We start from the raw sequence: 72,089 nt of genomic DNA on the forward strand, positions 1-72,089 counted from the left end.
TGGAGCTCATTCCCTTCTCATTAATTAGGCTCTTGAAGAGTTTATTGACTGAGGGCAAGATTGGCCCTTCAAACAGCTCCTTGAGAGCTGCTGAGTGTTTCTGTCCCAATGTTGTGACAAAGGGAACCCTGTTACCCAGCTCTGCCAAGGAACACCTTCCCTTGATGAGACTCACCTGGGACCCGAAAGGAGCATAGTTTTAGCCAAAACAAGCCCATCATTCATGATTGCATGGGGAAAACTCTGTCTCATACCCCAGGTCTGAAAAGGTGCCCTAGTTCATCTGCTTTTAGAAGCAAAATGATGATTACTAACTTTTTGATATGTTTCCCTAATAATGGTCAGGCTTTTTTTTTTTTTATTTTTTTTTTTTTTTTCCCTGGGGATTATGGGGTGCATGAAGAAACTGAATTTACAAATTGAAGTGACCATGCCAATGCCTAACTACAAATAAAGAAGGGCTGTATATCAACATTGACCTTAGTGATAAATTAATCAATGTGGAGGCTTCATTGCCAAGTGGATCCAAATGTACCCAAAAGGCAACAATAGAGCCCTCAAGCAAATTGCAAAACTGCATTACCTTCAAAGGATCATCTGGCCCTCAAAGTGAAAATGCTTCATAAGAATGTCATCACAAGAGTTACACCTATATTTGAGTAACAGGGAATGGATTAGTCATCACTTGGTGAGCAAACAGAAAATGAACTTCTGAGTTATAGTCCCAGAGAATTATCTGTTTTCCTGTAAATTCACTAAAAGAGGGGAAAACCACAGACAGAATTACCCCAAGCTGAGATTTTAGTATTTCATGCTGAAATGGGGTCTGTACAGGACATTGCTGAATAGACAGATAAAACAGTCAAATTTTAAGGTGTAGAAGCCAATATGACTGCTTGAATCATCTCCCAATCTCCTGTTCAGCTTCTCATTCACTGTATTTACACAGACATATGTGATTTTGTTGCCAGCTGGTGATTTGGCAATAAAATGTAATCTGAGCCTAATGTGCCTAGAAGATTTGTTTGGAAAAAAATAAACCCAAGATAAAAAAAAAAAAAAAACCAAACTAAGTAGTACTTGTTTATAGAAACATTACGGTACCTTTGATCCTTTCTTCTGTTCTGCTTCAATATGCTTGAGTAAAAAGAAAATACGCTGTAAATTTCAGAGAGCAGCATGGGGGCTCCTATGTTTGTGTTGCAAAGACAGACCGAAGCCTTTAATCAAGACAAACTCCTGTAGGGCAAATTTCCCAATGTGGCATTAGTGTGGTGGTGTTGCTAGGTGGATCCCCATGCAAGCACTCTGCAGCCCTTGGAGCTGCGCTGACCCACTTCTGTGGCAGGGCAGCCCTGCAGAACCATTGGGGATGAGAGAAGGCAGGGAGGTGACACACAGGGAATAAAGACACAAGCTAATAAACACATAAATACATGGAGTAATGATGCAGGACGCTTGAGGCTGAAGACACTGAACTAGAAGTAGTAAAACAAAAAAAAAAAAAAGAAAAAAAATCGTATTTTATATAAATATACTATCCATCAGAAGAATGTTTCCCATATCCTGAGTAAAAAAACTAAGTCCCTTGACCTTTTGCATACATCCATGTGTCAGACCATTACGTACACACTGCTCTTAAAACGTGATCTTTATTGTGTCTCACATCAAAGCCTAACTGCACGTGGACAGATTCTCATGGAATATGAGCACTCAGTAAGTGCAGGGAGAGGAATATGTCTTATAGAAATCTGAGGTTATAACACCTAAAAATACTGAGTAGTTTTGTATATGAAATTTTTGTAATAATTACTCTTAAAAATTAGATACACAAATGTACCTTCATGGTCTATTAGGACACCAGCTTCCTAATCTAGACATATTCATTGTTTTACTGTTTTCAAAACAAAACCAAGGCCCTTTCAAATGCCTGTCTGAAGTGCATAAGGTCTATAGTACTGTACTGTGCTTCAAACTGAAGTACACTGAGAATTACAATATAGCATTAAAAAAAAAAATTAAGAGCACAAGAGCATTTCCTTTAAAACTCCTGCTTTCAAGAAGTGGAATAAATTTCTTTCTGACCAAAATCTTATCTCTTTTCTCAGAACAGCTGTGAATATACCCAGCGGACTCAAATTCTCCACTATCAGATAAATAGCTACAGTTCGAATCTCCTAGCAAAGACAAATCAGAAAGAACTTTAAAATGGCCAAGGGAAAGCATCATTTGCCTCTGCAAGGATCCTGTGCATCAGTAACAAAAGCAAATAAATTTTTAAATAGAAGTTAAAAATCATTACCCAAGCCCTGAATGACGGAAAGCGAGCCGCTGTGCTGTAACCCAGCACCCCTGTGCCCAGGAGCCACGGAGGGACACGTGGGGGAATGTGCGCTCCTGAGGCTGCTGCAGTAGGAAAGGGATTAATTTAGCTGCCTCCTCACATCAGTGTGTTGGTGATGGTGTCAGGAAATCCCACAGAGGCACCTGAGGTAACTGTGTGGGTAATTCTGAAGTCACCTTCACCATTCCATGTTTCTGCTAAGTCAAGCCTTTGAGTGCAGATGCTCCAGGGACATGTGGACTGATTTATGTCCTCTCATCTAAGGGGCCACAGTGCAGGAGAGGCTGATTGCCATCAGTTTAGAGGCAACAGGAGCCTCGGCCTTCTCCAGCTTTGTAAAGACAAGTGAGGGCCATATGCAGCTCCCTACAGCCATCCAAAGAGAGCAGGAGCAGAGAGGTAACTCCCCCATCCACCCATCCACGTGGAGTTCAATGCCTGCTGAGATCTTCCCTCAGCCAAATGTCCAGGCTCGCTGTGCTGCAGTGATTTGTGCAGCCTTCTCTATCTTTGAAACACAAGCAAGTTATTGTTGGCATACAAAGCAGCTGGCAAAGTGTCATCCCATGATTCAGCATATCAAGAAGAAAGATAGAATAATGAATCATTGTGCAAAAAGGTTGTGCAACAGGGACTGGAACAGTCCATATGAAAGCACTGTTGCATTGGAATGGAAATGGCTTTTTCATGGAAGATACCCATCTGCCAAAAAAAACGTATAAGTAATGGTTTATGAGCAAAAGATCCAGAGGCAGATAAAGGCACCAGGGCCTACTGTGACACAGACTCATGAGGAGATACTTTGCTTTGCCAGGATAATTTGCTTACAGTTGTAACATCTGGTACAGAAGGTTTTGAAAGAGATTCATGAATTGGAAAGAGGAGAAAAGATGTCCTGCCTCTGATTTAAACTGCACTGGGAATTGGAGATAATCCGTTGGAGTCAATGGAGATAACCTGGCACAAAACCATCCTCAATGCAAGCAGAACCAGAGCCAGAGAATGTCAATGTGCAGAGTTTTACTGCCTTTCGTTATCCAGCCCATGGGAAAGCTGGCAATACATCAGGTTGCCTCTGCTGTTTCCATGTACAAATGTCATTTCACCCCTATGGCACGGTCCAGCAGCCCCCATTCCCATAAATTCCTCCCTGAGTGTTCTGATAGGGTCAGACACTGGCATATAGGGGGTGCCAACACTGCATCCCATGGCTTTTGTCAGTTGCTGCTTCTCCTTCTCTGTTTGGGAATGGTTCTTCAGCCTGTTAACTGCTTCTCTTGAGTTGGCCTCCAGCAGAACAACCACCTCACACCTTTCTTCCCAGCCTTTCCTCTCTCTTGGCAAAAATCATGTGTCATTCCTAGATGAAAAGCTCCAGAAGACTCTTTTCTTTTAAGGTTTAAAAAGCACCCAGCCTTTAAAAACCCAACTCAGTGGGGTCTTTTTGTTGAAGGAGCTGATATCCTTAGAAAAGAAACTTCTTATCTCAGGATTTTTTCAGCTTACCTTAGATTCATAGACTACTACTAAGAAATCTGACAAACATGTCTAAGAAAAGCAAGTTCGCACATCCCATGTGGTTGCTGCTTTGAGTGGCATTTCTAAAGGGGGGCAGTGCTGCCTATGGGTAAAATTTAGAAGGGCTTTCTTTGTAACTTCTGCTTGTGAACTGGTGCTGTCCAGCCACCAGCAGAATGCTCTGTCCTCATCTTGGGGATGAGCCCTTCCCTCACTGGCAGCTGTGCCAGATCCAGACTGGGACCGGCAAACCTTTTTGCTGAGAAGCCACTGGGCTGTCTCAGACTGACCCTGGCCAGACTACCCATGACAAGCCAAAGAGGAAAAGCTCTTCAAATCATTAACAGCATCCCTCTGCATCCTTCGGGCTTCCAGGCCCCATCCTCTCCTTCTTCCAATTTAGCCAATTGGTTTCAGTGCCCTGTTTAACTGCTACTTTCCCTGCCTGTGCTCCCTCTTTGCTGTTGCTTCCTCTGTTTCCTTTCCCAAAGATCTGTTTTGTCACCACTTTCCACAATCTACTTTCCTTTTATATCTGTCGACTCCCTCAGATGTTATTAATTCTGTTAATAAAGATGGGAGACACAGGCAGCGAGGGAGATAATAATAGAAATAATATAAATAGATCAAACTTTCACCCTGCACACTTCAGATTATGGGAACCTAAAAGGAGGAGAGTAGTTAAGGGCCTCAGCCACTTGTATTGGCAAACCCGTCTTTCATAAGCATGCAATTTAGATTTAATAATATGCTTAATGAATGGTAATTAAAAACAAATTGCAATTAAAACACTATTTAATGAGGTTTAACAGTGATGTGATAGATATGTATCTATCACCAAGTTCAACTTCAATAAATATTTTCTTAATAACAAACTGGCATTTAATTAGTATGGGAAAAAATGTTGCTGCTAAATCTAAATTAAATTAAAATATACTTAGGGCACTTACCCACTTAATAGTATGTGTTAATGAAAAATATTTAAAGGGCTTTTTCTTTCTTTTTTTTTTAAGGGTAATAGTTACAAGAATTAAATCAAAGGAATTTAACTGATTGCAGCATGTGAAGGCATGATCCAGCCCTACACACAAGCACTTCATTGATTTAAGAGTTTCCTAATGCACAATAACTGTACTAGGACACATAAATGAACAAACACCCTGGCTACAATTTGAGTAAGATTTAACAAATGTGACATTTTACAAAGTCACACTCAAAATTCCCACCGCACCTTCCCACTAACCTTTCCACGTCATTTTATGATCCCATTATCATAAATATCTGAGCACCTGCCAAAAAATTTTTAAATAGAAATAAAGTGTTTTCTTTCTTCCTGCAGATATAAAGTTTAAATATTTCATAGATCATTATTTGTTTAGTAGGAGAGGGCAGGAGAAGAAGTTTAGTACTTTGAGCTTAGCATATGTCAACTATTTTGTTTGAAACTGAGGTTTGTGAAATCTTTATTTCTCATAAAAGGTATTTAAGTAGCTTAAACCCTGATCCTATCTGTCTCCTGTGCTCCCAAAACTCCTTATAGTGGCTGATACTTTAATTGCTCCAGCACTCATTATGACTTGGACTAAATTCAAATAGAACATTTTATAGAGAAAAAGAGCTTTTAGGAGAACACAACATTTTTTTGACGCATACATGTACCCTTAATACATTCAGTATTTTTGATCAACTGATTGGAACCAGGAACGACTGTGGAAACACAAAATATAATCTTCAGTAGTATTTTTTAACTCTTTTTTTTTTAACTATTCTTTACTGAGTATTTCAGGACAGAAACTGGGGAAAACCTCAAACCAAAATGTTTTGCCCACAGATACGACCAGGACTACTTCTGTGTCTTCACAGAGCTACCACAAGGGGTCTGGCTCACGAGAAGGACAGAACAGTACAGCAGAGTTAAAAGATAAATGCAAACGGTTCCCCAAGGGAAAAAAAGAAAAAAAAAAGAAAAAAAAAAAAAAAAAAAAAAAAAAAAAAAAACAAAAAAAAAAAACAAAAACAAAAAAAAAAAAAAACAAAAAAACACCACTTTTCAATCTTCCACTTTGCAGATATTTTGTATGTAATGACACTGCTTTATAACAACAGATGGGGCATGTAGAGGTGTGTTTCCTATTACCACTGGCACTGTGATGTACCTCTTTGCAGACAGAAACAGGCACACTATTAAATGTGATTTAAATAAAAGAAGGAAAATTCATTGGGACAGTATTTGCCATGAGTTCACTGTAACTTCCTTTTCTTCTTTTCAAGTGGAAAGGACTTACAGGAACTAGATATTAGAGATAGAGTTTTAGCCCTTAGCTCTGCTCCTCTTGAAGACAACATCAAGAACAGGAGATGATAATCATAAACCTGGTTCCTCTGGACAGCTTCCCACCTAATCCCACCAGCAGCTGCTTGGCTCAAGCCTCTTCTTTTTCCTCACATATCACAAACAGACTAGAATGAGGAGCACCAATTTTAAATTTCAGTTATTTTCTATTGGACTGAGAGTGTCAATCTTGGTTTGAAGTGACTGTTCCAATCTGCACGGGATTATTATAAAAAGCAAAAGAACCAGCCAAAAAAAAAAAAAAAGGAACAGATAAGCAATGTGAAAGTGAGTTACTAAATATAGGATATAATCATATGCCACACATACACAGAGAGAAATAATGTACATACCCAGCCAACCCGTGATTGGTCCTGAATGCTTGGAAATATTAGTGCAGAATGTGAAGGATGTTTTCCTGGCATGTTCCAGCTTCAGATATGATGCAGATACCACTTAGCGTTAAACAGCACTCCTACAATTCCAGTTTTCAAGCATTGGACAATTCCCTGCTAAATGTGACATCCTGTATGAAACAAATGACTTGATTAAGGACTTATTAACATTGAAGCAGAACTGACTTTACGAATGATGACAGGTCCTACGGTACATGTCACACTGCATCAGAGCTGAAGGCAAAGATACTGTCCTTCCTTCAGAAAAATGCAACTCCTTAGTTAGGGAAATACCCATTCCCCAGCAGCAGGCAAAGGGGGAGGCTGGTTCCAGCAGGCAGGACAAATTCACATCCAGTTTCCAGTCCAGTGTCTCCTAGTGCACAGTGGTGTGTTGCACACCTTGCCACACTCCTACTTGGATGGAACAAAAAGTATTTAAATTGAATAAAAATCTAAAATATCTAGTAAAATAAACAATAAAATAAAATAAATAATTAATGAACTACATAATTAAATAAAAACAAAATTAATCTACCAAATTAATAGTTCACAGAATCATGGAACAGTCAGGGTTGGAAGGGACCTCTGGAGATCAGCCAGTCCAATGGCCATGCCAGGGCTGGCTAACCTGGAGCAGGTTACACAGGAATGTGTCCAGGTGGGTTAAACTGTTGCACTTGGAAGAAGAAAATCTGCCTCCACTTCCTCCATTTAAACTCCTTTCTCAGAAGGCATAAAGACTCACACAGACATCTGAAAAATGATTTATGATATGGACTACTCTATAACGATGGAAATGCCTCAGTATCACACCCAGGTTTGACACCCTAGAGTCCTGCTACAATTGAACCCCAGCTCAGTGACACCTGTCCCCAGACATTCCACGACACCTCCATGTCAGACAAACTGAGGGCTTGACCTCTGAAAAGTCTGAGAGAAGTACATGAGGTTTTGGCTATGTTGCTGCAACTATGATGGCTCAGACAAAACTGGAAGACAATCAGATTTGTCTTCTTCATCACCTGAAGTCTTTGACACATTCCACTTGAGAGACCAGGAAAGAAAAAAGAGGATGGGGAGCACAGACTCAGGAGCTCGGAAGGTTAATTTTTTAGGGTTGGCAGGACTGTGACAGACATGCTGGTCACTGTCAGCCAGGAGAGCTGCTGCTCCTCCCAAGGGGAGGGCCAACTACCATTGCTGATGCCACCAAATATCTAAACAGTCTGGAACTACCCCTCCTCCCTCAAGTATTTCCCACCAAAAATGGCAGTGAGATGCTGATAAGGATGGTGCTTTAACACCCTCAGCTCGTGGCCAGCAGTCTGGCATCTCTGGTGATGCTCAGCTCAGGCTGAGACAAACAGGAGGCCCATGCCAAGATGCTTTGCAGTCAGTGGCCTGCTGCCAGAGTGTCATTTTTCACAGAAGGGACACAATACCAGGCAATCTGGCTGAGAATGAATAAAAATGTCATCTGTGTTCGCTCCACTTCAAGGGCTCGTGCAGGATTGTTCTCCTCATGTGCAATAAAATTCCAATTGATCCAGGAGACAGATCAAAAGATGCTTCTCTGGGACCTATTGGTCAGTCTTCCAACCTTGACAAGGAACTTGCATCAAACCATTGCATTTTATAGCAGTGATTAAAAAGGGTTCATTTTTTTTCATGAGCTGGGGCTGCTTCATTTTTTGCCTACTGGAAATTTGTCTCTTCTTTCACCCAGCAAAAATGCACAAGACTGAGACAATGAGACAGCATGGAAAAGAAATACACTTAGCAGAAATAGCAAACCACCAGATTTGCACATTGCTGGGGATACAAAAGGAAAGATGACTGAGAAAAGGCTGCAAAGCCAAAAAAGTACTGACAAGATTTATCTGCCATCTGCGAGGAAGAAAGGAGCAAACAGAAATAAACACACGCGTGAGAAGGCAAAAGGAATGAACAGGGGTTTATTATCATGGGGGACCTTTCAGTGACTGAACTTGAAAGACTTTGCTGAAACAGACAAGGTTTTTGAAAGAGTTTATGTAATTTCTGTCCTCAGTGGCTTTACATGCACAGTGAGGCAGCCTGGGCTGGGGCCCTGTCCCAGTAAAACCATGCTGGAGGTACCAAGGAGCACAAAGATTATGGCCAGTTTTGATGTGTTTTCTTAGAGAGAGGTCTCCATGTTTTTCTGGCCCTTTGCACATCATCTGCACATGCTGGAAGGACAAAATTGGGATAGCCAATTCTGAGAGGTAAAGACGATCCTTTTATTTTTACCTGGTTAGACTGAATTCACCACTTCTTGAGAGTTGTTCAGCCTCCTCATCTCCTAAAGACAGCCATGGAATTGGAGGTATTGAGTAACACACAGAAAATCCCTGACAAATGGGCTGTGCCAGCTGGTACTAATGGGAAACAGTAGCAGGGAGCTGGGAAAAGGGTAAAGCTCCCTTTGCCATCCCAGTGCATTCCTGCCAACAGCTCCTGATATGATCTGATTCTAAACACACCCCTCAAGACTAGATTTTCATGCTTGGAGAGAGATGAGGAACAGCTGACAAGTCTCTGTGAGCCATCATAATGAAGAAAGTGTAAAATAACACATACAGCAAAACAGAAGCTGGCAGCAGAGAGGAGCATGCACTCCTCACCCATTCCTGAGCAGGGAACAGAAGTGGCAGATATTTAAAATAAGGAACTTTTCTCATTTTGCCATGAGGGGGTCTCCATCCTCACCAGTGAGTTGAACATGAGCAATAAAAATTTGGGTTCAAAAAATAATTTTAAAAAAATTAATAATTTCAGAGAATCCCAAAGAACACCTTTGTGTTTTCAAAAATCTGAAGAATGCCCCAAAGTATCTATGCTCCATAAGTCAGCCCCGAATGTGACTTGATAACCCCTGACTTCAAAAAGATCAGTACAGATTGTCCCACCTGCCACAGCCATAGGGTTCTCCCAATCCATGTGAATGGAGCTGCAGGGAAGATATCCCATCCATAACTGTATTCAGTTCCAGCTTGCTCTGTGGCCTGAAGATTTACCTGGCTGCAGCTTGGGACAGAAACAGCACAAGAGCAGAGCTGGATCCATCCAAGGTGCACTGCACAAGCTGTACATGTGATTCATCGCTTAAACAGGGGCTGCACAAAGAAGTTACCATAAAGTTTCCATTCCAAAGCACTAAAATCTTACACTTGCTTATTAAATTTCAGCTGGGGCCCCAGGCAATTGAACAGAACACCAGCCTAGCTACTGCATTTTGCTTTACTTACTGCTACTGACATGCAGCCGTAACTCACAGCGAAAGCTCAGGACTCTAATCTTGGCCAACCATCCCTTCCACCTCTGGCTGTTGGGGTAAAGCTGACAGCACATTTTAAGTTGGAATTTTACTTGGGGCTTGGTTTTTTTTTTTTTTGGCCTTCCTTTTCTTTTAAGAGCGTTATGGGAGTGTGGAACAAAAGAAGAATGGCATATCCTCTGTTTAAGAGCCCCTGATTCAAAGGCCAGTTGAGACAATGGCAGGATTCTCATGTATTTTGTAGGGTTTTCAGAATAACCCAAGGAGTCCAGTTGGAAAGGCAGTGCTCTCAGGGGCCTGCTGGGGATCTCTGCTCCCCCCTGCTCGCTGGTGCTCTCAGATGGTTGCAAATACAGAGGGGTGGAAGGACTAAGCCTGGAGAAATCCCCCAGCAGCCTGAAGCTCAGACTGGCAGCATCTCTGAGTTGTGCAGGCAAGGAGCTGGGAGCTGCTTTGGGGCTCTGCTCCTACATGAATGCTGCAAAGTGGAGTCTGAGCTGATAAAACCTGTTGCAGTTTTGGTTCCTACTCTTTGGCTAGCATTTTAATGGCAAAGACTTTGCAGCCCTAACCCATTCTCATGTGGTATTTCTATAATGCTCAGCACAGCAAGGATGAATTTTCTGTGAAGTTTTATAGAAAGCTGATTCCCCATAAGCTAGGCTTCAGGGGCTCAAGGAATTGCCAAGCACTAAGTGCTCAAAACCTGTCACATCCCAGAAAGGCTTGAAATTGGCTTGAAATTCCTGAAAAATCGCAATAAATTCAGATTTTTAATGTGTTTTTATTATTATTATTATTTTATTTTGGAGCCTAGGACATAATAACCGCATCGTGTTTTAAGCTCTCTTTCACCACACCATGAAGACTAGAAACGTGGGTTTGCACCTCTCTAGAGAAGGAATGCACTGGGGTATATTTTTAGTATAATAAAAGTGAGAGTTCAAAGAAATAGCACAACTACAACTGCTCAGGCTTTAGGAAAACCTTCCCTGCATTTCTAGAAACGTTCACAGCTTGAGCCCCTTGAATCTTAGATTCACAGTGATACCATCAGGCTTGGTACCTCCATACTCCTCCTCCAAGGCCAAGTCTCCACTCACAGCTGTGGATCTCCTTCCCTCAGGCACCACAAGAGTAAAGGGGCTCCAGCAGCGAGAGTCCAACAACTTTGTAAAATATGTGGTAAACAATCAGGGCAGTCACACCACCCAGCTGCTGTGGCAACCCCCTGAATCATGCTGGATAATTAATATATTAGCAATTCTTCAGTATTTGCTAATCCCGAAGGTTTATTCCACGGTCAAACCCAGAAACTGCCCAACTCAAATAAACAACAGGAGCAGCAGATGCTGGAGTTAAGCAGCAATAGAGCAAAGAGCTACAGCCTGTGCTAAGCCCTGCTTCAGAGATGGACACAAGCTTGGAAAGTTAAGCTCGGGGTTAAATATTTTACTGGACTCAGACCAGCTGAATTCTGTAGTTAGTTTATTGTTATCATCATTACCATCATCATTACTACTGAGCAGGGAATAGATCATCTTAAAGCTGGCTAATCTTTTCAAAGTAATCTTTTCAAGCAGTTTATTCAGAATATAGTGGCATTTACACTTCTCAAGCTAATATTCAAAAGAGTAAGATCAGTGGCTATCTGATTTGTTACGACAAAACTGAACAGGTCTAATAACCTCTCTGGTTTTGGTAATCTACAGCACCTTAAAAACACCAAATGATGGAGCAGAATGTGCAACAAGTAAACACTGCCAGGAGTATTTGGACACGCAGAGCAGAAGAAGGAGGGGAGTTTAGGCATTCCAATCTTGTTTTTTACACACAATGTTCCTGCTGTAAAGAGAGGGTTAAGAGCAGATGTTGACATTCAAAATCGTTTTTCTTATTTAAAATACTAATACTGAACAATATTACAACAGATGAGAGGATAGTCCTTCTCTAGAGAGATTTATCCTTCACTTGTTTAAAACCAAGGGGCATTTCAGATGTTCAGGAACTGTGACGGTAACACATCTGTATTTTTATTTAATTACCTTTTTCCTAAATGAGGTTACAGCATGGCATGTGGTGTCTTTCAAACCAGACACCTGTAGTCAGAATTAGAAACTTCACAACTACCTCCCCTTAAGTTCCCAGGGGTTGGGGAGGTGGTGGGGAATTGTTCAGCTCAGACATGGGGGAAAGCTGGCAACCTCATCAGCAGCGTTATCAAGGCCTCTGCAGATCTGAATGGCTTTCCTGTCTGCATATTTTTATATGTATGTATAGGTATTTATTTATTCATTTTATTTTAAGGCTAGTTCCAACAGGAAAAAGGTAATAGAACAGTGAGAATTTCCTGTGACAGTATAACCTGGAAAAAAAAAAAAAAAGGCAGCCCATTAAATAAAATAAATCTAGACAAAGCTTTATGTGAAAATGAAATAAGGCTGAGGTGCCCCAGGTGCAACATGGGTCAACTGTCCTTCCTACAGCTCAGGGCTGGAAGAATGCCCAGCTTTTGTAAAAGGTCCCAAAGCCACAGAGAAGCTCAAGATGTTGGCTGGCCTTGGGCTACACACTTGGCTGCTGCAGAGGCAGCGACCTTTGTTCCCAACCCAGGGCTGGATTATTATATTTTCTCTTGGTTTTCACCAGAGTTCTCCCTTCTCACAGGAAGAACAACTGCTCGGCAGTCTGGGTTTGCAGCCTGACATTTTGGCATCTGATTTTTTTTTTTTTTTTTTTTTCCACAGGCAAAACCATTGTTTGTTCTGGTTCCACGTGGCTGGCAGCTTCAGGAGATGCTGAGCTGGAACGCAGTTGCAGGGGGCGCTGCAAAGCCCCACCGGTGTGTATTTGTTCCTGTCCTACACAGCCCAAGGCACTGGGCATTCCACGTACAATGTCAGGCTTCTCCAAGGAATACCCCAACAAGAAAAAAGGAATGGAATCAGGTGTAGATCAATGACGTTCCCCAGTCTCTTCTCACAGACAAACTCCAACTCACTTTCTGAAAGTCCCCAGCAATGATTTCTGAATAGAGTGGACAGAAGACCCAGAAGCAGAATTGCATAATGCTGGTCCTACCACTTATAATCTTGCTTTTGAAGCCTTTCCCTTCATTTCAGTGGTTGATGGAGCAATGAAAAGGACCTGTGAAAGAGGTGTGGAATAGGGGTGGGAATTCTCTCCACCACATTTTTTCCCAAGAAAGCAAAACCCACCAACTTCCTCCAGGACCAATGCTTGCTCAGTGTTGCAAGGGCAACAGCAAACACAGTGCTATTAATACTTGCTTTTTAAATTACTTTTATTTCATATTACCTGTGAATTCCCATCATGGGTCAGTAACCTACAGTGGCAGGCACCATGCAAAGCCAGCACAAACTAATGGTTCTGAATCAGGGAGCCTTCACACCAAGCCAAAACCAGGCAGCTGATGTTGCGGACCAGGGACATCACCTCTGCTCACACACCAACAGCCCCACTGCTCTGAAGGGTTTACAGCCAGCTAAGAGAAAGAGGTTTTGAGGAGAAACTGGGAAGAGTGATGCAGCTGCCTTAACAGTACAGGGTTAAGCATGAGGGTGCTTTCAGATTTTAACAGCTGGGGAACACAGAGGGGCACAGTGGGTTAATCAGAGGCCAAAATTGGCATCTGAACCACAAAGCAAAAACACTGTATTGGGTGGGAAAAGGTCCACTTTTTGGGAGGAAAAAACAAATAGATAATGTTGGATATGACCAAGAGCAGACACTTGCAAGAGAGATGCAGAGAGAGGGGTGACAGACAGGAGAGGCAAGGGATTTTTTCTTTTGGAGCATAAAGAATGTGCATGAATGTTCAGGGTGAGATTGGATTTTCCAGGGCCAGAATTAGCAATACTGTACCAGTGATTGAGAAGCACAGTAATGACAGCCAGGGCAAGCATGTGAGCCAGGAGGGGGGACAGAAATGGCAATATTTTAGAGAGGCTACACAGAAACAAGTGGCCAGAGTTCGACACTGCCTGCAGGTATGAACCCAGAGACAGGAGTCAAAGATAACATCCACAGGTCTGAGTGACAGGCAAGATCATGATATTGTCCATGTTGCTGGAGAGATCTAGGGGGGAAAGTCTTGTTTGAGGCATGTTGTGTGTTAGCTGATGGGTGGTCTTCTTCAAGGGGACATTGTGGGGGGACAGGAACACCACAGAAGTGGGACTCACGTGGTTTAAGCAGGTGGTCTCTGTGGCATCAGCACAACGGCAGAAAGTGAATTTGGGTTTGCAGAGGAAATTACCAAAAGATATGGAGTAGAAAATTAGGGGACGGTGACCCAAAGTGAATCCCTTGAAACCCTAAAGAGACTTTTGGATCTGTTCTGAACCCTGTTCTCCTTACACAGAGCAAAACCGCTCCCTCCTGGGAAGGCCCATCTCTAGTGCTTGGAAAAATACTTCCAAGAAAGTAGCTGTGCTCTCCCCAGCCTCCATGCTCTCCCTTTTCAGATGAAATTAAGCAATGGAAAACTGGACAACTTTTCCAGCAAACATGATTTTACAGCACAAGCCTCATCACTCATTCTTCTGCACTTATTATAATAAGAATATTTTTGTTGTCTTAAATGGGGAAAACAAACAAAGGAATCCATTCCGCAATACATGCCTCTCTCCCTCGACCCACAGAAACACTCCTAAAACACAAGGTTTGGAGCTTGTGGCTTGAGAACTCCCTTTCATGTAAGTACCCACATTGAAGCCTTGGCAGGGCAAAGCACCTGAACCAGTGCCCACTCTCTGCTGTCACCCCAAATTTCCTCCTCCTGCCCTCTTCCTAAACATTGCCTCACCCTCAAAAAGTCCCCCGTGGCGAAACAAGCCCAAATTCAACTTTGGCTTTACATAAATTAAAAAGCAGAGTATTTGTCTGATCCCTCAGCCCCCATCAATCAGCTCTTTCTGAGGCTGCAGGAGTCTCTCTGACGTACCAGAAGTGATCCTGAGGTCAGTGCTGGAGGCGGATGCTGCAGGTGCCAAAACAGACGTGGTGTGGTACCTGCAATTACCAGCTACCTGGTGCTCCAACTCCTGCGATGTTTTGGCAACAGACACTGTGTCCAGTTCCACTTCAAAGCTGCCTCTGTGCTTTCAGAATCACGGTTAAGTGCTCTCTTTAATTACTATGTGTTTCCAGTATGTTTTTAATCATCATCATTAAAGGATTGAACACAGCCCACTGAAATGCAGAAGTGTAAACATGAGCAATAATTATTCCAACCTCTTCACTGGTTTCAGGTAATGATCACATTATATATTTAAAACTGCTCCTTGGTTTGTATGGTCTGTTTTAGGATCGTGTTATCCCGGGCATTTCTTGTAAGGGCAGCTAAAGTTTAAAGTCTGCAGGGGAGGGGGAAGCCTGTTTTAAAATTATTTTAAAGGCTTTTAGCTATTTAAAGTCAATGCCTGTGACCTGTTAAGAATCAGCAAAGATGAAGACATCTGCCTTATGCTACTCCTGAGTAAACAGATCTGCTGCAGAACTAGAAGACAACTTAAAGTTGGAATTTCAGTTTAATTTACGGTAGACATGCCACTGGCATTTCTCAGCGTAGAAACTGTGATGTTAGTTTTAATCAAGCTAGCATGGGTTAGAAGCACTCCAACACAGCAGCCCAACAGTCACAGTTGTGCTAATATTTGCTCTAGTTTTCAAAAAACAAGTGGGAGAGGAAGGGAAGAGCTTGTCATTAAGGCATGGCTTTGAAAGGGCCTCTGAGGCCATCGGTCAGTCCCTGCTGACCAAGCTCCCACACAGTAACAGTGTCCTTTGTTGTCCTCCTCATCCCGTCTCCCATAAACAAAGTACAGGAGGTGCAGCTTTCCCCATTTAATTTTGCAGCTCCTGATCACTTTTTTGGCCACTCAGCTGACAAGGCCAGGCTGTGCAAAGATAAATAATCCAAACCCAGAGCTCACCTTCAGCTCTCCTGCCTGCCGCCACAGCCATGTACAGCCACCCCAAACATCCACTTTTTCTTCTTCTAGGACTGTCCCAAATTTTACCATTTCAAGTCTGACTCTTCTGTCCTTCAGCAGCCCCCCAAATCCTTAGGAAAGCCTCAGGGGATTAAACACATGAAAAGGCTGCCCAAGTGGTTTCTGATGGATGATAAATATCCATATACATCACTTAATGCACAGCAAGGATGAATGTGAGACAGATTGGCTGCTTTTCCTTTAACTGGTACATGAAAGACCTCACATTTGCCATGGATGCAAGCAGGAATGTCTGATTCTGTATGTCTAACCCTAAGCTAAAACCTTTCCTGAACAAAACTGTTTGAATTGTTTTCAACAGGAGGCATGTTTTGTTTGGGGTTTTATTGTTAGACTACTATCTTGTATGTGTTTTTAAAAAGTATTTTTCCTTGATTTCCAGTGAAATACCAGACATGGAAAATAATTGTTGACACGGTTTTAAAACCTTGTGACTTTTTCTTTAATTTATTTTTCTTGGTAAAATATAAAGGAATTGTCTGGCCACTGGAAAGTTTGAAATAAATAAATAAAAACAGTATTTGCAAAATACTTTCTGAAAAAATTTTGATGACCTTACACCATTCCAGTTTATCCTCGCCTCTGATGTGGAGTTCTTGGGTGACCTCGTGACACAATTTTCTGTCCCACCATTTCCTATTTGTTGAGATAATAGGAATTCTAGTCTCCAAATAAGTGATTCTTCATCAGAAAAATGACAGTTCATCAGATTGAAGGTTACTGCAAAAATGTATCAGCTTTGAATAATTACAGTGTTTGTGGGAAATATTTCTCCTGTTCAAGATGGAGATTCCAGTGGAAAAAAAAAAAAAAAAACAAACAAAAAGCACTCAATCAACTTTACCACTACAGTGATAATAAAACCCCCAAAACTGGCTATTTCAGAGCATAGCAAGGCTTTGTTTGTCACCAGCTCTCTGGCAGAAATACCAGGCCAAGTTCTGACCAGGGTTGCAAAGGTGGATTTTCATTGAAATCTCACCAACACCACCCACCCATTGTGCCCCAAAACACCCAAAATGTAACTGAAAGTCATCAGGCATGGACTGCAAGCAGGCTGACTCCCACTCCCATGGGTGCAGCCCAAGGCATGTCCCAAAGCGCTGCACAAAGCTGGCAGCAGCACAGACAGCTCCCTCCACCCCGCTGCCCATTGGCCATCTGTGCCCACAGGTGGGGACGGGAAGAAAGGCAGGCTCCACCCTGTTCCCAAAGGATGGTTTCAACCTTTTCCCCCAAGTGAAAAGAGCTCAGCCAGGCTCACAGTCCTCAATTCATAAGTGTTCATCTATGAAATCGGATTCCCACCCCTCTCCACTAAGAATCTGCTATTTCAACGGAGCACAAGATGTCAGGATTTTTGCCAACATGAGCACAGCTGTCAAAATCTCATCCTTGGAAAGAATCCCAGATAGACACATGTTTTACCCCAGCCAAAATGGTCAAACTTTGCAGAGAAACATTCAGAGAGGAAAAAGGTTCCATATTGTCACTGCGATAGTTTGGGGTTGCTCACAGCCAGACAACTGGGATGTGGTGTTTTAATAGCTGAACCATTAAAAGCAACAGGCATCTTGCTATTGACAGCAATAAGAACAGATTCAGTGCCTTTGGCACAGGATTATCAAAAACAGCATTGCAGGAAAGGAAATAAGCTTGCTTGAATTTGGGAGACAACAAATGAAGGGGGAAATATGCTTGCAATTTTCTATTTCTCTAGCATGTTTTTCTAAATAACTTCAGCACTTTTGCCTGGTGTTTCCAAATAAAGTCTGAGGAGTGTTTGGTTTATGTTGTCCTTGGATTCGTGTCCTTCCAAGCCCACCTGGAAATCCAAGCCTAAGAGAGTGGCTGGAATATTTTCTGTCCAGCCTGTACAGAACAAGATTCCCAACCCCCTGAGCAGGGGCACATCAATCTATTTCTTCTGATGTGAGGTGTGAGGAGAGCAAATGGGGCAGTGGCCAGGTTAGCAGAGGCCGAGCAATGCCCTGATCCAATCTGCACATGTTGCCTTTCTCAGCATGGCCCAAGCTGAGTGCAAGCAGCTCACAGGCAAGAGGTGAATTCCTACAGGGAGGGGAGGTGGCATCAGGAACAGCAACCATTATCCTCTTTACTGGAAAACGTGTGTCTGAACGGCCAAATTTACTAGCTGTTCAAGATCTTTATGAGATTTATGAGGCTCGAGAAAAAAATTCATTAGAAAGACATAAAACTTCAGTGGTTTGAAATGGAAATGTTTGCAAAGGACTTGGGATCAGCTGGTTTCAATTGCAGGCCTGTCTGAAGCAGGGAGGGCTTCACTTCAGGGCTGAGGACCTCAAATCTCTCCCAACCTGACCCTCCCAAGACAGCCAGAGATTAAAGCCGCTTGGAGAGCCAATGCTCCATCCTAGGGAGGAGCTGTGGTACCCCAGATAAAGGAAACACACAGACAGTGGAAATTATGAGGAGCACATGGTAGAGACACTCAAATCTTGTGCAAACCAGCCCAGTCCTGCAGGGTCAGTCCTGAGCTCAAGCTAATGGTACCTGGTGAATCTAAACTGCTCCCTGATCCTGCTCCACCCCACCTTGGTGCTTCTCATCCTGCAGGGCTTATTAAATTGCATGGAAACTAAACCTGAGCCGTCCTTCTTCATTCACACCCTGCTGGGAGCAGTACAGCCTGATCCTCTGCCATGCAGAGCCCCAGGGAACACAGCCAGGGACACCTGCATGGCTTGGCCCTTTATCCCCAGTGCTCTCAGCACAGCACTGGCTCTCAGCAAAGGCATCAACCTCTCTGCACCCTGCTCCTTCTTTCCCTCTGTTCCCTCCTGGTTCTGACAAAGCACATTGCCCCAGACAGCCTCCGCCTTCACAGAGGCAATCCCAAATTCTAAACTCGTGAGGAAATCTTATCTGTGCACCAAATTTGACCCAGTGCAAAACAGAAACTGAATTCCCCTCCGAGCATAACAGACAGGACAACAAAACATTTGGAAAATGTTGGTTTTACCGTATCAGAAACCCGAAACCACATTACACACATCTCCTAATGAGCGTAATAGGCTTTAACTTAAGAGCCTCTGAACTGAGCTCATCATCCACTTAGAGCAACCCTCCCTGCAGCGCCTTGGAGGGCACGCTGGGATCGGTTGGCCAACATTTCACACCTTTGCATTTGCCAGCATTTGTTCCTGGCTCCGAAACAAACACAAAACATGCTGAAGATTTCCACAGGGTATCCAGAGGGGGCAGAGAGTCGGTGCAGATGCTGCTGATGAGCTTATTGCAGTGCTCAGACCCCTCCTCACCTTACAGGATGCTTAATTACAACGGGCTTCTGTGGGGTTTGCACCTAACAGCTCACAAACCGTTCTGCTGAAAGGTGCGTGGGGTTCCTTCCCTCCTCCCCCTGAATTACCAGAGAATATTTCTCTTCCTGCTTCCTCTTGCTTTATCTGCTGTCCCACAGAGCAGGCGTGCAGCTGCCTGGCTCCCCTGGCTGGCAGACACTCACTGGAACCAGCCAGGCAGTTCCCAGTTCATAACCCTCTTCCCTGGGACTGCCTTCAATTCTGTGTAATTCAACATACCAAATGCTACATTCTAACACACAGGACAGCTCTTTTGTGCCAAGCCTGGAGACCACAAGGACAGTACTGCTGTTGGTAAAGGATTTCCCCGGCAGATCAGCTCACCTGCCTGAGCTCCTGTCTCCCAACAGGCTCGTGCTCAGCAGTGCCACTTCACAAAATGCACTTGTCCATATCCAGCGTTGCCGTCAGAAGAGGCAGAGTTTCACATAACTCTGCTCAGGCTCTCGTATGTCTCAAGAAGTGATTTTTGGCTCACTTTCTCTAGCTTGCAAATTACTTACAGTGCTCACTTGTGTACTGGTGTTGAGAAAATCATCTTGATCTATTCCAACTTCACAGCTTGTCCTGACAGCATCTCCCAGGAGGAAAGTCCACAAATTCACCTTGCTCTGTAAACAGACAAATTTACCTTTTAGAATGAACATCAGCTTAATCTTTGTATCATCTCTTACCAGACTAGCATGGTTATGAGCCTTTTCTGGCCCTGAAACCAGTTTACTCAGGTAGTTTCACTGAACAATTAGGTTTTGAAATACAGAAACAAACTTCACAGTCTACATATAAGCAGTACTTAGGAGCATCTCACAGACTGAGCTAATGCTTTTTTAATCAAGATTTCTATAGAACTGGGCAAACATATCTCCTCAAAAAAACATATTGCTTCAAAATCTCTAAGTTTGACAGGGAAATGCAGATTTGTGCCTAAAACATACACTGGGTTGTGTTTTCTGCCATCAGCAGTGTCAATGCAAGCTATTGTCTGGAAGGAAAGATGGCTCTGCCTCTTACCTCCTGCTCAATGCAGGACACAAAGCACCTGCTGTTCACTCTCCAGAGGTGCAGCTCAGTGCACATCAGGCTGTAGCTGTGATCCTGCTGCAGTTCCTCCAAAAAGGTAAATGACTTAGGGGTGCTTGCCAAGGCATTCTCTCCCTGCAAGACTCCCATTCCCTTCTCCCTGTCTGTGATTTCAAAAAGAAAGTTTGCTGTTAAAACACAGTATTACAATTAGCTAAGTCATCTGCAGTGCACTGAACTGTGAACTGCTTCTCATCACATAAATCCTAAAATTAATCAAGGTTCACTCCCTTGTGTCCTTAAGTGACCATCCCATGGTCTGAGAAGGTGATCACCAACTTTCTTTCTCCTTTCCCCAGTAATATGGAAAGAGGTTTTAATTTCTTTTCCCTCCCCATTTCACTATATAAAGATTTCTTAGATAAATTCTTAGATAAATACACGAACGTATTTCAGCCAGCAGGTTGCTTTCAAACCCTCCACACTGATGATTGACCAAAGCACCAATTGTGACCCATGGCAGGTCCTGCACAGCTGCTCACCTGAGACACACAGGGCTGTTCCTGTTCCTGGCTTGCAAGAGCTGTAGCTACACTTGGAAGGAGAATTTCAATAATGCACAGGCAACCACTGACCAGAGCAAATTAACTTATCTTCTTTTCCATGAATTTCCATGAAAAAGAAAACTAATGCCGATGAATAAAATGGAAAAGGGATGTGACTACAGGAGTTTCTGTTCTTAATCTCATCAGTATTTCCCAGTGAAATACTGGGAGTATTTCACACTATCTGCAGTCACACTATTTTCACTGCAGTACTATCCAGCCTAACGAAAGGGTTCAATGTGAATTTCTGCTTTTTACTCAAATATGCTTTACTCATATTGTTTCAACTTCAAAAAATTAGAGTGCATTATAAAGCATATTTATGCTTCCCTGACTATAAACTATTAATAACTTCTTTATTTTTTTCAAATGCCCCATTCACGAACAATGATGCACTCAGCTGTATGAAAGACATTGCATTTCACATTTTTAAAAAGTTAATGCACTTCTATAATCAAATTTAGTCTTCTTTAACTCTTCTGTGTTTACCTGTGTATTTTTCAGGCCCAAGTGTTAACCAAATAGTTAATGAGCAATGTTATTAGGAAGGAATTGCAATTTTCCACAAACCTGAGAAATTATGAACACTGAAATAAGAAATAAGAAAGAGATCAACCAACTTCAAGCCCTTTCTTAGTATTTGGTAGCACACAGTGTTGTTAACATTTTCTCCAGTATTATTCTTTCTCCCTTTATCTCCATCTCAGAAGGATTTGCAGCTCGGGTCACTGTAATATATTGCAATCTAACAGGTTATGCCTGAAATTTCCAGTAAGACACACAGCTCTTCTTGGCTTTCTACAGGCATCAACTGCTAAGTCTTTCAGGCCTGTCTTTAAATCTCAGCCTTTAATACTGCTGGATATCACAGCCCAGATATAGATTTACCACTGCAGGTCTCTTTAACCAACCAAAAATAAAGCATGACAATATGGCATTGCCACTTTGGGGCATAGGCTGCTACAAAGGAGATGGATGAAGCCTTGAAATTGATTGTTTGAAGAGCACCAGAACATACATAGAGGGAGAAAAAATAAGAGGGAAAGAGAAACAGGGACTGATGTGTAAATGTAGACAGATCCTTCTTTAGATATCATTCAGGGGACATTTGGTTTTGATGGTCAGATGTAGTTTGTCTAATGTGACTTCAGAATCATTGTTCACCCTTTAAAATACCTTGGTTGTATGAGACAAGATATGAGCCTTTAAGAGGCTGGCAGGGTGAAGAGGGGAAGAGAAGGAGGGAGACAGAAAGTCAACAGATCAATAAAAGCACTTTAGGATAATGGCTCCACCTTGAGCAGACCAGGTCTGGATTCCCAGCACTGCCAGGAAATGGGGGTTTTCTTGAGTGGAATGTTGAATTCACAGCACCCTGGCAGAAGGTGAAGTTCTGGTTCTACCCCATCCTGTTCCAAGGGTGTGTTCCCCTTCCTGCTCATCCTTGATCTCAGGCAGCATCCTGAGTGTGGTCAGCAAGAACAGAACCAGGGAGCCCATGGCTTTGCAGCTTTTTGGAAGGAAAGTCAGTAAAAGAAAACATTAGGACAGAACACAGTGAAAAGTTGGGGCACAGAGATATAACACTGTTCTCCCTTTCCCACCTTTTTGGGTTTTTTCTCATGAGAAGTTACATGGAGACAACAAGGAGGCTGAACTAGGTCAGGGATGATGTTCCAGGAGTCAGCTCCAATATTCTGCATCTGGGCACCTCCTCCAAGAGACTTCCCAACTCGATGGAATTTTATTACAGTAAGGGCCCCATCTACTGCCAACAATTTGCAGTGAATCAAACCGCATATTAAAATATCTTTTCTTTCATTGAAAGACTTTGATTAAATAACTCCCAACCATTCCAGTGCACTTTTCATCTTTCACTGTCATCCCCACAAGTGAAAGAACATCCATGAGCAGCAGCCAAATTTACCATGTTACAACCAAGCACAGTGATGATGTACAAGTCAGAAAAGGCTGCCCATGGGCCAGGAAAAACAAAAAGTCCTGCAAAATTTATCTTCTTACTGTACAACCTGAACTTAAAAACCTTCCATATAGCACAAAGGTTTGGGTTGCTCAGGAGTCTGTAACAACATATGTGAAACCCATAATCTTACAACTGTGGCACAAAATAAAGTGTTGGAAGCAGAAGAACTGAGACCTGAGTAGAAGAAAAAATACTTCTTTCAAATGGAACAGATTATTTGTACTAACAGAGGTGGTGAACTATGGGGGTAGGTCACGCTTAAGGTTTAATATACAGAGTTTAAGCTACTCCTGGGCTGGTGGAGTATTTTAGAAGCCAACAATATTTTTCAGGGGAACTTTTTCCCCCCATTAACTCAATAAAAATAGTCACACAAGTGGATGGCCCTGTAGGCTGATATCCAGAATTTCTGCTAGGTGCCAGCACTTCTGCAGGAAGTTACTGAATTCCCTGCAAGGTGCAAGAGCCTGGCAGGAAGCAAATGGTGAATTCCTGCTGCAGAACTGCCCACGCAGCCACCCCCACACCGCCCTCCCCGAAAGAAAGCAGCAGCTCTGTTTCTCAAGACCATGTAAGGGGAGGACAACAAAATAAGGACAAACTTTAATAAGAGAAAGATCAAAGATTGTTTCTCTTTAATTACCCTCTCTCAGTGTCTTTGCTCATCAGCTGGAACTCCCTGTTGCTTTTTTAAAGTAAACAAAACAGTGAAGGTTTTAATACTGACCCACCTCACTCCTTTGGTCTGACTAATTGCTAAAACTGGCCATAAATTGCCCATTTTGTGACACTCTGAATAGTCTCATTTATTCTGGGCGGCACACATCTGTTTTTGTGTGCACACAACACACGTGCACGCTTAGACAAACACACCCCTCTGTGCCGGGGATGGCCAGGGTACAGTTTCAGCCCCATATTGAGTTTTGGCTGGTGCTGAGGTCCCTGAGGCTGAAGAGAAATAAAGCTCTCAGAAGGGAAATGGCATGTAAACACGGCTCTTACGTTCATCTGCATGGAAAATGTTCCCTTCAGACAAGGCTGGCGGAGGAATCACGTGAGGAAGGTTGGGAGCAAGCTGCTTGCAACAAGGTGGACGGAAATATGGCAAAATGCATCTGTGCTTTCTCCTCTTGGAGGAAGCAGAGCCAGACTCCCAGCAGCCTGGAGAGCCAGCAAGAGGAGAGCACAGGCAGCCAGGGGAAGGCGTGGTGCTGAGCTAGGCAATGGCTATTCAGACCCTTGGTTCATGTTTCTCACATGAAAAAAAATCACACTTTGCACATATATCAACATGCTGTAAGACTTAATGAAGAAAAGTTCTAACCAGCCAATCTAGCTTTTTTTTTTTTTTCCTCCACTCATATAGCTAAGTAACATGTAAGTAATACTTTCATCATGGTTACTCCAACTACTTTAGGTGTAACAGTCAATAAAATAGGCTATTTCATTTTAATCAGCTCTCTCTCATGTGCATAGGTCCCAACTTGTTGCTCACTTAACACCTAAGCTATTTTCTTAAATCAAACTCCACTATTTTTAATCAACACATTGATGACAGACATGGAGGAGGGGGAGGGATTCCTCTCTGTGTGTAACACACACATTTCTGATGAGCAGCAAGGCGATGGCCTTGGCTCCTGGGCTCAGTGATGGAATGAGCAGTCTAAACCCTTTCCTAGGGCAGTGGTGTCTGCCCAGGGCAATTTGGAGCCTTTTCCACAACTCCACCTTCTCTTCTTCACTGCTCCTGCAGGACGCGGAGCAAAGGGCTCGGAAAACTAGAAGGGATCTACATGTAAGTGCAAAAATTCATTGGGGAGAGGTTTAGATGTCTTCACACAATTCACACAACCATCCATTAACACAAAAAGGAGAATTTCTCAAGAACTCTGACAGCACAAAACATTCAAGGAGTTTTATGGGGTTTTGTCTTTACTTTTCGAGAGGGTTTTTTTTTTTATTCCTGGTGGGAAAGCTTGTGCCTTTAATTCTGTAACTATAAACAAAATAATATATCAGGGTTGGTTTTTGGTTTTTTGTTTTTTGTTTTTTTTTTTCTGTCAGGCATGGCAATGGTACTGAATGTATGCAAAGTTTCCACTAAAGGTTTTTGTAACTTAATTTTCCTCCAGAGATTAGAGGAAGCCAGATATTCTGTTTCTTGCTGGAACCTGGCTGGTAGCCACGCTGCGCTCCCTTTCCCTGTCATCCATCCCCAGCCCCCGGCACTGTTAATCAGATGGCTTCAGTATCTTCCCTATATTTCTCCTGTCAAGCTATTAAGGGGATACGGAAGAGAGAAAGAGGAGAATCAGCTGAGATATAAACCAGCCTGGGTCCCAGAATGCCTCTCCTCCTTCTCAAGGTTGAGCTTGTTGTGTCACTGCACACCCTCCTTTCAGAGCGAAGGAGAAGCGTGCTTTCCTGCCCTCGGAGTACAGGCTGAAGTTTTGTTTCCCAAATGAAGAGGCAATGGAGAAATTCTTCTGCACAGAGTCATCACAGCCCTGTGAAAACACGAAGCTGCAGCACAGAGCCTGGGCTACAGGCTGAAGATGTTCCTCTTTGGCCGTGCCATGCCCCTGCCCGCCTGGGGGAAGAGCAGCCTTGACTGAGGCTTTATGGATGTGAGAGCAGAGAGTTATCACAACTCCCTGGCTTTTGGCAGCTTCCTTTGCTGGGGAATTCCTGGCACATGCTCAACAGCGAGTGGAGGTGGTTGGCTGGAGAAACAGCTCTGTAAGGTTCACAGAGAACCCCCAGATCCAAGTCAGGTTTAGGGCGGAAAACAATGATTTTATCGCATCGCTCCCTCCTCCTCTGCCTTTGAAGCAGAACAGAAACGCTCAGTCCAGCACACCCCATGTCTATGGAGAGCTTTGCCTCCCCTTGAAATGTTCCATGGGGAACCTCTATCTTCACTAAGAGACAAAATTGACTCCCTGTTATGGATATCCCAGGACTTTGAAAATAGTTGGATCCCAGCATTTTTGGCTGGGTCTACCTCCAATCCTTGTACATATCAATAAATGAAACGAAAAACCCCTGGCTAACATGGCTCCCACACCTCAGAAACAACTGTTGCATGATTTTGGCTTAGCTTCTCTCTTTGTAACCAACCAGGTAACAAATAATCAGGAATACCATGAAAATACTCTCTTTTTCTAGTAATTTGAGAGGCTGTGACTGCATCAGAGACCAGGCCCTGAACTCCAGCAACCAACTGCACACAGATTGATTTTATTTCAGGTAAGTTCACTTTGCTGACCAGTTTGCTGATTTTAAAAAGTACTTAGGTTTTTAAGAGACACTCAGTGAAGTGGGTGCTCACCTGAGATGTTTTGGAAAATGCAATTAAGATGTAAAATAAGATTTACTTAGGTAATCCCTAAGTTCCTTTGAAAACAGAATGTTCATGTCTAGATAAACATCTCTGGATAAGCATGATGGCGCAATGGGCCACTGAACAGATTTTTTTCTAAATCTATGTTTAAAACAGAAAGGAAAACCACATTGACTTACCAATAGCCAAGTTTCTTATTCAGGCAAAACATTTACTCATTTCACAAAGACTCTCATGTTAAGAAATGAGATGATAACTTCTAATAGCACCTTAATGGTGTGTTTACTCTAGCCATCCTCTGGCTATGTTTGAGTTAATTTCTTGGTTTTGGATATGCTAATAAAATCACTCCCTTCTCTTTGGATATTCTGGGGATTTTGTACCTAGAAAGGGAAAACAAAGGCATTTCTATAATCATCAGAGCTAGAGAATATTTAACAGACATGCAGCTTGTGTCTCTAGACAAATGTTTGCAAAAAGTCCACATAAAAGGAGGTGAGAAGGAGCACAGGAATGTGTATGTGCCTGAAAGAGCAGCACACCTCCACATCAGACGTGTGAGGAGGAAAGGTGCCACTGAGTTCTTCTCACATCCTTCTACATTCCAGAGCAGCTCAGCTTTCCTGCTCAAACTCACCTGCTTGAGCATCCTCCCCAGCCAGGCTGCCCTTGCTGCAACCTTTTGTCTTTCACTCGCCTTTCCTTCCTTTATCTCTGTTCTATAACCATTATCTCCATCAGCATAACTCCTTAAGATACACCTAGACATCATTTGGCCAATGAATGCATTTCACACAACATTAGTCATATTGTACTGTGGATAATTTTTATGATATTGCTGTGCCTCTCCTTGGTGCGTTGTTACAGTTTAATTTGTACATATTCTTCTGCTGATGTAGTGTCACTCAGCTGTAACCAGAGAGAGCATGATGGGTTTGTATTATTGCAACAATTTTTCCCTTAAAAAAAAAAAAAAAAGAGGAAGAAAGAGAGAGAGAGAGAGAAAGAGAGAAAAAAAAAAAAGAAAAAAAAAAGAGAAGGAGAAGGAAGAAAGGAAAGCTTTTTCTTAAGAGTATGTCTGTCTGCTTTCTAGGATTAGTGAATTGCAGACAGGCTTTCCTGCAGGGTCAGTGCAGAGCCAGATCTCAACTCCGCCCTAAAGAAAGGATTTAGATTCAGGGTTACATCTCAGGCACGTTACATAAATAAGTATCTGCTGCAAATTTGTGTTTTGAACCAATTTTCCACAAAGTTCAGGGTAAGGGTTTCATATCTGCAAGAATTCTTCAGACCCTGTCCAGCTACTCATCTTTACCAGATGAGCTAATACCAGTTATCTGCTTCCCTTCCAAATGGTGATGCCCATTCTGTGGTTGGAGTTTAATGTTACAGATCAATTTTCAGCCCTAGGCATCAGTTTTACATTTAGATGTGCAGGGCAGCTCTGCTGAAGCCTCTCCACTGTTCGGGGTATTCAACAGCCCATGTCAGCATCTCCACAAAGCACTGACCACACTGTTTTCAGTGTATCTGCTCAGTGATAGAGTTTCCCATATGGAAATGTTTTGTAAAAATAAAGGATTACTTGGAAAGACACTGGGCTAACCCTGCTGAGTATCTGCTTTTCTTCTTCTTAGCTCTCCAGTGTGGAACGTCACTGCTGGTATTTTGGACAGTGACCATAAGGTCATAAGACTGAGAGACTGAGACTCCCTCAGCTCTTTGTTTACCTCCAGAAGACAAAACAATTGATAATTTCACCTAATAAGCAAGAGTTGTGTTTAATTCTTTAAAAACACTGACTTATTTTTGAAGCAGCATGTCCCACGTGTTTGAGCCCAGCCAGACAGAACACATTCACTTGAGCACTGACATCTCACTCTTGTCACAGCCAGTGTAAACCTTTTTTCACACAACTAGAGCACATACTTGGGACACCTGCATGGACAGGTGGCTTCTCCTGGCACCTCTGACATCTGGGAGGCCAAGCCAGGGACCCTCCTGCTGCCCATACAATCCTGTGAATGTCCCCTGCTTCATTTCAAGGAGCCCCAGAAATGAGGTCAGACAGCAGAAGAGTGAAGGTTTCTCCCCAATGTCTGTGACATTCTTCCACACAAGAACAAACCCAGGCCATGCCAAAAGGAGGGTGTTAAAATGGCCATAAGCACTTGGCCCACATAGGGGTTCTTATCATGCTTTGCCCCATGAATCAATCCTTTCAATTAAGGTAGCTGGGGGATATAATGATGTCTTTATTTGCAATTACAGCTCTAAATTAGGATCAATAGAAGCAGCTACAGCCCTATCATGCCAACAATCCTAAATGGTTCCTAGGTTTTCAGAGAACACATTTCAAAACTAAACTCATTCACTTTCTCTTAAAAATAAAATATCATAGGAAAAAGACTTAGACCTTAGTGCAAGAGAAAAACTCGAGGAATCTTACTTGATTTTTAATTTGATTTTAGGCATCAAGCCAGCAAAGACCTTTTTCCTTAGGTTGCTTTCCCTGTGGACTTTTCCATGGTCACATCTGGAACAATGCAGGTGGGCACTTGGCTAGGTCAAAGCTGACTCTGTCAGAACAGAAGAGGAAAATATACATCTATTAGCTATCAACCTGCATTTCTGACTTCTTTAGTGTAAAATTGTGCTTGATAAGAAGCTTCTGCTATAGAAAACTTTTACTTGAGGTTTTTTTGATAGACTCTTCCAAGTAAGGACTCTGTGTAGCAAAACATGCAATGCTTTCATCTTGCACAAACTGTGATTGTTAAAAAAAAAACCCAAAAAACACTTTAGTAAATTTACATTTAAACAGTTTTCTAGGGAATTAAGGCTGGTTACCTTAGTTTTAAGAAAACGGTCAAAAAAAGGCATAAGCTTGCATCAAATGAGAGCTTTTCTGAGAATGGAATCGCAACAAAAGAACCTATTTTTCATGAGTTTCAAATTTCACAGCATATTTCATAGTTGTTGTACAAGTTGGGGTAATATCTGCTGTGATTTATAGAGGAGCAGCGCTGTAAGAAGCCTCCCTTCTAATTATAACTGGTTATGAGGTACATCACTCATATCAGCCTGAAATTTACTTCCATCTTGAACATGAGCTTTTTTTTTTTTTTTTCCTGTTTATTGTCACAAACTGGCCACAGAAATGCTGATAAAGACATTACAGAAAATGTTATTAACTTAATCCCTTCCCAGCTGAGGTTCCTTCTTTTAACACAAACTTATTTCGAGCCTTTGTTTAGGCATTGCAATGTGTCAGGCAACAAACATTATCTCTCTCATGGAAAGTTGTGCAATGAAAGCCTTTCCTGTTCCATGAGTTCCATTAGGCAGAACTGACTTTGACAGAATGTGCAAAAGAACCTATAAATCCAGCGATTCCCTCCACTTTTACAGACAGTGTGTGCAAGGGCTTCACACGTAGAGTAGATGTTTCATTTGAATGCAAAACATGCTAAAATTTGTACTGAAAAGCACTTAGGCTTTAAAAACATGCCATAATTCTAAGAAGAAAAATGCCTGACATATCTTTTGGCTGATTTCAAATTCATATATATTTTAAATGATCTATAGAGCCTAAGCTGTGCATTTTCTACAACAGAATGATAACCATTCCCATTCCCCTCCATCTAATCCACGGATGGTCTTGATTTATTAGCCAGTCGTGCGTAGTGCACTGCCCCTCCTGAAATTCATGCTGTAATTTTAATTTTTTTTTGTTGCTGCTGCTGCTATCTGGATGCAGGGCTTGCCATGAAGATAGCATGGGCTTACCCTGTAAACATAATTGATGCTATAGAAGATAATGATTTAGGATATCATCCATCTCCAGTGCAGCTTGCCATTGCGTGACTTGTTCTTGCAGGTATCTGATTTGTATCATGGACGAGCTGGCTTGATTGCTGTTTTGCCATAGAGTAATTGTTCCCTGCTTTCCACTGACATGCTGAGTCTCCCTTGATCACTCAGGTGATCAGTCAACACACGAGTTAATTATGGGTGAAGGGGTGTCTGAAGCCCAAAGATCAAAAGATACACACAAGGTCTTCTCCAAGTCATTATTCACCTTCTTAAGCATCAAGCAGTCAGTTCAGATTCCTGCCTCCTGCACTGTCCTTAAATAAAGTGATACAACAGGAGAAAACCTGAATTAGAGTTTCTACAAGACACAGAATGAAACATTCAAATTCTCCAAAAGAAGAGAAAAAAAATCCACGTGGGCAAGACTGCCTACTTGGGGGAAGTCAGGAGTACTCTCATTCAGTTATCATTATTAAAAAAAAAAAAAAAAAAAAAAAATCATTTAAGTAATCAATGGTAGGTGTTTAGAGGTAGAAAACCCAAAGTTTGCCAAAAGGTTCTCACCAGCTTCCCCAGTGAAATTTCCCAGGTTTTAACTGGCATTTCAAGGAAATGATCTCAGATATTGTCATCACCTTTACATCCATGCACAAAGAATAGGACTATTGGCAGAAGTTTAGAGCTCCTGGACAAAATCATTAAAAGCCCTCCTAAAATAGAAAGAAAAAACAGTTCTCAAAACTTTTTTCCTCTATTTCAACCACTCTCAAAACTCAAATGCATGCATTAATATTTCCAGAAGCTAATTATAATTATGGTCCTGGATCACCTCTGTGAGATTTACCCCTGTGTGCCATGTCCTGCATTGCTGTGGGCAATGGGCACCAGAGCACCACAGTCTCACTCCTGTTTTAAGACCCTGAGAGCCAAATCAACTTGTTGGACAAGTCTGTTGAGCAGATGGGACTGACAGCAGCAAAGAACTTGTGGTGTTGTGTTGTAGCCACAGGATGATTTGTGTGGGTAGAAAGAACAATCTCCCCACCAGTAATTACCTGAACTCACTTGGGTACCAGCTCAACACCTGCACCACTGAGCTATACCTGTATTTGTCCACCCAGACAGGTTTCTCCACCCCTGTGGTTTTCATGTTACTTTGTTAAAGGGAAGGCAACTGAGCAATACACCTCAAAAAGTTTATTTCCTAAAATAATATCATGATTCCTCCACAAAGCCACCCTGCCTTTATTTTCGAGGCAAAAGGAACCTTTCGCAAAAGGAATTGCTGAGTTGCAGGTTTGAAGAGATACTTTGTAAGGTCAAACACTCAAAGGGCTTCAGTGCAAGTGTAACTCAGTGCACACAGTTCCACATATGCTTTCTTCCATATGCAAATAAAGGCTATGGATGCACAGCCCACTTGCACGTATCTGCACATGCCAAAGGGATTTACACATGTTAATACTTGGAAAGCAAAGTGAGAATGTATATAAAATGGCATGCACAAAGTGCATTCATCCATGTGCATATCCCTCTGGAGGCAGCACTTCTTGGATGTGTTTCTAAGCGGAAAAACAGTTAAAAATTGATATGTCGCCCTCTCTCCAAAACCTAATGATTACAGTCTGTTAATTACACCGCATCTGCTGGAACTTTCAGCAAATAAACTGTGGACCTGATCTATTATTCATTATACCAACAGAAACTGCAAGTAATGTTTTAAAGTCCCACATATGCAGAGTGGTAGCAGAATCAAACTGTGCCATGTTGTCCCTGTCCTGTCACTTCCCCAGGCAGGTACCATATATTGTGACAAAGCAGCTGTAATAGCCTTTTCTAAATCTGACTTTCTGCAGAAGGAGAGGAAGCAGTGAGAGAATATAAAGACGCACATAAAGGGAAAGAACACTCAAAAAAGGTTCAAAATATCAGGCACAATTAGTCCCAGAGTAGCTCTGCAATACTGCAGGCCACGTCTTGCCATCGCTTTGAGCCAAGGTTCCCACAGCCTGGGATTCACTCGTTGCTTTTGAATGCCCAACAAACAGGTATATGGCAGGGTCTGCTGGGGAGAGTCAGCTTAGCACAGATATGCCTTCCATTTAGGCTTTAATTGTGGCATCTCTTCTCCTGGTGTAAAATCCATATGGATTTGCTGAATTCCCATGCTTTTTAAGGCACTTGAACACTGGTACAAATACAGAGAGTGGCTGATGTGGTCTGCCTTGCACAGAGCCCTGAACCACAGCCCCATTTCCCACCACATCCTGTTCTCTACAAGCATTACCTGGCGTTACCACTGCTGTGGTTTCTCCAACAGAACAATTCAGCCTTGAAGCAAATAACTGATTTTCTCCCCAACAGCTGGCCCAGCAAACAATGTAAGGTTTGAAAGGCAGGTTGTAGATCTTCTTCTTTGGCTTCCTCAAACCAGTAACAACAGCTGCCCAGAGCAAATGGCAATTGTCCGGTGTAAGGTGGAGCAGAATTGCCACCTTCTGCTGTGCAACAGGAACAAGAGTTTTGCATTCATTATTATTGCTATGAGACCTGAGCATTAGTTAGCTGGCCCCGTTATACAGCTCTAGCCAGCCCACTTATCCACCAGAAAGCAAAGAACCACTCAGGCTGAAGTTTATGAAACTTCTGGGATTCACAAATGTGTTTCATGGATTTCTGGCAGTTGTCTAAATGTTCACAAATAATGTGATGCCAGTAATCACAGCAAGTCAAAGCTTGACACTTCTATTCATAAATCAGGAGATGTTTTATTTTTACTGCTTGAACATTTCTGTTCCCAAGCACGATTGGATTTGAACCATCAAGCTGGAGGTGAAAGGACTTTTATTTAATGTATTTGTTTAGGTTTATATGAAATATAAAAAAGTGTCTATGCAGGACTCTGGCCACCTTTGCCATATATTAAAAAAAACCTGGCTAACTCACACAGACAAAAATAAACTTAGTAACTTTCAAAAGAAAAAAAAAAGGCACAAAAAAGGCATCTTGGGCAGAGACCTCAAATTTTTCTATACAAACCAAAAACTTTTGCAGACACTGTTTCTCTCATCTCCAGAGCCTGGGACATGAAGAGATGCATCCCTCAGGTCAGCAGAGTTGGGACTCTCCCAGGCCAGGGTGGAAAGAGAGCATTCAGTCATGCTGCTGCCGAGCAGATCCATCCAGTATTCTCTCCTTTAAACCAAGAGGACTTCAGCCAAAATGCCTCTGTGGCTTGCAGCTGCAGCAGTATCACTAGGGAGACAGAGCAATCTATTAAGCAAAGAGGATCCAAGATCCAAGGCTTGATGCCAAGAATCTATTTTAGCCTCCCTCACAAGCCTGCAGACGCAGGGCAGGTCCTGCAGCACCAGTGGTGACTGCTGGGGGTGGAAACCCTACTTGTCACCCCATGGGCACAGAGCACATCCACAGCCCACCCTGCCCAGTGCTGCCCTCCTCATACTGCACCTGCCCCCCAGACACCCCTGGCACAGGGATTTCTCCCACTCATACATTATGAAGTAGTTTCATCCAACCTGTTCCTCCTTCCACAGTCAGAAAATAGTGAAGTCATCACTCAAAGAGTAGAATGTGGGAGAGAAAACCAACCTATTGACTTTGAAGCCTAAATTAAAATGAACCCATTAGGATTTTCTACCTCCAGGCAGATGGTCCCTGCAGACCAGACTGCTGGCATCAGCCAAGAGCACCATTCACTGTACCACTCAGCACCCTCTTTCCTTCCAGTCTCCTTTTGGAGTGGGTGCATGTGGGAAGGCGGGGACAGAGGAGTGAGACATGTCTTTGTAAAACTGGCTTTTCTCCTCATGTGGTCAGAATGCACAAATCTTTTAGTGACAGCTTGGTCTCTTCAGAGACAGCCCCAGTTTTCCTAGAGAAACGTCCCTTCCAAAGTAAACACAGAAGTGACAGAGGATGAGGTCTTTACTCTTTTGAATGTTGCAGAAAGGAAGAGAGCCCAAAAGGTTGCAAACAGTTGTCACTGACACGCTGTAGGTGATATTTTTCAATCCCTCTATGCAGAACCAAAACACCACATCCATGTTTTTTTCACTCGAAGCCTGGCAACTTTCGGAAAGGTTTCTGTCCAATACATTGAGCAGAGGTTTCTCTTGGACAGGAATTGCTAGTAGGAGACAGGTTGAAGGAAGACCAACAAGCCTGTCCCTTCCCATCCATCCTGCCTGTCAGCAAGGGCTGCATCCCATCAGCAGCTGCCTGGGGTGAGGGGAGGCTGCATGCAGGAGAAAAAACTCTATCCCTACGGCTCTGTTCTAGCCAGAGTAGATTTGGATAAAGATCAGGATCCACTGCAACAAGGCATGTAGAGCACAGTCACACTTCCTCCCTTCCAAGCACCTAAAAAGCAACCTGACAGGATTTTCTCCTGGACAACTCAGCATTGGAACGGGCCAGTTAATCAAAAGCACCTCCCAACTGCAATGACATCCTGCTGCCTTCTGACACTTGCCACTTCCATAGCACCTTTTACAGCTCTATTGTTGTAACAGGAAGCCCTGAGGAGGAACTGGCTCCTACAACATGTTGCCATCACATTTTAGCCAAGGCTGAATTCAGATGGAAATCTCTCTACAAAATACAGCGGAGATCTATTAAATGCATCATTTCCCTGGCACCAAAATGTTATTCTTTTAGCAGGTCTGCTTCTTCCCTGGGACTCTGATGAAGTGTGCTCTCCTGTGTTATGAAATACACCATGTTTGGGTGTGAGACACAGAAAACATCTGTGTTTAACACAGCTTATCTTTTATCATGTCACTTTTCTATTGGATTTCTTTTCTGTGCACTGGAAACACATCCTTGTGACAGTTACACTCCTTTACTGGGAGGCTTTTCTGTGTGACCTGCAGTGTCACATGCAGGACGAGATCCTCCCCAAAAGCACAGGCTGGGCAGCTTGATACAACAGAAAGGAATAAGGAACAAATAAAGAAGCAGGAAAAGCCATAAAACACTCTTATCCAAGTGGGCTACAGAGGCATTTTTCAGCCTGAAACATAGGTCTGCAAAAACCAAAACAAACAAGCAAAAAAAACCCAAAACAAAACCCACCAAATAAACAAATAATAAACCAACAAAAAATAAAATCTCTAAACTGCTATTCCCTGTGTGATGCTCATTATTCTTTTTCTACACACTTACCAGAGTTAGTATGAGAGCTCAAGAAATCTGGGAATACCAGCAGCACATCCCTTTTGCTAGGAAGAGACAATGCGGTAACAAAGCACAAACCAACCCTGCCAATCTGGAGTACATCCCTCTCACAACTGTCACTCCTGTAATTTCTTCCAGATCCTTCAGAAACTGCAAAGAGGAACACATGGTAAATAAAACTGCTTGGTGGAGAAGGATGCAGTTTTCTGCTTCATTGTGACCTTCTGCAAACCTGGTAACATGAAATCCCACAAGATATTTGCTCTGATAGCTCCCCACTGCTGCACTCTGTGTGGTGGACTGGTCCAGCAGAGCTCTAGGAAGAGCTGGGTGGTACAGAGAGACTTCTTTTTTTTTTTGGAAGAGGTGAGCTGTCAGAGCAGCTCAGCCACTTTGCACAACCTGCCCTGTGCTACCTTCACTAGAACAAGTGATGTTCCCAATCCCCAACCCTTCATGCATCCTCGTTTCCATCAGCTGTGCTCCCTTAGCATATCAGCATCTGGGCATGTCCCCACTTGACCTGGGCTGCACATCAAGCTCAGTCCAGCTCTGCCAGGACTCCACAAAGCAGGTGTTCATCTCCCTCGGTGCTTGCAGGAGCTGCAGGTGGGTACCAAGCCCTCCCAGGTGGGGTTTGCTCCTCCCAGAGCCCACTGCTCGGGCCTCCTCTGCGGCCAAACCACACCACAGAAATGCCACTGCTGCTTCACTGAGTTATTCAGCAGCTCCTGCACCCCCAGCGAAATTCCACTTCTCAACCAGAGGGCTTCAAATTAACATTTTCCATACCCGAGAATGGTGCTGCAAATCCCTGTCTGCCTGCTCTTCACCTCTCCTCCTGTCAAAGCCTGGCTGCTTTCACAGGAAGGGTTCAAGTTTCACTGAGTGAAGGGGCAGAGGAATCCCCATGATCCTCTTTCGTCTCATGATGATGGTGCTCACTCAGGGATTCCTGCTACTGCCCCATTTTCTGTAAATAATACAATGTGAAAGATGGGAGTCATTCTTAAGAAAGACGATGTCACAATTTATCTACTTTTCTGCTTTGAGCAAAGAAGGGTTACCCTGAACTTCTTTGGCAACATCACAAACCTCCAAAAGGAAGGATGGACTAAAGCTCCTTTTAGGACAGCCTAGATAAGTCAAAATACCTTTTTTCCTGGATTTTACCTCCAAGTCCCTTGTACTGAAATTGAGCAACCGGAGTAGCTGAATAAAGTCCCAAATCCTGGATGAAGTTAGGGGTTGTAGTGACAAAGGATTGCTCACCCTTGACACTTTTGGTATCTGCTTGTGTTTTCTGAGCCTCGTGGCTTAAACCAGTCCTGAGTTTTCCCCACAGGGATTTTCAGGTGGGAACGAGCATCTGACAAGCACATTCACCCAGTCCAGAGGTCAAAACAACGCTCTGATAGTACAAAGACTGGGTTCAAACCCAAAGCCAGGGCCCAAATTAATTCAGCAGTGTGTGAACTTTTTACTTCCCCCGTACCTCATTCCCTAAGCAAACTACACAGTAGACCATACTTCCAGGATTGCTTCATGGAGAAGTTTCATTAAAGGTAAATCAGGTGTTTCTGGTAAAGATCAGGCAAGCAGCTGAGGCAGGAGGCAGGTGTGTTACGAGCTTCCTTCCCACAGCCCTCAGCACAAGGGACTTTCCATGTCCGATGTTGGATTTCAGATTCATTAAAGCCAGGCAGGAAGAGATGGCTCATATGCACACAGAGCTTTTCCTGCTGATCAATAAGCTTCCTTCCTGCCTGATAACTAAACCACTCATAATATTAACAGTGTTATTTAAGACCTGTAGAAACTCTGATTCAAACAAACCAGAAATATCTTGACCTAGATACTGGGAACAAAACAAGACTGAGTAAACTTTGGAATTGTCCGTTCATCTATCATTGCACTTGACATTTTATGGAGGAATTGGAGCAGAGCTATTTTACCCCAAATGTTCTTAAACCAGCATACTACTTCAGAGAGAAAAATCTTTTGGACACCTTCCCCCCCTCTCAATTTAGATTAAAAGGGATGCATTTTAGAGTCCATTAATACAAGACATGTACTGCCCTTTCAACAACTGCAGATAGCACACACTATTATATCAGAAAACATAAATGAGGCTCAGCTCTATGTCTTCATGAGGATAAAAAGAACATGAGAAAAGAAAGAACACCAAGAGTATTTCCACCAGGTTACAAGTGCACAGGCTCAAGAAAATGACCTGCCCTGTAAGAGATGGTCAGTGGTACAGAATGGTTCAATAAATGTTTCCAGAAGCACCATTAGGCTGTTGCTTCTTTGGGCGTTATGTGATGCTGGGCACATTTTGCAGCACCTTTGCAAATCAAGGCCTTGCTTTCCTCAGGGTCTGTACCAAAATTCATAGGTTTCCACAAGAAGGCACACATGCACAGCTTGTCTAACATATCCAATTGCAAAGCTCGGGATGACTTGAGCATCCAACCTTCTGTCCAGAGCTGGACCTCACAGTCGAATCTGGCTTATTTCTGCTTATTCCTTTTATCTCTGCAAATTTTGATGCTTAGCTGCACATGTTTCAGTAGATGGAGCATTTTTAGTGTTTACCTACCTGGAAGACAGTCTGCTTAAAAGGTAGCAGAGGAAAAGAAGGACTTTCAGAAAAGATCAAATACATCATAAGCTTGGCAGACACTGTAGCCCTGAAACAGCAGTTTGAAACTTGCACCATAACAAATCTTCTCCTATACATTATCTCACAGGAAACAACACATGATAAATTCTTAGCACAATGTGATTCCCCTCCTTCCTCCTCCTCCCCACTTCAGAAAGATTTAACATCTAATTCAGCTTTTGACGAGCTGCTTCATCACTGCGGGAATGCTGTTGATCTCTGTCGGAACCCTGCGGCCTTGGACAGAACAAACTGAAAGGGGAAAAAAAAAAATTTGGCCGTCTGTAATGATAAATAAATACATTACAGGATACAACTCTGGGGAATGGAGGCTGACACAGACTGAGTACCATGACCTCCACACAACTGCCAAGTCTCCGCTGCTTAACAAAAGTCAACTTTTGTTTGCCTTCTCCCCCCTCAATGACAATTTCTTAAAGAGCAAATGCAGGATGGAAAAGGGAGAAAAAAAAACAAGACCAATAAAAGATAGAGAGCTCCAAACCCTCCTCATCTGCTGCCCAGAGGCACTTTGGTTTTGACAGAACAGTATTTTATTTCTTTGGTCTCCTGGAAATTGGGGGAAACCAGTCCATGCTGCATCAGCAGCAGCGGGACAAGGAAGCTGTGCCACAGGGAATGCTCAAATCCCTTTAAAAATTTTTTTGCATTAGGATGTTCCTGCCTTTAGGCTAGTTCTTGGCTCCAATTTGATTTTCCGTCTACTTAAGTCCTACTCACAAAATCAAATAGGTATTTCAACTGTTGGGTCTTCACATTGATGGCAACAATAATTAAGTAGAGAGGAAGCAGTTGGTTACTCCATCAGATAAGCCACCTCCTCATCCCTGGAAGCCTCACCCACTTGTATCAACCTGTTTCCTAGACTCTCCTTTTCCATATCTCTCCAATCTCTTTCCCATTTCTCTCCAGTTGTGCAGAACGGTGATGCCTGCTGCCCCCTCTCCTCATTTTGCAGATGCACAAAGCCATAAATAAAGTGTCACAACAAAGTCAGTCAAGTCAACAGCCAGGTGTGGGCTGCAAGCATTAACTCCTGTGCCTGCATTGTGCTCACCACAAGGTGTTATTCCATTAACTCCATGCTCCCTATGGGAAGCACAGCGGACTCAGCCTGACCACGAGTTCATGGTGAAGCCCTGAAGACCCATCAACACCTCACAGCAAAGGACAGCACAAAAACCCCTCACTCAGTCTGCCAAAGCTCACTCCAGCCCAGGAAGAGCAGAGCAGAGCCTCCCCAGCCCATTCTAATCAGCCCCAGTAGCTCACTGAGCGATTGACCTGCAGCACAAAGCTGGTGTAGCTACACCACTCCTGGAGCCACACCAGCATTGCTTCCCAGAGCTTCCCTGCTCTGTGCAGAGGCTCCAGCTCACCACGAGCTGTCTCAGGCATACAAGGCACAGCTTGTTCCAAGAGTTTCTTCTGCTCCTTTCACTCCCCTAAGAGATGTCTCCTGCCAGCTCAGCCCGTCTCACTGCCGCCAACACCGGGCTCTATCTTCACAGCTCTGGGCTTGCAGATCATTTAACTCGGCTATTCACCAAAGCACCTATTTAATCCACTCTGCTCACAGTTGCTACTATTAAAATACTTCGTATTTTCAAATGTCCTGTGACTACTTATGCTTCATAATGTCCTTCTTATTTCCCCCGTCGCCTGTCCTTTGTATACACAGCAAAGTGGATAAGGGAGAGATGATTACACTCACCCAAACAGTGGAAGACTCATGATTCAATCCCTTTATCTTTTGTCTCTGGCTGACATTTTTAATTTCTCAACCTATCTTTTTTCGTTCTCCTTAGGTTTAGAGGATTCGAGTGGTTCATTTTCAGTTAAGAGTAGGATCTTTCTAACGTGTCTTCTTATATTTGAATGCTCTCCTGAACATTTTCCATTGCTTTGAAATTCCCTTTGAGGGAATTTGAGAGTAACTGGAGAAAAGTAGTTTTCTTCAGCTTCATCAATTCCCTAAGACTGTCCTGCCAGGGAATATTTATTTCACATTAATTATATCTTTGGTTGTCCTTGTAATTGTTTCCTGCAAGTGTAAATGGAGTGCATTACAGTCGCTGTTTGCAAAAGGCTGCTTGATGCATGTGGGAGCTACACTTACAGACAGATCTCTATAAAATCAGACAGGAGATCTAAGTGGTGCACAAGCATTCCCCAAACCACCACGGAGCTCATGTCTTGACCTGCCCATCGGAACAAGATTGAGACTTTCTAGGAGAAACTGGATAAGAAAAAAAAAAAAACCAGAAATAAATATGAATTCCATTTTCAAAGCTATACATCCCAAACCTTTCACTTGAGTCAAATACACAAAAAACCAAAAACCAGGACAAAACAGAAACCAACCTAAGTGCAGAGAATCTCTGCCTCTGATGCAGGTACAACAGAAACATGCCCCCCCCCCCCGTCTCCGACAACAGTTTTGAATGTGAATTCCTCCCTTCAGAAACCAAAGAAGCCTTGCTGTACTCCACAACTGATCCACCTCAGGCAGCAGCAGCAGAGGGGATCTAGTGTGACCTGTGTCTATAGCTAAGGGGAAATACAAAGCTTCTGCAGCAGTCAAAGCGGGTGGAAATCAGCTGTGGACATCTGGGTGGACATTATCTGCCAGGGCAGCCCTCTCTGCTGGCTTGCTCCTCCCTGGCTGCCGCACATCTCCTACGTGTGCGCGCTCTGCCTGTGTGTTTAAACAAAAAGGCTGATAAGGAGTACTTGTCTGTCAGCAGTATCTGAAGCCCACGGCTCTTTGAGAGCATTTGGGTTTACTTGGCGGGTCACGCTGACTCCTTGTGAGCCATTTATCATGCCAAAAAACTCCAGAGATTGGCACCGTGCCAGTGTCTTCCCTTCTCTTCCCTCCCCCCACCCCTTTTTCCCCTCCTGGGTATTGATGCTACATCAAAACAAACCTCCAGTTCACATAGCAACAGAGCATTTTTATATAACCCCTGCATGGGAACGCTGAACAAACCATTGGACAATCCCGGGCAAGCACGTTAGGTAATTCCAGGGTATTTTGCTGGTTTTTGTCAAAAACACCCCTGACTAAATGAACTATAAAAAGGGAAGAGGATCTTTTACACATGGGCCAGATTTGAAACACAACTTGGCACCAAGGACAACAGGGGATTAGGGCACCTATTGGTTTCAAGTTCCAAATTTTGCCATTTTCTATCTCACTTGGAATCAAACTGGGGAGTCCAAGGCATTTAAGCCAGTTTGTGCATAATGTAATTGAAAGAAAAGCAATGCTGAAGGGATCTGCTGAGTCAGGGCTTCAATAAGACAAAGACTGAAATTTAGATTTTGGTGAACACTGAAAACTCCCATTGCTATCCAAAGCAGGGATATCTGTACAGACCGTGTACTTACACAGCTATAAACCAGCCAGGTCATCTTCACTTCACTTCACTCATCCTGTCACAAAAGGTTAATATTTTCAACGAGGACATAACAAATACGCTACTTTGAATCTTTTCCCAGCATTCCCACCTCATCTTTACTCTGGGTTAATCCCATCTTTCAGGTCTTCCACTACTTTGCTGCAAGGATCATAAAGGGGGGAAAATTGACTCTGAGGATTTTTACTGATCCCTAACTAGAACAGGACACCAAGACAGGCAAATCAGGACCTACAGTAACATTAGAGCCACTGTTTACTCATTAGTGTATCTTACCTGTGTGCACCGAGATCAGCTCAACACAAGATCCTGGATTAAGGGCAGAGATTTCCTCCAAACCCTGCTGATAGCAATCACTCAAGAATTTTTGCTTGCACTACCAGCATCCCAGGCTTTCCTGGGAATTTCGGCGAGTTACTTGCAGTTCTCAGGCTTTAGGACACTGCTGATGACTTTGACTTTTCCTGCTCTTTTCCTTTAGTGTAATAGAGCCTTTTGATCGTTTTCATTAGGTTTTAAGTAAGTCACTGGAAACATTTTGTGGTGAGTAGGGTGGTATGGGAAATATATTCTCTGGGTCTTTCCAGACTAAATATCTACAGCCTGATTGCTTCAGTTGTGGTGTAATGCACCGGTCCAGTGCTCCTGCACCATTTGGAAAAGATAATAGTTAAGGTGTATCTATCTATCTAGGTTATTATACGGTGCACATCATTAAAGAATAATTCATTCAGCAGCTAGAATACAGGTAATACATGACAAAAATTATGGACTAACTTTTGTAGCTCTAGAGAAACTCTTCTATGTACCATTTTCTTGACTGCAATGACAGAAGTGAAAGGATGACTGAATTAAGACATTCTGTCCCCCATTATCTCTTAACTCCTTTGGATCATTCCCATCTTCACTGTAGCCCTTCTCCTCTCTACATCAGGAAAGATGAGCAGGTCACTTGTGCAACAGCCCAGAGATTCTCCCCTCACATAAAGCCCAAACACAATGTGCTGGGCTTTCACGTAGAAAATTCTTTAGACATGTGTCTCCCAGCCTCAAACTGGCTCAAAAAATCATCTGAAAGCCTCTAATTTTGCTGTCCCAGGAACACTCCTGACTTCATATGGGCTTCAGCTTTTTTGAATCTTTACTCTAATGCCTTTCAGGTTCAGCCAAGCAGAGCCATACAGGATTGTTAGGAAGTGTTAATGGGCTGCAGTGGCTCTGTAATCCAGCGCTGGCTGGCAAATTATCACACCCCACTGTCACTTCATCAGATGGCAGCTTGGGACCACTGGAACATCACAGGTGCCTCTGTGCTCAAGGTTGCTCACATCGGTGAAGGGCCCAGGAGAGAACCCCAGGCAACTGCCCTCCCTCGGGATCAACACTAGAGTCCTCAATGTGCTGTGTAATCTTTGGGTTTCAAGAGAGAATATGCTTTTTTTTCTCCAGCAACTTGCTCAGTAATAAGGTCATCAACTACTTTGTCAAACTTACCTCCACACATATCTTGTCCCAAGCTTTCAAGAAATTCCTCTGCTTTTGTTTCTGGGAACAAACTTGGGATGCCTTTTCGGGAACACTCAATTCCTTGCTTTATAGAGATAAAGCAGAACACAACCAGCATAACCAGCATATCTAAAAGGCTGACCACATCATCTATTTTAGGTACATAACACAAGAGCTATGCAGAGAGAAATATCTAGGAGGAAATTCAAGGCCCTAAGACAGATTCTGTGAATCAGCATGAACAGCTTTCTAAAATATAAAAAATAAGAGAAAGCAAATGTATGCAGCCAACTTGGTGAAGCTCCATTGGCAGTCAATTATGCCCCAAGCCTTATTTTCAGAAGCGTGTGCATGTAATGGTGTGTGCAAAAATGAACAATCAATAGTGTCCTTCATTTATATGACTTGCCATGATTGCATCCTGCAGCCATGGTAACTGTGCCCCCACCTGAGGGGCTGCAGGAACACAAATGCAGATTTGCTGGTGGGTTCCCATCCCAGCTGCTGAGAACACCTCGTTTTATGGAACCTCAAACCCCAAAGTCGTGTTTGACAGAGGAGCCTCCATAGCAGCAAATGGTTTTGTGTGTGTTGCGTGGATATAAATGCACACACATGAGGGTATTCATATGTAAACAAAACAGCATGATTGACTTCTTCTGCTACATAAGTGGTGACAGGAAGGAAGAAGCATCAGCTGAATACTTTACATGTGCTGCTGCTGCTGCTCCCAGGGTCAGCCAGGACCCCTCTGTGCCCCCACTCCCCCTGTGCAGATCTATCAGCAGATCCTCATCGGGACAAAGGGGTGACTCCAAGTCTGCTCCAGACAAAGGGACAAGCAAGGCAGTGCCTGCCTTCACTGGGGGACTCAGGGAGTGCTGGAAGGCCAAACAAGCAGGTGTACAACTCTCCTACAAAGCACAAGCATCCCTCGGTACTCTGGGCCATTTAAATGATGCCAAAGGAGACACTTGGAAGTAAAGAAACCTTTTACCTTACCTTATGTTAAAACAAGTACAAAAACCATGCAGAAACCAGATGTTTGCCTCTGTCTTTTTAAAAAAGTCCTGCTCACATTCCCAGCAAGAAGGAAAGGTTGTCCAATCCCATTCAGTACAGTTTTTGGAATCCCAAATCTCTACTGAGAGAACCCAAAGACTGAAGTTGAAATTGCCAAGTGATGCAGACACAGCTGAGTTGACCTTTTCCTCTGGAACAGGCCAGGAAAAAAGCAAGAAGGAACAAGAAAATTTTTACTGAGTCTGCAAATGCTCACTTCCTCCATGCAATGGAAACCCTTTATGTCACAGTCAGTGAAGAGAGGAGAGGAAGCCCTGCAGAGTTATTTCAAGCCAAAGCATCTCTGCTCTGGTGTCAACTGTTTTGAGGAAGAACCTGCACTCTGAGGGAGTACAAAGAGAGAGACAGGCACTGGGTGGGTGTTAGGAGCATCAGAAGTGGTGAAAATTGATTGAAAATTGCTGCTGCCTCCCTCACTGTGTAAATTTTGCGGACTGCTTTGCCCCAGAGTTTCTGTCCTATGCCGTGCAAACACACACACTTGGCTGGCCTTGACACTGCCCAGGTCACTCAGCTCCTCCTGGGTTTTGTTTATTGCATGGTATTTTTGAGAACAGTGCATGGCATCTCCTGTGAAAGAAGTCCTAACAAGAAAAAACAAAGCTTGTTTATCCAGTTTAACCACTGGATAAAGTCTAAACACATTGGATAAAGCATCCTACAGCCTCTACATTCATTACCAATTAATTATTGAAAAGGTATCTATTGAGTGTTTTTAATATGCATAAAAGTAAAGAGAATTCCAGTTGCCATGCAACTGGCTGGGGATCATGTAAACATAAATGCAGCACCTTCATTTTCATGAATAATCTTATGTATCTGGAGAGAAGGGCTCAGCAGAGCCACCACAGACCAGAGCAGAGGAGCAGCATTAAAGTGCAGGGGAATTGACCACTTGGTATCTGTGAGCCTCCCTTTTAGGTATTAATTTGATTATCAGTGTAGAAAAAAAAGCCAAGGCTTTGTATCCATGGACTAAGGAACAATTGTTTGGCCCCTGGAATTGCATCCTGAGAGATTGACATGGAATATTTATATACAATGCAATCAAGAGAGGTCTTATTGACAATCAGCCATAGCTCAGCATGCAGCCTGATAAGACTTGTAATTATACAGATGAAAAAAGAAATGACAAAAGATGTATGTGATGATTCCAGCTGATCTCTACTGCTTCACACAGACACCATCAATCTCTGCTTAGTTGGGTTTAAAGTACAGATGGTTCCACTAGGCATCAGAGATTCCAGTACATATCCAGAATAAGATTGCGTATTTTCTCTCTCCAGAAATTTACTAAAGAGATGAACTTTAGGGAAAAAAAACCTCTTCGTGAATTCTTTGTGAAAATGTGGGTATTACTGTTGTAAATAAGAAAATTGTAAATAAAAAAAGGTTTTGATAAAATAAAATTAAACAATACAATTTTATTTCAGAAAAACTACATTTAAAGTTGACAAAAATTTTCTTTTCTACTTTCTCTTTGCATTAGTCTTCCAGTTTCCCCTGGAAAAAACTTTACTTTTTGGCATGGTTACAATTAGGGGGGGGGGGGGGGAAGAAAAAAAAAAAGAGAGAGAAAGAAAAAGAATTATTTGCCAACTGCATAAGCTGAACAACATAAAACCAGCAGAAATATCTCCCACATTTAGAAGCAGCAAGTAAACACATAGTTGCAATTCTATTCCACCTCTTTCTCCAAAACCCTTTCTCCTGTAGTCTAAACAATCCGATTTAGTCATTAGTAAGCCTGAGTCCTGCTTTTGAGGCTAATTTACAAACTCCTGAAGTTGTTTATTTTCCCTTCTCTACTCTTGCAAAGGCTGCGGGGTGCTTTATTCACATGAAGACCTGCATCCTCCAGGTGATGTAAATGTTATTCCCTTTACCTGTTTCCCAAAGCTTTTCTTCCACCTCACTTTTCCCTTTGCTGCTGACAGACCTGCCAGGGAACAGACTCTCTTAGGTTGTAATTTAAATTACAGGAGTGAGAACTTAAACCACAGTTGTGTAAATGATTGATAGGTTTAGATGATATAGATTTTTTTTTTCTTAGGGTTTTGTTTGTTGCTGGTTTTTATACCTGCATACAATTTATTAGAGTAGGCAGTATGGTCTTAAACACAGCTAATATTACTCCTTAATACACTCAAAAGAAATGTTTGGCATTTAACTTTATAATAAAAGGTATCAATTAGGAACTGTCAATGTTTTTAGTAGTGATATCTAATTACTGTAGCTTGCTATAGGCTATCTTGTTAAATTCTAGTTGAATGACTAAGTATTCCTGACAAGTTTAATGCATTATTAAAGGTGTAATTACTTGGTTATTGCTCATGTAATTCTGAGTTAATTACATGACATCTAAATTCATCATTTTTATGTTTATTGAACTTTGGTAAATTCACTTTTAGCTATTGCTTGGTATTTACACCATGACTCTCTTTCACTCATTTTGGACTTAAAGGAGATTGGAGCTGCATTTTCTCAGTACAGCAGGAGAAACCAGGAAGGGGAAAGGATCTACAATCACAAGTCTAGTTTTCCTATCAGTTTCTCATTTTCCCCAAATTTCCTTGCCTGCTGCCATTTAACCACATTGCGATTTGCTCAGTTTTCAAGAGAAGAAAATGAGACTACAGGTTTTCAGATGGTGTGAAATGCTGATGCTACTGAAATCAGTGGCAAAGCTCTCACACAGAACAGTGCCAGGAGTTTACCTTTGTGAGCCTTTATTCTGGGGGCAGAGAATGAACCATCCCAAGGGCACTGGGACACAGGATTTCCTCAGAGTTGGCATCAGCAGTCAGATGCCAAAGGGGTGTCTCCAAGAGTCAGTCATTGCAATTTCCACTCACAGCACTCAGGAGAAATGTATAAATAAACAATGCAGTTGAAATTCCCTTCTACTGTTATGCTTCTTCCCTGTACGATGTCTTATTTCCCACTCTGGATTTGCAAACACAGCCTCTTGTGCTTCACCCAGCTGGTACCAGCGTCCTGTGCTCCCAGGGCCCTCACTGTAGTGACCCACAGCAGGTGGAAAAGTAAATGCTGCCCATGCCACGGCTACCAAATGAAAACCTTGACAGGCTCAAGTGCCATCATTATACAGTCAGTGAATCCGGGGTTATAAATCTTTCTTCATTCCCATTTGGAAAAAAGATCTTCAATTAAGCAGAAATTGATTTTCTAATGATTTTTTCCCCCGTGCTCATGATTGGTAGATTGTTTGAAACTGTTCCAGCCCAACAACATAGAGACAGAACAATTATACATGCATCGTGGCTGACAGCAGGACTGATTTTACGTCAGTGAATTGAATTTAGCCCTTTGATTTTTTGGCAAGAAATGCACCTTGCAACAATTATGAAGGAAAAAAAAATCATTCTAGCTAATCTTTGCAACTCTCAAGCCAGTCAGAAAGCAAGGAGGAAATGCAATGGGGCTTGGGAAGTTGTTTCTGATCTTATGGAATCCCTCACTGCTCTGCAGTGCATGTAACACTGAAGTTCGTGCAATTTCCAATTAAATAAATTACTTAAGTAGTTTGTGATGACTGAGGCATTAGTGGAGGTTTGAATAAGTTATTTGGCAGATCAGATGCCACATTACCATTGTTGATAATGATACTTAGGAAATTAGGGACCCACAATCACAGTTTTCAAAACGTATCTGAATTTTAGTGTCGATGGAAAAGACTCAAAATGGATCAATTCAAAGCACACTGAGCTTACCTGGAGTTTTTCCATTAATTTCAAAGCTTTCTACACCAAAATTTAAGGCATAGTCCTCCTATAAAATAATACTTTCTGTGCACATAGAACAATCAGAATAGGATTAAAATCCTATCAGATGTGAATTAAGCTAATAATTTAAACCTTACTCTGTAATGATACGTTGACAGGCACTGGTTTACCTTCTAAACTCTCTAGATGTAGTTCTGATCCTACTAATTTTGTTAATAAGGTATAATTAAAAGTGAGATCCTTCCATCTACAGGACAATACTGAATGCAATTATCCATGTTGTGTTAATAATTAGTGGAGCTCACCTTGACTCACCATCCCTGGAGGGATTTAGAAGTCCTGTGGATGTGCTGGTGCCTGGGGCCATGGTTTAGTGGTGGAGTTGGCAGTGCTGGCTTGGACTTGGTGTTCTCAAAGGTCTTTTCCAACCTGACATGGCTGTGACGGGGATGATACAAGCACGGGACAAAAAGACAAACTGCTCCAGGAGAAGTTAAAATGTCACTGTCAAAGCAACAGACAGTAGACTCGGAAAAACTGAGAATGCAAAGAAGCTCAGAGGCAGCACTATTTGTCAAGAAAGACAAGAGTCAGTAGCTCACTAGCAATTTAATCCTTGTTGTAACTTTGTGGGCATCCCAGACTTGAACAAAACCACTGGAGCACAGGCCAATGCCAAGCCAGCCTGCACCACAATCACAGTCATTTTAAAGCTGGACCATGGTATGTCTCCAGTTTAATCCAGTTTAATCTTTTTCATCTGCAGATGACGCTGGCCAGGAGAATCTAAACCTCGCTAGAGCGAGTCAGTAAAAGTAGGTGCCACATTTCCTTGAAGCAATCAAAGTAAATCCCATTTTCTATCAGTCTAATAAGGAAAGTTTGGAGATTTTCAGCTTGCATTTCCTAGTATGTTAATTTCATCTTTGCCCACATATTATTCTGCTTGATCTGACCTGAATCTGACTTATTGCATTTCCCAAACTACTTTTCACTCAGCGGTTAATTAAAAGATTTGGTCCCTGACACACTGCTTACAGCCCTTATTGGCACCCATTAGCCCAGCTAGACTAATTCTCCTGAAAAGCAAACCTCCTTATATTCCCAGGGTCAAAAGTTCACAGACAATTCCCTAAATCTTTAACATTCACTATTAGTTCATTATTTGGACCTACTCTGCTGTAAGAGGCTGTATTCAAATGTAGGCATGAAAACTCATTCAAAAAAGACAGTTTCTCACACAAATTCATCACTTGCCAGTTCACTCCATCTCTGTCTGTACAACAATAGGACTGCACAGTGCAAGAAATATGAATCTTTTTCAACTTTCCTTTGAGCACGTTTTTTTTTCTAATATACAACCAACAAAGGAAGTGAATGTTCTAATTCGAAGCAATTAGCACATGTATGGTCCCTCAAAATTAGCCCAGCAGTTTGTTTTCCTGTGCGCACACCCAGAGCATGGCAGTGCCTTTCAGGCACACACAGGACTAAAATCTACACACGGACACCAATGTAGACTGAAAGCAGCAGCACCTGTGTTCTGATAGTCCCATTGGAATGAAGGGAGTCAAAATCCAAGAGCAGGTCTCAGCTGAGGCTGTAAATAAACACACACTCGTATTCACACACAACTCCACATTCTCTCTCACACACATATCTTCACACTTACAGACACATTGAAGTTCCTCCCATTTTAGAGGTAAAAGATAAACCAGAAAATGGAGATTTGGATCAAGGTGGTGGAGCCCCCAGAGCCCTGAATCTCTGCGAAATCTGGCTCCTGGGCTTTGGTTTGAGCCCATCTTTGCTGTACAGAGATGAAGATAGAAACAAATTCACTTGGGCAGGTGTGTGGGAAGGGAAAAAGGCAAAGCTTAATTATTAAAACTGTGTGGCTGTGCAAGCATCCTACTTAAGTTAAGAGGAGTTGTCATTAAACTCAACCTTTCCCCCTTGAACCTGGTGTCTGGAATAGCTCAGACACCAATGATGACCTTATGTATTTCTTTTAATTATTCTGAAGTAACCTCCTCCAGCTCACTACAAGCCCTCAGCTACTTCAAGCAAAGACATTCTAATGATTTCGATTAAATCTTGGCCTCTCCCCAGCAGAGCACAAATTAAAAGCATTACTAGGAGGATACAAGCTTCAGCGCTTGGAAGTGTTATATAAAGAATGGGGAAAGCTGCCAAGAGCTTGTTGTCATTTCGTGTAGAGTGGGGGATGATTAACCCCTTGGTAGCTTTTCATACCCTGCCAAGATCACACATCTCACTCCTGGGGGGTTTGCTCCACGTGACGCTCCCCCACATTACACTTTACACCCTTTTCAACTTGATATTTGGATAATATATTCTTCCAATGAAGCACTGTCATATTTAGGCTCTGAAATGAGCTGTTTTACTGGCAGAATTTGGAGGAAAGAGCTCTAGCTGGGCTCTACAAATCTCATTCCAGAGGTCCTTTACCCTGTCCAATCCATGGCTGCACTTCTTTACAAAAATTATCATGGGTAAACCATGATGCATGCCTAAAATAAATGCACAAAAATCTTAAGTAAAACAATTGTCTCAGAGTAACTATGCAGAATGGGAGCTAGGACAATTTGGTTTAGATCCTGGTGTCATTATAAGCAACAGACTTGTATGTTTAGCCTCTCTCCACATTCTTTCCCATTTTCCATATTGCTAAAATGCAAATAATGAATCTAAATGATTGAAAAGTACTTTTGGATATTTGGATTAAAAACTTTAAAGATAGATCCAAGACCAAACTGCTCCTAGAAAGGAATAATTGTCATATCAGCAAAAGCTGCTTTACCCAGGCTCCCATATGCAAAAACAACATAAGTCTACAAGTTCTGAATCTTCACACGTGGCCAACAGCACTCAGGCAAATGAAGAAAAGCTATGAAATAGTAACCATCCATCCATCCATCCATCCATCCATCCATCCCACGCACCTTGCACAGCACTGAGCACCTGGATGCCAGGCAGCAGCTGTTCTGCCCTCTCAGATGCTAAAACCCCCCAACATTCAGACCTGCCACAAGCTCTCCCTCTCAAATCAAAATTAATTCATTTCCAGTAAAAATGTAGTGGGAGAAAAGATTACTAAATTCAAGCTTTTTGTCCAGTATTAATCAAAGAGCTAAAGCAGACCAGCAAAACCTTATAGGATTAATATTTTGAGAATATATTTTGAAAGGTGGGTGAGATGAGACACTGCTCTGGGAGGTGACGTGGGGGAGCTGACACAGCCTTGCAAGGTCTCATCCTCCAGATTTATACAAACGAAATCAAGGAAGCACTAAACCAGCAGGGGATTATTATCTCCAGAGATAACTACAGACAGTTTCATTTTAAAAACAATCAGCGTCATCATCACTGCATTTTCCATTTATTGAAAGATAGGAATGCAATGAAATATCCAGCTCCTTCCAGAAGTCAGAACAACATCCTCCCTAAAGAAAAATTTCCATAAAAAGAATCAACTCACTTCATTTGTTCTATTTTTTTTTCCTAAATGCTGTGCTGAGCCTGTGCTTACCCCCTGCCTGCATCTTGACAGCCCTAGTCCTCATTGGTATTCCTATTTCTACCCAACATTAGAATACACTGGCTGCACCTTGGTGTGGTTCAGAGGAGGCCATGAAGATGCTCCAAGGGCTGGAATGCCACATCTACGGAGACAGAGAGTTAGGGATGTTAGCCTGGAGAAAAGAAGGCTTCAGGAAACCTTGGAGCACTTTCCAATGCCTAAAAAGGCTTCAAGAGAGCTGGGGAGGGACTTTGGACAAGGGCTGAGAGACAGGACAAGGGGGAACAGCTTTAAACTGACAGTCTCTATTTAGACTAGATATTAGAAAGAAATCCTTCCCTGTGAGGATGGGGTTGCCCTGGCACAGGGTGCCCAGACCAGCTGTGGCTGCCTCTGGATCCCTGGCAGTGTCCAAGGCCAGGCTGGACGGGGCTGGGAGACCCTGGGACAGTGAAAGGTGTCCCTGCCCATGGCAGGGGGTTGGAATGAGACAACCCCTAAGGTCTTTCCAAACCAAGACAGTCTATGATTCCATGATCTTAATTCCAAGGATCAGGATGTAACTGCCCAGATCATGTAGAGTTTGAACCTACAGTAATGCTACAATTCCAGATTTCACTCAGCTGAGAGGTGTGAATATTTCTTTGCACAGGATCTTCCCTTCATTACTAAAGAGCTTCTCCAGTGTCCCCCCTCTCTCTTCTTTTATCATCCATTTGTTATTTGGCATTGAAAAGAGAGGGGAAATTTTGAAATTCAACACATTACTCCAGTTTTGTTGTGAAAACATGCAGATTGTCAACTTTTTACATGAACACGCTTCATATTTTTTAACTGGCACTACTTCAAGATTGTTTTTGAAAGTTCCACTGTCTTTCAATAGAAACTCTGAAGCCACTTCAGAAAACAGAAGCACAGGGTTGAAGGTAACAAGAGGAAAGGGCAAAAAAATTATTAACCATGTGTAATAATCACAGCACAGACATTTATGCTTACATATGTCTCCTTTTTGTTTGATTCCTCGATTTTATCCTCCTGTTGCAATGCACCAATGCTGTTCTGCTGAGCAATTCAGGATGAATATTCCTTAATATAATAAGAAATCCTCAATCAATTAGCATGTCAAATCAGGAAATAATTCCCTACACTACATCAAAAAGACCCACTCCTACCTTTTGTCAGTCAGTGGATTGAAATAAAGAGAGAGCTGCACGCAAAGCAAGCTGTCATGTCAAACAATACATCCTTCACTCATTCGAGATATAAACACATTAAAACAGGAGAAAATGGCAGGAGAAAAAGAGCCAGTTGAACCTGTTTAACGGAATTGGCTAATTGGATAAATTACACTTTGATGATGATGATAATGATTGAGGAGACATCCTGCCCAGAGTTCTGCTGTTCAGAACTTTGCTTGCTACTTCCCCTTCTCACTTGATTCCTTGTGCTAGAAAATGCAGTGTGAAACAACCTAAAGGAGTCAGCTCTGCTTGACTAAAGGTTTCATCCCAACCCTTTATGTAATTCAGGATTCTGGAGTTGTAAGAAACTCAATAATTTGGGATTGCAGTTGCAATAAGCAATACAGTTCTCAAAACCATATTCCAACACATGATGGGAAAGTGAAAAATTACTTGCTCTGAATACTCATCACTTTTCATGCACGCAAAATTCCTTCCATGAATTCATATTGCTGGAGAAAATGTAGGCTGGAATAAATAATATTAACCAGCCTGCCATTAGCATATGGCAGGCACACACTTTGAGAAAACTTTGACACTAAGCAAACATTTAATAATTAGTGTAACTATCCATTAATAGAATTGATATATACATTTAATAATCAGTGTAATTATCCATTTATGGAATTAAAATATTCGGTTCTAAAACAACATATTTTAATAAAGCATTTTTACTAAATCTCTCTTCCTGATACAAGCCAAGTAGAAATTTAACAAACACATGACACAAACTACATCTCTTCCATCATTGTGCTAATTCACACTCATTAACACTGCACAGAAATCAGCGCAGCATGAATGGGGTTGACTTACAACTCAGACAAGATTCTTGAGCCCAAAGAGCAAGAACATTTGGAGGCATGAATCTCTCAGTTTCATACTCCATTTCCCAGGGGTGCAGTCAGCACGGGCAACACCCACCTTCGCCCCTGCCCAGCACCCCCCTCACCCCTGCACTGGTGCACTGCCAGGCCAAGCTTAAAATAACAAAATTCCATGTGTTTATTTGCTTTTTACAACAGAAGTCTAAGCAAAACAGCCACCAAGGGAAACTTAAAATGAAACTGCAGCTTAGAGTCTGGAGGCTAGGAAAAATGCTGACCTGGTTGGAAATGAACAGATTCCACTGGCTTTCTGCTCATATTCTTCATGCCCCAACCATCCTAAATGACTCAATTCACAGCCCCATTCAGAACCAGACATCTCCAAATTGTACACAGAGTAAAATATTACGAGGAACAATGTGAATCCTGTCATGGGTCATTGGATTTTTTGTGATTATTAAGATAAACTCTGAGAGACAAAAGCATTCTGCAGAAAAGAGAAAAGGCCATGTGATAATTGATTTAAGATGAAAATTGATCAAGTAGTTTTTATAAGGCATAAAAAGATGGTATTTTCAAAGAGTAATAAAAATTAAAAATATTCATTTCTTATATCCCCTTAAGACACATGAGTCGTCAGCCAAGATCTCCTTATCAGATGGTTGGCACCATCCAACAGACGCAGGCTTCATTTGCAATTTGATTTGCACAGCACAGGGTTGAAATGAAGGCCAGTGAATTTCTGAACTACTACATTACATGCATCCAGCCTGGGACTCCATTTATCAGGATGTATTTTGTGGTCTAAAGTATCTTTTAGTCACAATATTTGAGTAAAAAGTGAATGGTTTTAATGATGTTTCCTGCTATTGGTAATAGTAAAGGAGATGCTGGTTCATTGCTTAATTCAGCCAATTTTATTTTTCCTGTCATTTTGGAAATGTGTAGAAGCACATGCTTGGCAAGGTTCATGGTCTGGCAGTTCTGCAAGATGCAATCTTTTAAAATCAGGACTTGGGAGCACAGACGTTAATGTTTAGAGGGAGCTCTATTTGGCTCCTGAGGATCCCTCAAGATGCAACAAACATCTTGCCTTTCCTCTCCCAGCATCAAAAGCATCTTACACTACTGTGTAAGAGCAGATGACCAAGATGAATAACTTACACATAACACTAGGGTGTAAGGAGACCAGTATCCATGAAAAAGCAGTTGAATAAACAAAGCCCAGATTAAAAACATGACGGTGTTCTAAAGGAAAGTGATTTGTCTTCCTTTCCCTTCTTATTCACAGGTAATTTCCTGCTGCAGTGTCCAAGCAACGTCACTTAGAATAAACTGTCAGACCAAATCTGTTGTTCCTTCCCTCCTTTGGCCAGAGGAGGCTTTGCTCCTCTTCCAGAAACACATCAGCTGCAGGCTAAAGTGAAGGCTGTTCCTGTTTTCTCAGTTATTCCCCAAACAGCATCTCTCAAGTGACTCTTGTTCTGCTCTTGGGTATTTCTTTTTCCATCTTCAAACAGGTAAAACAAATTAGTGATCAGGCAAGTCATACTTTGAAATGCCTAGAGGTGGAAGGAGGAAGCAGGCAAGGGAGGAGTGGGAAAAGAGAAGGATTCAACTCCACAAAATAAACTCTTCTAAGAGGTTTGGGATTTCAGTTCCATTGAAAGGGTTGTGCACACGTAAGGAATTCCTGGGTCAATTTTCCTTTAGGTTCCCAGTGGACAAGTGGCATTTCAAGGCTGCCTTACTGATATCCTCAGCCTCTCTCCCATCCCCTCCTGACAGGAGGTGTTTGCAGGGTGCTTTAGAGAAACACAAACACCAATCCAAAAAAACAGTTGGGGAGTGGGAGTGGAAAATTCCTAAATTCTTAACCATGCAACATGCAGTGTATCAACAGCTTTTGAAAACATCAACAAACCATGCAGGTCCCAGCACTTTGCAAAACAAATGTACTCAGATATTAAGGCCGCAGAGGTGACTTTGTCAACCAGCAGAAAACATGACAACAGCAAAGTAGGGAATGTGGGGGGGAAGTTGTTTGGAATTTTTATTATTGTCAGCTACGGAGATGAAAACACAGACAGAACTCGGCATCTACTCCCACAGGAAAACTGCATTCAGCCTGGAAGTCTACTTGAAAAGAAAAACAACAAATAACAGAAAATGAGCAGGAAAAAACAAAGGCTTTTGAGCCAAATTCTCCATCCCCTATTTGGCACAAGTCTGAGAGAAGGAAAGAAAAAGTTAAGTTTAAGGCATCTTTTTACCTCCTGTGTTCACCACCAGATCAGCTAAGAACAATTTAGCAGCTTGAGCTCATCCTACCCATGCGTGTTTTAACCCAGACCCCAAAAAGGGAGTTCCCACTTCCCTGTAAATTGTGAGGTGACCTGAATGAACTGCAGAAACCCTTCAACCAGAACTTCAGGGAGCAAAACCATTATGAAAATAAGCTTAATAAAGTATTTTCCTGCCTGAATTACCTCCACTCAGTATTCCAGTGGAGGAAGTGGGAGCTTCCCAAAGGAATGGTAGGAGAGGGGATGGAGGGGGGCTGTTTCTGTGGGTGCCAACCAGCTGCTGTGTCTCCTGGGTTGCAATGCCATGGGTACCCTATTCCCTGTGACAACGGCACTTCCTGGGGACGCCAGAGGTCAGTGTATCCCTGCCACGCCCCTCTCACACCCTGCCCCTGGGGATACTCATCATCATCACACACGAACACACACATTGTTCAAACACCAGCCTGGTTAACGGCTGATTTATGGCTCCAAATATGTCACAAAATACTGCAGGTGTAATTTGAGGGTTGATTCTGGTACCAGCACCACCACTGCCCACATTTACCTTCCCTCCCACCCACAGTTGTTAGTGCAGGTATTTCAAGGAATCACTATGAAATGATGTCACGTATAAATAAACTTCATAAAATGAAAAGAGGCAAGTGGAATGCAGATATTAGACATGATCACCTCAAAGATCTAACTCAGTCATCAGATCCACAAATGACTGTCAGGTCAACCAGGGCGAGGAAAGAGAATTACCAAGATGTCAGTAAGAATGAGGCCCATGGGGGACACAACCTCCTCAAACCATCTTCTCTACAAGCACCAGAATAGCTACTCTGGAGCAGTTTGAGATGGGATTTTTACACTTCCCAAAACCCTTCAGTGTCCATACCATTAAGAGGACTTGTAAGCCAATCCTCCCCTAAACCCCATTTTCCTGCAGCTCTGCCCAGGAACAAAACCAAGTGGAAACTCTTTGCACACATATTGTTTTACAGTGGGTGGGGAGAAATCTAAAAGGAATTTCAGTTCTTTGGGGCTAATAATGTTCAAAGACAAGAGCAGCTTTTTGTATCAGGCTTCCATCTGGGCTGTACCCAGGATTCCCATCTTGAAGTCAGTGAACCTTGCAACGTTTTATCTTATAGCCCTCAAAGGCAGTAGCACGTTGAGTATAATCCATTTTTTAAATGTACCAAACAAAGGAAAATATTTTCCATATGTTTGTCACATGTTTCAGTCAAGTCCTGTTGCCAACTCTTAGCACAGCTGATGTGCAGTGGGTTTGTAGGGCCTGACCTTGAAAGAGTTTAGTCTTAGCTGTGCATTTCTATTTCATTTGTGCACAGCCACTGCAATTGTTTGTAAGCACTGAGCAACCATGCCTGAAAACATCTAGTAAGTGAAATCCGGCAAGTCAAATCCCATCAAATAGGATATACTGTGCAACACAGCTATGAAAGTTTGTTAATTGTCTTTTATTCTTTTCAAAGGACATACGTACATTGAGTAAGGACTACAGAAACTACCTACAGGGGAAGCAATACAATATTGCAGATACACACACTACTCGTGTACGCAGCAACGTGGGTTTTATCACCACAGGGTTTGAACTTTCTCCAATTAAACAGTTCCTTCCTTCTCCAAATACAAAAGAAATAAATCTTATTAGTTCACATGGATTTATATAGTGTGTGGAAACAAATTCATGTTTTCACTTTTAGATTACTGAGTTTCATTGAACTGTGTTCTGACTACAAGTATCTCTTCTAAACCCAAAGCTTGATGTTTTGTACATAAATTATTTAGCTGATGAATTACAACATATTCAAACAAAAAACAGAATGCTGTTCCATATAATTTTTTTTTCATTTTTCTCTAGCAAAATTCAACTTTTGTTTTTTCCTTCAGCCTAAGAAGAGAAATTGAAATTCATCTTAGGTAAAAGGCAAAGCAGAGGCACTTTCCACTTGGTTTTCACAGTTACCTTCCCAATAAGAAACAGCCTTGGTATGAATGCCATTTCTAATGTGTCTCTACTACACAAAGAGAACAAAACAACCCCCAACCACCAGGAACCCATGTACAGAATTCTTTATTCTCAATCTGTAAAAAATTGAGCAGAACCAGTAGAGGAATTCAACTACACTCTTTTGAGTAAGGAATAGAGCAGATTAATCAGCTGCAATCTCCTCTGCACACCAGACTCCAGCACTCAGTTCTGGTCCTGCCACCAATGCTGCTGCAAGGTCTCGAGGAAGTCACATCAGCTGCCATTTTCCCAAACCTATTCCAATTTGGGGTTTGATTTTCTGTTCAGATTGGAGGTTTTCCAAGTCAGGAAGTGGATGTCATGATAAACCACTTTACCACTACCAAGGCTCAGCTCTCCACTACAGCCCCAGTTCTTGGGACAAGGATGGCACCACACAGGCATCCCACTGCCTTCATATCTGGTAACAGAGAGACCAGACCCCCTTCTACCTTTTCAAATAATTACCTTTAATACGTGATGAGTGGGCACAGACCAGATCATTTCATGATCCTGAAGATGGTTTGATGATCTTAAAAAGCCCGTGGATACCTGAGAGTGCAAAATGATCTTGGGCGGCCAAAGAAGCAAGTCACTGGGCTTTTCTCCATCTATGAGTGATGGGGAGCAGGAAGTAAGTTTCTGATCATTCACATTCATGTATCTTCAGAACTAGGGACATTTCAGTTTGGGTTATTTTGGGGAAAAATTGCCTCTGTATGGCAAAAATTTAACCCCAAGCCCCCATGTTCAGCCCAACACAGCTGAGCTGGTTCCTCAGCCCATCTGGGATTAGAGGCAGTCATGCAGCAAACTCCTGCCTGAAGTGGGTGTGTTCAAGCCTGTGTCCCTTCACTACAGCCAAGAACAAATGTTCTCCCACAATTCTCTGAAGGCTCCTTCCAGTCACATCACCTTTCCTGTACTTGCTCTATGTTCTTACTTTGGGTATAATTTCCCTACCTAACAGAACAGTGTACAGCTCCTAACCTCATTAAAATTCTCTTACTGGTGAAAATTGGGATTCTGCCCTGATCAAACCAGAATACTCCCTGAATCAGGGAAGGATGAGTTGTTTCAGGGCCTGCTCCAAAGGGTTAAGAATTTCAAAGAGCCTACAGGCAACTGCTGCTGGAGCACATCCTGTCTCTACTGATGTTCTTCTGGTAAAGTACCTGACAACAACACAGCTCCCTTGTTAATCAGTTAATTCTTTCATTTCCATATGCTTCAAGCTGCTGTGGATGCCAGTGTTACTACTAGAGCTGCATACACAATCCTCCAGTACACCTCTGCACACCAATTTCTGCATCAAATCCTCGTTATCCAGCATGAATGTGGACACTCCACCTTGTACTACAAGGTCCCTGTGCAAGTTATTAATGATTAAAAGCAATTTCCTACCTTTATGTTCACATCTCCATTGCCTGTGCACTTTGAAAAACAGAATCTAATACAAATGACATGGCTTTCAAAAGTTTCTGCTTTACCCCTGGGCAAAAAACAATAAACACCTTGATGGAGCTTTTATCAATCAATTTTCATTTAGTTTCTTTCTATTAAAAAGTCTTAAGATGCTATACTGAACACAGGGAGCAACAGCAATGTACTTCAAGGTAAAACAACAGTATTACTCAAAACAATGTGAATGGTATGTTCTGCAATTTGTGGAGGTAGATCCCATTGATCAACTTTATTGCAAATCCCAGTCTATCATGGGATTAATTTGTTTTTTCAAATATAAAGCAGAAGACATTACTCTGACTTGAAAGGATTTTATTTTGTATTAAATTGGCGAAGTAGCAAATACTATTTGATATACATTTACCAAATAAGAGCAGCTATACCTATTGGGCAGCACGGAATGTCACAAAATTACAGCTTGATTTCCTGAGGGAGTAGCTATGAAGCTGCAGATGTCCTATTCCTAATAAAATTCTAATTATTATATAAATAGTCAATGAAAATCAAAATCTGGTTCCTGAATTAATTTAAAAGCTTGACCTAGTCTGAGCCAGTGGTGTAAATCCAGAGAAGTTCCTATGAAGTTCCTCTGGTTTTACATCAATCTGTTTGAAATCAGAAACTTGGCCCAAAATGCTAAAAAGCACAGAACAGCTGCCTATTGATGTCTGCATAGATTTGAAAGCTTGATGCAACAGCATTAGCATATTGATTCTTTCCCCCCTAGGAATTTGCAAGAAAAGAAATAAAAATTCAGTGTTTGATCCCAAATCTGAACAAACTTCAGGGCTTGCTTACAGTTTGGTACAGAAAAACAAAGCAAGGGAGATAAGAATGTACAGATTTCAGCTCGTAGCAGGCAGTTACAAATGGGCTGCACTGACCACAAAGAAGACATGAGGCTCTTTTAAGTTAAAAGAAAAAAAGAAACATGGGTTGGAAATTATTTTCTTAGAGTGAAACATCTTGCAATGAAATGACTGAATACTGAGGAATCCAATTACTACTGTGGAGAAAGAAACCTTTACAAATGGGCTGTTTAAACACAAAAGCATTCTTATTAAAGATTTCTTCATCAAACCTGAGGTCTCATTGGAATTACAGATCACTTAGGCACCAGTACAGACAGGCATCTAATATAGGGCTGACCCAGCTTCTGCTCAAGTCAACTGAAAAAGTCCCACCAATCTCAAAAAGCAGGGCCTGAAACAACTAAATCTGGTAATAAAGGAGTTTGGATTCACAATTAACCCAGCTGCTGGTTTTGGGAATCCATTGATTGTAACTGGGGATGAATTCCAAACTGTAGCAATTCAACAGAAACCAGTTTTCCGATCTCCCTTTATTTGAGCAAAAGCAGGTTCTTTTCTGTCCAAACTCCAGGGATCTTTCAAAACTGACTAGCATGTTCACCTGGTCACTCAAAATCTTGGCCATACTTTGGGCTAATCATCCAGAACTGAGGGGGCTGAATTCCCATATCCCACTGGCAGTGGGGTAATTCTAAGGTTCTGCACTGAAAATTATTCCATGATGCAAGAACAACTTGGAATCCAAATATTTTTCCTTCACAGCACTTCAAGGACTGGAACATCAGACTTCACCCTAGGTGTGAAAATTATACGGACAAAAATTCAGGGTCTAGAAACCGCTCCTGTTTGGGTTTTTTGGGTTTTTACAGTAGAGGATGCAGTGAAAGGATTGCATGACATAAAACTTTGTTTCTGCTTCTATAAGCCCAGATAAATCAGTTTCACAAATCTATGAGCCAGTATCACTTGCCTGCCACACATATCAGCCATCAAGATGGAAGTTTCCATCCCTCTCCACTCTGCTCCCGGTCAGGGGTCCCTCCTAATCCCCTTCTCTCCATGGGCATTCACCACCCCCAGCCATAAACTCATGAAAATCTCTTGCCTTATTTTTCCATCCCATGGTCATCCTTTACCTAAAACACTGTAGGAAGCAGAGGCCTCCTGTGCCGAGGACTGCAAAATGGAGAGAATAGATAATCTGCTTCCCCAAAAATCACACCCTCAGAGGCACCTTTTGCATCTCAACACATGTTAAACTGTCCATATAAGATTTCTAATCTTTTGTCTTTTTTTTTTTTTTTTTGCTTTAGCCATTTAGTCCTCCATCCTTCCTTTGCCACCCAGTAATTTGTTGATAATTGTTTATTTATTTGAATAAAAGTTAGAACACATAAGAACACTTAACATCAGGTCCTTAAAACCAAACCAACCTGGCCTGTACCTGAATAAGCATGAAACTGGTACCATGTAATGACCACAACCATGTAATTTCAAAGCTTTCTCTCATCACACACCCTGGCTCTGTGTTGGGAAGAGCATTTAAGCTAAATCAATGCCCATGGGAAGTGGACCAGCAGCTATTTGCTAATGTGAACAGAGTGATTAAAAATATTTTCCTGCTCAGTACTTAAATCTTGGCTACTTCTTAAGTCTACCCACCAGGACATGGAGTGCCAGCTCTGAGCATGAGCCACAATTTCCAGGCATGGCTCTGCAGTATTCCCTGAGGTTTGCAGCTCAAACAGCTCATTCTGGGAGCCCTTTACGTGCAGATACAGGCTGTGGGGGGGAATTCTGTGAGGTTCAAGAGCAGGTTAAGCTGTGTATGTAGACACAACAGTGAAATCCTCATCTTCAATTGGGAAGTTAAGCATTTCCTCAATAAATATAATAAATAACAGTGACAGCAACTGTGTGCCAGCTCCTCATTCTGGTAACTGACACAGGTGTGGAACTCTGCTTGCACCTGAGTTTTCTGTGAACTAGTTACCATTTCCACTGGATTTTTCATAAAAATAAAATCAAATAATCAGACAAGGCTTCAAGCATAACTGCACTTTCCAGCACAGCTTCCAAAGCTGGAAACATGGGTCAACACTGGAAATATTTCACATGGCACCTAACCAGTGTGGAAACAAATGCCAAGCATGATCTAGTGTCATCCAGATTAGCTCCTGCTGGTGCTTGGATTCAAATTAATGGGTTACCATCCCAGCAAATATCATAGGAAAACCTTGCCAGGAAACAGCACACACACACATACAAAAAAAAGACCTATTTCATCTTGAATGAGGAATTCCATTTCACTGAAGGTTCCTTCCCATAGCCTCTGTCTGAGCACAGCTTGGGAAATACTTTTGGGAAATGAGGTCAAGCAGCATAAACACCAACTTACACAAGAAAACAAAAAGGCACCCAAGAACACAAGAGCATCATGAAAAGTCCTGCCCCTTGAACTTATTGCTGCTCTGCAATATTTCTGATTACTTTCAAATATCAAAAGCTATTACACAGCTTTCAGAAAGGACAAAGTCACCACCAAGCAACCTTGAAAGACTTTGCCTTTTGCCTCTTGTACAGGAGGTTTAAACTCTGAAAAACATCTAGGATGGGAGGATACTTCAGAGAGTGTCTAAAAATTGAGACAATTTCCTGAAAATCTCACTGACCAGAGAGAAAGGACTGTCAGTTTTTCTCACTGTACCTTAGCTAAAAAGTTTCCACCTTCAAACAGAAAAAAAATTCCATTTTAATTAGTTTTGTATACCTCAAGGTAGGTGGGTTTCCTCTTTTGGATCCAAAGGCTAAACTGGTAGGGAATTGGTCTTTTCCCCACAGTATTTCTCAGCCAATTTAACTCCTTGGCCTGGCTTCTCTCTCTCATGCCGTTGCACACCAAAAATGGGCCTGGGATGGGCAGGTGGGGATAAGGATGGCAGGACCGACTCCTTTGGTTGGAGTTCAGGTTTAGGATATCACATTCATAAGCGGCACCCTGAGCTAGCCCCCCCTTGTTCTCTTACACCCTAAACTCACCAGTGGGGTTTGAAGTTATTCCGAAGAAGTGATGACCTCCGCCATTTGTAGACTGGAGCTTTCCAAAGGTGCCACAGCAAGAAGGAATACTTCTCTGTATAACTTCATGGACACAATGGAGCTCCTTCCTCCACCACAAAATAGGGAAGCATAAGTTCATTAAGTTAATTTCTTTTATTGGGAAGCCTGTATGATGACATGTTTTAGGTTTCCTCTACAGACAGGAAAACTAGAAACTCCCCTTTTTTTTTTTTTGAGTGAGATTTCTTGCAAAATGAGATTACAGCAAAAGGAAAGATATTAAATAATGCAGTACTCAATTAAATTGTATGAGCTCTAACAGTGGACCTTGACTACACACATTTGGATTACTTTAACAGAGCTCTGAATCTATGAAATCAAATCAACCATAATAGAAATTTTGTTAATCAAAAAAGTACTGTTAATACACCATAGCAGAAATTTTTTGAAGATTTTTTTGATGAAATGCAGAACCTTTCTAGCTACTCTGAGATATTATTTCTCTGAAACAACAGCAGGAATTCAAGCAAGTGGGTGCTGTAACCCTTCTGCCAGACTCCCCTCAGCAAAACCAGAGAAGGAACAAGTTTGGGTCAGTGTGATTTCCCTCCTGTAGTGAAATTCTGCGCACAGTGTTATGAAACAACACTGGTGAAATGCTGCAGACCAGTGAGGCAGTGGTGGCCAATGGACATTCTCCAGTAAAATGATTATAACTTCTCCAAGTGACACCAAAAATTGTGCCCAGAGCTGCCTGCACTAGTCCTAGGTATTCAGGGCAACCCAGCTGCATCAGCATCAGTTCAGAGGCCTGACAGTAACCTTGGGGAGGGCTGAGCTCAGCCCTGGAGCTGGAGCTGGGAAAAAACATGTGCACAGCCTTCTGAACAAAAATAGGAGACTCCATCCTGCCAGGTGGAAATGTTACATTTACTATTTCACTTAATACAAAATGTAATCTAAAATTAATCTGTTTCAGGAATCAAAATTTCTTGGCTCTACTAGTATTTAGACTGGGGAAAAAATAGTTAAAAAACAGTTTACTTATTATCTTTTCTGCTGTTTGTTTACTCCTGTATGCCAGATGGCTTGGACCGTGAAAACAGATCCACGAGATGACACATAATCCTGCAAATATTCGGTGCCTGGACCTCCAGTGGAGCTCACTAGAAGTCCCCTGCACATGGTGCCTGAATGACTATTTCATTTCTGTTTATAATCAGCTTCACTTTCTCATTCTCACAAATTAACAAAGTATTGCCATTCAGGCTGCAGATAAAGAACGTACGTCCCACACGTAGCTGTTCTACAAATTGCCTCAAATAAGATCAGAAATCTCTGTTTATGTAATGGCTCCTCACATCCCACTTTGCCTGTCAAGCCTCTGGATTTTTTCCTTTTAAATACTTATCAAATTGTTTCTAGAGGTGACTTCCCCTTCCTGGTTCATCTGATCTTCTGCTGTGAATCAACAATGAGGTATCATGGTGATTTCCATTGCATAGAATCATTTAGGTTGGAAAAGACCTGCTGTCAGATTAGACAGAAAGATGGGAGCAGCACATCCCCCAGGACTGCCAGACACCCATTTAGCGCACACCAGCACCAGCAAGAAATAAGTCTGAGTCTTCCCCTGACCATGGGCCCTTCCCACCTTCAGGGATCAGCTCAGCAGGGCTTTCCTGCAGCTCTCAGGGAACCCACACACAGCCCCTGCCTCAGTCTGAGCCACTGCTCTGCTCCTGCCTTCCCTCTTCCAGCTCACCCTTCCCAGAGCAGCACCTGGGCGGGTACCTGCAGGTGCCTCCTGCATGTCCTCCTTAGGGTCTGAGGAGTCCATCTGCAGTGAAAGACCCATCTGCAGCAGAAGCAGGTGAACTGGAACAGCATCTCTGACCAAACAGAGGTGTGTGAGGTGCTAAGAAACCCAGCGGTTGGGACATCCTTGTGCACAAGTTCTCCAGCTTCCCCTCCAGGTGGGGTGAGGCCTCCCAAACAAACACCTGCAGCACTTCTCCACACCCCTGCTCACCTGGATCAGCCAGGATTTGAGACTCTTGAGTGACTTCACAAAAAAGCCTAAACAGTCTATAAACAAATTCAGACTCCCCCAAAACACTACAGGAGAGGGGGAATTTTCAAAGGGAAAAGGTAAAATTAAGTCCCCAGAGCTCAGTGGTCTTTCAAGGCACAGTGGTATTTAATTAATCCTGCCTGTGGCAAATTAACAAATAGGAAAGTCTTCCTTGAAGATGCCTTCCAGGATTTCCCTGTGGGGCAATATCCTCTCCTTGTCTTCCCACCTGTCATTGATACTAAACTGATTCCAAAAGTGTCAGTGTCAGGACTAGTGCATGTTCAGTGTTGTATAGGCAGAGGCAGGCAGCACCTCTCTGCCCATGGGAATATTGCCTTTTCATTTCCTGAAAAGCATTGAATTATCAACTGAGGATGCTTGGTAACACCAAAAAGAGAGTGCGTATGTATCCATCATGGTGCAAGGATACACCCAGATTTCCTTGCAACTACCGTGAAGTCTACAACTATCAAAAACAAGAGAAAACAACAGGACAGGAAAAAAAAAATCCCAACCAGCAGGAAGAAGATGCTGAGAGTAATTCCATGATATTTTGCAGGTGTAAATCTGTAAATCACACTTAATAACATCTTAGTTTTACAATGATATGCCAGCTGCATCTATCCAAATGTGTCAATGCCTGATGAAGTCAAGGGAACTAGAGTAAAACAACACCATTTTGTAAGGTAAAACTTTTCCTTTCCATTACTTTATCTGCATTTAACCTCCTAGAGGCTTCAGCCCAGCACAAGCCCTCGAAATTAAATTCATTATTATTCATTATTCAAACACCATCCCTTTGTTTTCTGGAATAGCTTTGTAGCCTGGAGTCAAATGAGCTAAAGTAAAATTATGTGACTTGGCATTGAAAATATATTACCTCAGCTGCCAGAACGGATTTAGCAGAATATGTGCGCAGTTCGTCACTTCTTCCACAACTGCCTTCATGCACACAAAGGGGTATGACAGCCCCTGAGTTATGAGAGGCCATTCTAGGGGCTGTGATGGATTAGATTGTTTCATGCACTGACTTAAGATCTCATTTCCTGCAACATTCACAAGTGCTTTCTCCACGGCTGAATAGAAACCTGTTCTGTCCTATGTATATTGCCTTCCCTTGTTAGCCAGGGAAACTCTGTGCAGGGAATTCACACCACAAGAGCTCCCACTTGCTCAGGGATTCAGACACAGTCTCCAAACAAGCTGAGACATTTAAGAAGTGACAAGCAGGTTCTGCCCGTGCTTTTTATTGAGTCCTAATCGATTTACTCTAGAATAAGGGGAACAGTGAGTTGCTTGCAGTGAGAACAGAGTGGGAAGAAAATTCTAATCGCAGCTTTGACAGGTCTCTCTTTGCAGATCTTAAACTACAGAACTCCAGTGATTAACAGGGGGACAACAGGATGAACTCTTCATCTGGGGCTCTCTGCACAGTGCTAAACCCACTCTTACCAGATGTTACCGTCTGATGAGGTGTAAATGTAGTTTTAGGTGCAGTACTACCAAATCAGGAGTGACGAGACACAACACAAACTTAGCTGGGCATCACTATGGCATAGAATCAGAGAATTGGAACGGTTTGAGTTGGAAAGAGCCTTAAAGATAACCTAGTTCCCGACCAAGCTGTGGGCAGGGACACCATGGCCAGGTTGCCCAGGGTGGAATGGTCTCACTGGGCAGGTTGGAAATCATTCAGTCCCTTCTGAAGCCTGCAGGCTGTGAGGAAAACAGCCCCAGGGTGGCTTCGCCCCTGCAGTCTGGTGAACCTGTCAGAGGCAACAGCATTCCCTCTGCAGATCCCACTGAGTCTGTACCCTGGGTGATGGGGCAGTGATGACTGTTGCCTGATGACCACATGTGAAACACAGCTAACAACTGCCCTCATTCCACCACTAAGATTCATTTCACCCATTAAAGCATCAGCAATTGAAGTGGTACTAACCTGACAAATATTGCCACTAGTATTTTTTTTTAAGTCCTAAAAGCTCCCCAACTACATGAAAATAAATACAGATGGGAAAGTGTAACCACTCAGAAGTTCTTGCATCACACAAGCAAAGACCACAAGCACAGGCTAACACATAATCACAGGCTAATCAGCTGGATTTTCCCCCTGTTCCCTTTGCTTGAGCTATATCATAATAGAATCTATGAACTGCAAGGTACATGGTAATTAATCTTTGAACTACTTGTTAACTTAGAGCGTGAGTGGAATATTAAGTCAAATGTGTTTGCAATCACTGTCTTTAATAAAGGTGTGTGGAAAAATTACCAACAGAATGGAGTAAGGAAAAAAACATACCTAAAACAAAACACAGAGCATCACTCTCTCCCAGCCTAAATAGGGGGTAAAGGGGGCTAAATAAAGTAAAGCAGTAAAAATAGTCTCTTGAGAAGTTCTAGGCTTAATTTAACCCAGTGCATTGTTAGCTAGAGGTGCCCTCCAGTAATACAGTTACATGAAGGCCACCAAAACAGGCTTTTCCTCTGGAGAATTCACTGCCTGTTCACTGCAAACCTGCCACGTGAAGGAAGGAATTTTTTCCAAGTGTCTTCTTCTCCCAGCCTCTGAGATAGATCAGGAAAAGAGGAAGGGAGAACACAAACACATACACACTTCTCTCTCCTTCATGCATTTTTTAGTGCAAAGATGGCAACAACAATATTAACAAAAATTAACACAGGCAGGCGTGGGGAAAATATAATACACTGGGAAAGAGATGCTCAGGGAAGCCAGGCGAGTTTTTAAAGAGGAATCTAGAAGGCTGAGCTAAAAGAGACCTTGATAACTATTTTTTATAGAGCATGAAAAGTTTGAAGACTTTTTTTATTCCCCCCAATTCTGAGCAATGCTGGAGACCAGAATGCCAAGCTAATGTTTATCATCATCAATATGTCTTTCATATGTTTCTAGTCCATCACTGCACTGTACATGTGCCACAAGACAGACTCTGAAACATGTTTGTAATTTGCATTAACAAGAGCTCCATTCTATACATATTCAATAGCCCAAAAGATACCACATAATCCAAGCTAATTTTAACCCACCTGTTTCCCACCCTCTCTCTCTGCCTTTCCACCACATTTTTAAAGTGTTTAGCTCAGGGTTCACTGGATTCAATGGAAACTTTTCTATACAGTTCAATGAAGAGTAGGTCCAACCATAAGACAAAAGTTAATCAGCTTATTTCTACTTAGCATGCACTTAATACTGAACACATGTGCAACAGATTTGCTGAAAAGATAGATTTGAGCATGGGCTTAAACGCCTCCTCAAACTGTAGCCTAAAAAAATTAAAATCCTAAAATACTGCACAACTACCAAAATATTCAACTGCTTCAACAGGCTATTTGACACATACTTTTTAATTCTGAACAGAACTTTATGAAGCTATTTGATTTTATACTTAAATGTCCATCAGTATAAAGTTATGGTACTGAAGCAAGACAAAAATGTATTATCCAAATATATTTGTGCACATCTTGGTAGCAGGATATGAAATTCTGGAGTTGGGACTGTCAGATCAAATCTGTGGAACAATCAAGATATTCTGCGGGACCTGTTAATGAAATGGCTCATTTATTGGTCACAACCAAAAATCAGAGACTTGGGTGCACAAATGCAGGAGTATTGTGTTTACACACAACTAGAGGTTCCAATAAGGATTGATAGGGTTGGCTGGCTCTTTCTCCAACAAGTCTTTCCACATCTCTGTTCTAATTGTTCCCCTTATTTTTCTTAGTCCTCTTTCTTTCTGTTGAGTCTGATGAAAGTGTCCCACCAAATATATGACCATAAGGTGGAGCTTTGCTCTGCATCACCGCTACTTTGGACTTAACTTGTGGTGGTGACCTGGGGACAACAGGACATGCCGTGCAAAGTGCCAATACAAATTGTTTCCTCCGTAGGAGGATAACATTTGGGGAGTTGGAGTTTTTTTTTTGTTCTCTTCCTTCAGGGAACTGATGAGATGTGCTAAAGCCTCCTCATTTTTCAGACGATTTATATATATACACATATATATATATAGGATGTATTATACAAACTTTGGTCTATTGCCACGAATATGTTATTTATAATATCCTATATTACTATAATTATATTACTATAGTATCTTATTAAATGCAAAGAGATATGCCTAGTTGCAATGTAGTTATTAGATGTTCAATTCCAATTGATTGTCAAGAACATAGTCATTAAGATTAAACATCTGTTTAATAGGTATATCTTATTACATAGTTGTACTTAAGTCCACAGGCAAAATCTGATTTAACATGAGACATAGTTTAAATAAACTAATTATGCGAGCATGATCTAAAACCAAGCTAAACATGGACCTTTGAAAATGACACATGAATTTAATCAAAGCCAGGCCCTCAAAGTGAGCAGAACTTAACCACTGGCCTGACTCATGCATGTGTTTTGATTTCACAGCTGAAACCAGTAAACCCAGCACCCTCTGGGGGCTTCCTGACTCAACAGTGCCTCCCCCACCCACAGATTACAAAGCAGCAAGTTGTCTCTTCGGTTCGAATTACAGGAAACATTGCTGTGCTTTGTTTGGGAAAGTGCAAGCCATCACCTCTCCAACAGTAGTGCAGTCCCCGGAGGTTTGGTCTGAAGGCTCAAGGTTGGCTCAGAAAAGGGGCTTGCCCCAAACACAGACAGGCGTTCCCACAAAGGCCTCTCACTCCATCAGCCCCTCACCCTAAGATCCCACCCAACAGGAGACACCAGACCCATCACAGACCCTGTCCTGTGCAGTTTTATCATCTGTCCAAATTACCAACCATGCAGTTTTATCATCTGTCCAAATTACCAACCTAATGCTCCCACCTGGAGGAAAAAACCCAGGTGTGGGCAAACCTGGCTTTCTGCAAAAGCATGGCAAGGAAGATGCAGTCTGGCTGATCAACAAACTAATCCCCAATCCTGCAGCCCAAAAACAAGGTCCAGCAACACAACATACAGGAATTCCTTCCCCAAGCAAGGAAAGCCCAGTTTGGCTTATTTTCTGCTAAATTTAGGATTTAAGGGGAATAAATCACATATCTGGATCCAAGAAGACTAAAAAGTGTTTCCACAAACTCAAAGCAGGTCTCAGACAAGCCTCACTAATATTTTTTCCTGTTTTATTAACGGCCACACTGTCAGAACCCTCAGCTCTATATCTCCAGGGAAATAATCCTACGTGCTTTATTGGCCATGGGAGACTGGCTGAGCCTTTTGATACACCCAGTCCTCAGCTCTTTTCAATCCTTGATGATTTTCTCAAGAACTCTAGCTTATTGCCACAGGAGAAACAGAGCTGGTCAGGAAACCAGATATCAATTATTTAAGTTTCGGAATTTTTTCCATCTGGATTCAGAAATCAGCTTCATGTCATGGAAGTGAAATTCAACTTTAATATTGAAATATGTCATTTCCAGAATGAATTACAATCTCTCAGATGTCCAAATACCTTCCTAGAGGACTACAGCAAGTCAAACAGCCGTGGTCGCTACAGCCCAAGCCTGACAAAATTTTTGTTGGCTTCAGCATCTCCTGTCCCTGCCAAGCAAGGGTGAAATAGCATCTCAGTAATTTTGCCATTACCACTCCCCGTTGAAAAGTGTCACATTCATTTTCAAATCTGTCGCAGCCGTTTGGCAATTAAAGACCTCTGAGGTCCAAAGGCCTGTGAGAACCACAGGTCGCAGGCAATGGGTTAAAATCACAAATATGATGGAATGGTTTGGCTTGGAAGAGACCTCAAAAACCGATTCCAACCCCCTGCCATGGGCAGGGACACCTTCCACTAGACCAGACTGCTCTCAAGCCCATCCAACCTGACCTTGAACACTTCCAGGGATGGAGAATAGACAACCTGTGCCGGTTCCTTTCTACCCTTATAGTAAAGAATTTCTCCTTAATATTTAATCTAAACCTTCCCTCCCTTCTCATTCAGGCATTTCCCCCTTTTCCTATCACTACATCCCTTTGGGAAAATTCCCTGCCTCCAGAGGAAGACAGGTGAGGATCTGGAAGCCCAGGAACACCATTCCCCCAGCCCCAGGGCCCTATACCAGGGTGATATTCCCAAATTCACTTGTTCCTCTTCAGCCCACCAGAACTGGCCAGGCTCAGAGCTGGAGTGACTATGGGCAACTGGGACTATTGGACTGGACCAACTCTTTGCTTCAGGTTCACAAACAATTGAAACAAAATTTGGTGGAACCTCAGAAAAACAAACTTTCTACCAAAACTTGTTTGTTTCCTATGGGAAGTCCTCAAAGTTTAATAGTTTCTATTAAATCTTAATGTGTATCAAGTCAATGAGTTCTAACAGATGAAACAAAGAGTTTCCATGATTTTTTTTTTCATTTGACTTAATTTTTATTTTTTTTTCCAAAACAGCTTCATCTTTTTTCAAGAATGTACGTCTAGTACTATATCAATGCTGAAAACCTCAAAAACAAATGCTGGTGCACCCTCTTGATACAGAGGCCAGAAAAATGTCAAATTTTTGTTCTCATGGTTTTTAATTGCTTAGAGATGGCAGTGCTGGCAATCGATGCTATGGAATGCTACTTCTTTTCCCACATCTCAGTAATTGTTCTAATGGTCTCCTTGCAACATATTGGTGGAAATGTCAGGAGATTCTATGACAGATAGAAAATTCATGTGATTGCCAGTAAGGCAGTATAAAGACTCCAAAAATTATCCCACAAATATTTCCCCACATTTTTTAATACAGCCATGTCAGGACTATTCGCAAGCTTTTGTACTTGTTGCATGAATTGGGTGCCCACATCCCATCAGAAGACAGAGGTTTCAAAGGGATTCCAGAAGTCAACGGATACTTTTGTATAGCTTTATGAAACAAACATTAAACTTCTATTTGCCAAAACTGTGCCTTTTAGAGTGTAACAAATAATAAACATTGAAAGAAAACGTGTTATCTGAACTAATAATATAAATAATACCTGTGTCTCCAAAAATGCTTCAAGTGTTATCTACCCAAACCACACTAAAGATACTTCTTCTTACTGCATTCT

At 42.2% G+C, this 72,089-nt stretch overlaps 1 long non-coding RNA gene across 1 annotated transcript; it reads right to left on the reverse strand.

Moving 5' to 3' along the window:
- Window positions 1-28,700: 28,700 nt before the first annotated feature.
- Window positions 28,701-33,166, reverse strand: LOC136298469 (uncharacterized). Its single transcript, XR_010723321.1, has 5 exons — window positions 33,101-33,166; window positions 32,349-32,562; window positions 30,626-30,771; window positions 30,035-30,375; window positions 28,701-28,824 (listed from the first exon to the last, which is right to left on the reverse strand). It is a non-coding gene; the product is annotated as an uncharacterized lncRNA (long non-coding RNA).
- Window positions 33,167-72,089: the final 38,923 nt, after the last annotated feature.

Source organism: Chamaea fasciata, unplaced genomic scaffold (genome assembly GCF_029207755.1).
Source record: "Chamaea fasciata isolate MVZ Bird 193981 ecotype frontalis unplaced genomic scaffold, bChaFas1.0.hap1 SCAF_17, whole genome shotgun sequence".
NCBI lineage: Eukaryota > Metazoa > Chordata > Aves > Passeriformes > Sylviidae > Chamaea > Chamaea fasciata.